Source organism: Mirounga angustirostris, unplaced genomic scaffold (assembly GCF_029215605.1).
Source record: "Mirounga angustirostris isolate CCGP_5_RB_7025 unplaced genomic scaffold, mMirAng1.0.hap1 SCAF_10, whole genome shotgun sequence".
NCBI classification, from domain to species: domain Eukaryota; kingdom Metazoa; phylum Chordata; class Mammalia; order Carnivora; family Phocidae; genus Mirounga; species Mirounga angustirostris.
In genome coordinates this window covers 56,665,007-56,737,095 of record NW_026991718.1, presented here as the reverse complement: position 1 = coordinate 56,737,095, position 72,089 = coordinate 56,665,007, and the positions used below count along the sequence as shown (strand labels likewise).

The 72,089-nt window shown below is 44.8% G+C and overlaps 1 protein-coding gene and 1 pseudogene across 1 annotated transcript; both read left to right on the top strand.

Annotated features, from left to right (window-relative positions):
- The first annotated feature begins 46,214 nt into the window (after nt 1-46,214).
- On the top strand, nt 46,215-59,038 carry LOC123850778 (large ribosomal subunit protein eL19-like; annotated as a pseudogene).
- Nucleotides 59,039-66,656: 7,618 nt separating this feature from the next.
- LGALSL (galectin like) lies at nt 66,657-71,698 on the top strand. Its single transcript, XM_045884899.3, has 5 exons — nt 66,657-67,094; nt 67,902-67,973; nt 68,124-68,212; nt 69,093-69,270; nt 71,264-71,698. The coding sequence occupies exons 1-5, from the start codon at nt 67,059-67,061 to the stop codon at nt 71,405-71,407; spliced, it is 519 nt and encodes a 172-aa protein (XP_045740855.1). The 5' UTR covers nt 66,657-67,058; the 3' UTR covers nt 71,408-71,698.
- The last annotated feature ends 391 nt before the right edge of the window (nt 71,699-72,089 follow it).

Sequence of the window (72,089 nt, the reverse complement as noted above, 5' to 3'; positions counted from 1 at the left end):
TCTGATTTTTGTCTTCTCTTAAACTCATGAGGCCATAATCACCACATTCCTAGAATGGGATCTCTTTCAAGAGAAGGCACCCCTGCCTCCCAAACATCACCACCAGCAGGGAGGATAAGTGAGGGACCCAGGGGTGGGGTCAGAAGATTGGTCCCATGAATGCAAAAAAGTCAGCCTTTTGTCCTGCAAGACTTAAGACCTACATGGTAGAGCATGATGTCTTGATCAGAAAGACCTACTAGTATTGCAGAGCAGCTAGGCTTTCAGGCCTCTGTCCTGGAAGCAAGGCTCAACAGGGGTCCTAGAAACTACCTTAAATTTCAAGAAAGGTGGACCAAAGCAGGGGTGGAGGGAGTGTGAAGGGCCGAGGCCCCACTCTCCTGGGTCTCAGGGTGGTAGGAAAACACTCTCTTCCTGTGTCTGCCTGAAACTGAGCCCCTCTGAGAAGAGACAGCGTCTGCATGAGGCGCTCTGTGCACTGGGGCACCGGGACTGGGAGGGTAGGGACCACAGCCAAGGTAGCTGGAAGGGAGAAATCCCATAGATTCTGCACGGTGATGGCCACAGACAGGCTGGTTTGTAGGTTCATGGGTGGTATCTCTGTAAGGACTTCCAGAAATTCTTGGAAGACACTTTGGAGTGGACAGAAGTGATTGGGCCATAGGGTTGAGATCCAGCAATCCCCTCTCCTCTGGGGAATCACAAATTTGATCTCATTTTATACTCACAAGTGAGGGGACCCACAAAGCTCAGTTAGGTGGTTTTTAAAAAAATCTTACTTGCTATAGGTATTCAAATATACAAGTAATTACACAGCACAAGATGTTTCAAACCTGCTTTTAATTAAACAGTACAGCATGATTAACTTCCAAGATCAATGATTACTTGCTCATTTTATTATTTTAATTTTGGAGGTAAAATTTGCATGCGGTGACACTCATGGATCACAAATGTACAATCTGATAAGTTTTACCAGATATATACAGCTGTGTAACCACCACTCCAATCAAGATATAGACTGTTTCTATTACCCCAGGAAGTTCTATCATCCCCCACCAGTCAAACCCAACTACATGGGCAACCACTGTTCTGATTTCAGTCACCATGGACTGGCTTTATAGATTCTAGAACTTCATATAAATGGAATCATACATTATTTACTCTTTTATGGCTGGCTTCTTTCACTGAATATGTTTCTGAGATTCATCCGTGTTTCAATGTATATCCATAGTTACCTCTTTTTTTTTTTTTTTTTTTTGCTGAGTTTAGTCTTTTTATTCTTTTTTTATTCCATTGTATAGATAAACATAGTTCTTTCTCCTGTTGATGGACTTTGGGTCGTTTCCATTACCTGTGATTTCAAACCATGTTCTGAAGCACCTTGGGGTCACTGTAGGGGTCCATTTAGGATTAGCTGCTAAAGTAGAATTCAAAACAACTGTGTTGCACCTTGTGGGGAAAGAGTTGTTTTGCTTTCTAGGGGCTGGGATTCCCTTGGCTCATTTGTCCTTCGTGCAGCATCATGTTAAAGGAGAGGCAACCAAGGTAAATGAGAAACCAGTAAACCAGGTATAGGCGACGACTGACTGCCAAATAGACCTGTCCAGATATGTCACTTCAGCTCCCTTGGTGAGTAACTCTGCTCCTGAAACAACGGCCCCTCTGTAATAAGCAAAGTTTGCAAAATGAATTGGACTCTGACCATTTGCCACATTCCAAAACAGTGAACTAACTGAAGGCCAGGATGGGAAGCTCAGCTTCAGCTCAAATTTAGGATAGACATGTAAATACAAGGGGATAAGAAGAAACATAACTGCCTGGAGTGTCTCCAACTTGTCATTCATCCAGAAAGTGGAATATGGGTGATGTAGCTCTTATGGGAAGGGGGCGGGTGACAAGGCTGGGGTTCTCAGTGGGTTCATCAGCTGGGTTTGCTGAGACCCAGCTCAGAGAGGTGGACAAAAGAGGAGATGAGGCCATCTACAGAGCTGGAATTTCTAAGTGAATCCTCCCTCTCTTACTCTCCACCCCTAAATATTGAACCAAGAGAAAATGTAAGGCAGGGTCGCCAAACCCAGCCCCTCTAAAGAGACCCACAGTGAGCCACCTACATTCTCCCATCAGCCAGAGTCCCTCTTTCCTTCTGTGTCCTCACCTAGCTTCATAGGAAGTTCGGTGCCTTCTGCTCTTGGCCACCAGCAAACTCAGATGTATTTGCCACTCCAATATCTCCAGTGTGTAGAAGGCCTTATCATCTGGAATATCCATTCTGATTCCTCTCACTCTAATTCTGTTCTATATTTATATTTCACTAATGCACTGTGCATTTCCTGTAAGCAATACCTAATCCTTTGTGGAATGAGGTTGGGTATGAATAAATAAATCAGTCACAAAGCCTGACCTCAGAGCTCAGCTGAAACAACCTGCCTCTCTTATGTACCCCCACCCCGCAGGGGCGGCCAGTACAATGGCTCCTTCTTCCCACAGAAAGAGTGAGCAAACAGGAGTTGAGCCACCTCTGGAGGTGATGCTATCCAAACTTCTCACCAGTACTTTGCATTTTCATTCACTCATTCAACAAGTATCTACTAAGCACCTACTATGCATCAGGTGCTGGGGGAAATAAGCAAGGTCCTGCTTTTATAGAATCTACATTGCAGTAGGGGAGACAGACAAGCAAGTAAACTAAAAAGTAAATCACATGATTTCAGATAAGTGCTACAGAAAAGGTAAATGAGGATAGAGTAGTTCATTGTTTCAGCTAGGAGGGCTTGGGAAGCCTTCTGGGAGGGGAGATATTTGAACAAAGACATTTGAATGAAGAGGAGGTGAGCCAGAGGATGTTCTGGGAGAAGGGTTTTCCAGGCAGAGTGAACAGCTGTGCAAAGCTCCTGTGATGAGAATGTGCCAGATCCATTCTGGGAACTATAAGAAAGTTCCGGGGAGTGCCTGGAGTGTGACAAGTAAGGGGGTAGGCAGTGTTGGGAGGTGAGGAGCCAGGTCAGGTAGGGCTGCATATACACGTAATAGGAAGCAAGAGAGTGGGGTGAACTGATTTATAACTTTAAACGATCTCTCTGGCCACCACATGCTGAACAGACTGAAGTGGAGCAAGAGTAGAAGCGGGGGGAATGGGTCAGGAGGCCGCTGCAGGTGTGCGGTGAGGAGACTCTGGGCAGGACCAGAATGTTAGCAGAAGACATGGTGAGGGTGGTCAGATTTCCCTATGGAAGGAAGATGCCATTAATTAAACTAGGGTGTGCCATCAACTGTAAGATGCATCCTGCATTCATAGATGCTGTCATATGGGGAAGAAGTGTGTCTTAGAATTGATGAAATACGGTATTCAGAAAGTACAACCCAAGGGTCTTGCTAATGGGTTGGATATAGAGGGTTGAGGAGAAAAGAGGAACCAAGGATGATTCCTAGGTTTTTGACCTGAGCAAATAGGTAAGTGATATGCTATCAAAGATGAATGGGAAGGAGGGAGGGGCACCGGGGCAGTGGGAAACAGTGGGGGAGGTGGGGATTTGTGGGGCCATGCTACATTTGAGCCACCTATTAGATAGCCAGTTGGAGGGGCGAGTCAGACTTGGCCAATTTAACTTCGGTATGTGAGTCTGGACCTTGGGGGAGCTAAGGGCCAGATTTCGAAATCTGGGAATCCTTAGCATTGGGGTGGTATTTATAACCTAAAATAGGGCACACTCTTTTCCCCTTTTCTCGCACCCCACCTAGAGACCCTCTCAGGCCCACCATGCTGTAGAAAGCAGGGCAAGAGCAAGAAGATCTTAGGTCATGTTGCACCCCCCAGTCTTCTCCCAGGGACCAGTGTGCCTGTCCTACCTGGATTTCCTCCAAAAAACAAAGCCCAAATCAAGGGCTTTTATACAAGTAGTTTATTTTGGGAGTGCATCCAAAGAGCCAGAGTTCAGGAACTTGTGTGACAAAATGAGGAAGGAGAGAAAGCCAATCCGAGGGTCCTTGATGATGCTGGTCACCACTGCGGGCAGCTTGATCCCACTGAGGACCTTCTGAGGAATAGTGTTGAATGCACCTGAGAATTTTCCACCTAAGACTCAAGAGAAGGGATTATTCATCCACTCTGTCCCATACCCCATTGGCCAGCATTGCCCCAGGACTGTTAAGCCCCTTGAAGTCCCAAGTATGTGCATGCCCCAGCAAGGGTAGGCAGCTCTCACTGGCTTCCCTCCTGGTAGTGGCAGGAAATCCCAGGGTAGAAGCAACACACGCAAGAGCAGCTGAAGCAAGGCACTGCCCCAGTACACTTGTACATGGCTGGTTGCCACAGCAGCCAGAGCCAAGAATGGGCCAAGAGTTCTGAGGCGAGATATGAAATTTCTGCCAGAGTTGCCTTGAACCCTGTTGTAAACCCAAGTCAGCGTTTGTGGGCATGTGTCCACGAGGCCCTAAGGATACGTGAGACACAGAAATGCAGTGTAAAATGAGATAATTAGTCAAGGTCAACTGGATTTTAATATTTAGCCTTAAAATTTCTGGAGGCAAGAGGCCATTCAGAGCAGATTCACTTGGATTAAAATGCTTCATTTCAACCCTGTCTCCTTCCCACTCCAGATTCAGAAAACTTTTTTTCTCAGGATGGAAGCTCTCTTAGAGTTTGGCAGAATCCCAGGTCCTGTTCATCTGTGTTTGTGACTTGGGTGGAAACGTGTGTCTATGGTTCCTGCTTTAGAGGTCTTTGGCCTCTCACCTTAAAGTGAGTAGGTAACATCTTCCTTGACGCAGAAGTGATTTCATTTGGCTCAAATCGAGGTCATATTGCCCAGGAATTGACACCATCAGCCCAGCTTGGCTCTGTGCCAGGACCTACAGTTGTCAATGGGACTCATCACTGCTAAGCATCTCCAGGGTGCCCTGGGTCCTCCAGATGAGCTCAACCCTCCAGCACAAGGTCATGTATCAACAATAGAGGATCTCTGTGTCCTCTGATCTGGTCTTCATGAGCTCTTATGGTAGTCACACCACCCCCCTCACCACCATCACCACCATCACCACCACCATCACCACCATCACCATCACCACCATCATGATCACCATCACCCCCCTCACCATCACCATCACCACCACCATCACCACCACCACCATCACCACCATCACCATCACCACCATCATGATCCCCATCACCCCCCATCATCACCATCACCCCCCTCACCACCACCATCACCACCATCACCCCCCTCACCACCACCATCATCACCATCACCCCCCTCACCACCACCACTTCATGTTACACCAAAGCTTCCACAATAATTATACTAGTTATTATATATATACACTACTAAATATATAGAGAATAACATATATATACATATGGCACCTATTGTGTGACAGACACTATTCTTAGCACTTTCTACATAATGGCTCATTTAAGCTTCACATTTAATGCATAAATTTATATAGAATTTACATAAGTTTAATTTATATATAAATGCGAAGCCCACATTTTCACATAATAGCCCCTTCAAGCTTTAACAATGCTGAAGGGAGAGTACTATTATTATCATCATTATCCCCAACTGACAGATAAGGAAACTGAGGCATGGAGTGGATGAATAAATTGCCCAAGGTTAACTGGCTAGTGAGTGGTAGAGCCAAGATTCAAACCCAGGTGGTCTGGCCCTGGAGCCTGTCTGTGGCCTTCTTCCTGCAATGCATCCATACCCCCAAGCCAGGGTCGATGGATGCAGTACCAGGATGTTGAAGGGAGGGGCATGCCCTCCTTCCCACTTTCCCCCATGTTTCCAACTGGGATGTAGAGTGGCGGTGAGCCATCTTGGAGAAAGCAGGTGAAAACAATAACTGAAATTTAGCAAAGCAACAAAATAGGAGGAAGCTAGGTCCCCGATAGGATGGAGCCCCTTTATCTGTCTTGCACCTGCTTAGGGGAGGAAGAAATCAACTTCTTGGTTTAAGCCTCTGTTATTTCAGGTCTTAATGGCAACAGCTGGATCAATATCTGTAATGATGCAGTGGGCAAAGTCAACCTGGAAAGCGGAGGTTTGCCAGCAGCAGAGCCACCTGGCCCCATCTCAGTAGCTACTGTCCGTAGCTGTGACATGCCAAGGGGCCAATTCTGTCTCTGTGTAAGGCTGGAACTTTCTGGAGACTGTGCACCCAGCTGCACAAACCAGACTCACGGGCTGAAGGTGGGGAGAGGCCCATCTCCATGACAACAACGTGGTGATGTTTTTATTTATGTAGAACCATAAATGCCCCAGTAGTTTTTATGAGCGTAAAGCAGAAAATTATCAAACCAGAGCAAGGCTTCTTAAGCGAAGAGCTGACACTCCAAAAAGAGTCCCCATCTCACAAAACAGGGTGTGTGTATATTTGGAGAATGTAAGATCACAGGAGAAACTAGATAGGCCATCTAATCTGATTTGAAGTCTGGGAAAGAGAAAAGGAGAGCAAGGCGAAGGAAGCCCAACAGAGTTGAAAGGTTTGAGCACGGTGTTTTGGGAGGTGCAAAGAAGAATTCAAAGTGTTTTTTCAAATCACTTTTTCATTGAAAAATCAATATAATAGTGAAAGAATTTTTTAAGTCTCTATAATCACTAATCTTTAACAGAATTTAAAACAATATTTTATATATCCATTCCTTCTAGTCTTTGTACCCATAATTATCAAGCTTATCTACAAATTTATTCAACTATTTTTACTTCTAATTACACTTTTCCATATTTCTACATACTCACTGTGGTTGTTGGGAAAGTCACTTGATTCACACAGCCTTAGTCTCCTCATCTTTAAAATAGGGCTAATTGTTTCCAGAGGTGTTGTTGTAAGGATTAATTGAAGTAAAGAGGTTTCAAATGCTTAGCAGAGTGCCTGCCACATGGTCAGTGTAACCCAGAGGCATTCCTTCCCCCCAAAGAGTTAGAGTCTCCCCAAAACTCCAGTCCAAGGGCCCTGAGTGTTCAAAACATCCCATGCACTTCTGGGAATTCCTAACAGTGAATTTCCTCAAGCTTCTCTCTGCCTCCACACTCATACTTCTCATCTGTTCACATCAGACCAGTAAAGGGATAACTTCAGTGAAGGCTTGGGTACGTAAGCCAACTATGGGAAAGTTGTTTGATGAAGTACTAGACGGCAAGAAGAAAGAAAAGCCATCGCTACACACAACAGAGATGCACAATGCTGGGTGGAAGGTGTTAGATCCCCTTATATAAAGCTCCCAAACAGGCAACACTCATCTATGGGATGTCAGAATAGTGGTTTCCTTTGGGGGAGATGACTGGAAGGGGGGGATAGGGGAGCTTCTGGGGTTCTGCTAATGTCCTATATCTCAGTCTGTGAGGTGGTTACACAGGTGTGTTTACTTTGTAAAACTACATCACACAGTTCACCCCTGATTTGTGCAGTTTATTGTATGTTCAGAATAAGATCTCATAATAATAGCTAACATTTTTGAGCATTTATTAAGTGCCTGGCATAGTTCTAAAATGTTTCATAAACATAAACTCATTGACTCCTCACAACAGTCCTGTAAAATAGGCACTATTATTATCTCTACAGATGAGGAAGCTGAAACACAGAGTGGTTGAGTCACTTACTCAAAGTCACACAGCTAGTGCATATTAGAGCCAGGATTCAATCTGGGGAATCTAGAGCCTATACTCTTTTCTAATTGCCCCTCCCAGAGAAAGGAACAAAACCTGCTCTCCACTAATGTCATGGCCCCAGCCAAGCATGACCCTAAGCTAATCCCAAAGGTGACACATGGACCGTTCCCCTCAGGATGAGATGGGTTAAAAGTAGACAGGCATGTTGGGTCCAGAGGCTGCTTTGTGGAACTAGTTGGAAATGCACAAGATGGCTAAAGTCTTAGAGGACATTCCTGAGGGAATGTGAGATCTGGCTACTGCTCAATAATCTTTTTCCTTCTCATTTTCCACAGTGGCCATACCAAAGTGCCCTTGTCTGCAGGACCCCACCTCCCTCGCTCTCAGCTAATGACCTTACTGCCTGTTCCACCAAGGAAGGAAAGTATGAGCCCCTCAAACTCCACCTCCCATAAACTTACTGGTATCTCCAAACAGTCCTGGGTTCCTGCATTCAGAGTAAGAGGATGTGTCCCTTGCCTCATCCAGAGCTTCTCCCTCACTCCTGATCGCATTCCTTGCTCCCTCTGGAGATTGCTCCAGGCCTGGCCCAAGCCCTCCCAACAACCACAGCAGAAGTCCAACCACCAACTCCTTTTCATTGCCACACTTTATGAAAGAGGTCTACAGCTGAGTGTTCTACTTCCTCAAACCCAGTCCCTCCTCAGCCCGCCGTACCCTGGTTTGTGCCCACCGCACCCCTCCTTTTACACATTGTTCCTGCGACGGGCGTGGATGACTTGACATGACTTGACATCCCTACACTGTTTGAAGCCTCCTTCGCCTTTTGTGAGTATGAGTAGTAGAGTGTAGCAGTAAAGAGTGCTGGCTCAGGAGACAACTACCTGAGTTTCAATCCCAGCTTCTACCTGTGTGACCTTGAGCAAGTGACTTAATCTCTCTGAGCTTCACTTTCCTCAGCTATACCATGGCACTAATAATCCTCTGCCTCACAGGGCGGCTTAGGGATGAAGTGAGAGGCATCTGTACGTGCCGAGTGTCCCCCCCTCCAACCATCACTGACCACCTCCTTGTCCTTGGTGCTGACTTCAGAACCAGCAGACAACATTGACAGAATTGTATGGCCCCCTTAGGGGCGACCTTCAGGGATACACACCCTAGTAAGAGAACATGTCTCCCAGTGCCCTTGGCAGGTACGTGTCGAACTGAGTATCAGTAAAGTTCTCTTCTCATTTATACTGTTTGGTCTCAAGTAGGTCAGATTCTGAGGTTTCATCGTTTGTGGGTACAATCAAGGTCCCGATACCTAGGTGATCAAAGGGTGTCTGAGTGAGGTACCAGTAAACGAGGGGCCCTGCCATGAGCCTCCCGATCACAGCCAGGTGTGAGGGAGAAGGTAGCATCGAGAACAACGCTCAGGTTCACCATGGGTGACTGAGGAGCCCACAGAAGATGGGGCCGATCCAGGGAAGGGGACTTCCTTGGATATGAAGTGTTAGAGGCATGGAGACGTCCCACAGCCAGTCTTGCGATACAGACTTGGTGTCCGCAGCATGAGGATGGCCGCAAGGAGGAGGTTCCACTTTATGCTGTTCTCCCCAAATTGCTGCTGGTTACCCTATGTCTTTGAGTCAAATCAAAACCAGTTTTCTCACCCCAACAGCCACGGTTGTGTTTACTTCCACCATCTCAGCTGAGATCCATTTTCATTTTCTGCTTCGCATTTCTTAGACCACATTGGGGGTGTGACTTCAGACCTCAGGCTATGCGAGCGCAGTTCGGGGTGCACACTCCCAGGGGAGATTGGTGTTGTGTCCCTCCAGCTGGTGCCAAGGTGGAGGCAGTCAGGCTTCCTTGCTAGCCCTTTCTGCAATGTGGGTTCATTTCTCGCTTACCCTTCCACTGAGAGGGGAGCCCTTTGGTGTCCTGTTCTGTGTTCTTTCCCATCGGAGGTGTGCTTTCTTTCTTAGAGGCACATAGAATAATGGTGGGGCTTGCAATCAGATACCTAGGATTAGATAAAATGTTGTACCTGCCTAAATACAGAGGAATGTATGTCTCCCTTTAAAAGCCTTAGTGACTCTCTTTTGCTTGGAGTATGAAGTCCAACTCCTTAGCCACAAATACACAACCCATTCTCATCCCTGGACACTCTCCCCAACACCACAGAAACCTCAAGTCTATGGACCCCAGACACAGCGATTCCCTAACAAACTATAATCGTCACATCAGGGGACCAGTGCAGAGGGGAATATGAGGGGATGCTGCCAGAGCCTCTTTTATAGAAAAGAGCAGCTGGACCTGCTTTCTGAGCTTCCCCCCTGAGTTATGGCTCATATTTTATTTTTCAATAAGAAATAAAATTGGTAAATTTTCAGGTTTTATCTTATAGAAAACAATTTGGGGGAAAAGAAGCATTTAAGCTAGCATTAAATTTGGCAAATAGGGGTGGCTGGGTGGCTCAGTCGTTAAGCATCCGCTTTCAGCTCAGGTCATGATCCCAGGGTCCTGGGATCGAGCCCCGCATCGGGCTCCCTGCTCGGCGGGAAGTCTGCTTCTCCCTCTCCTGCTCCCACAAGTCTGCTTGTGTTCCCTCTCTCGCTGTGTCTCTCTCTGTCGAATAAATAAATCTTTAAAAGAAAATTTGGCAAATAAACAAAGAGAACATGTTTGGAGAAAATAAATATTGTTTCATAGATGTATAGCTCAATATACAGGTATTTTAAATCCAATATTTAAATGGTTTCTATATTTGTAATGGAAAGAGTTGATTTGAGCAAGAAACATAATACTTAAGTACAATTCTACAATAAACATTTGTTATAGTGTTCTTGAACTTGGTTGTTGCTTTTTGTTACTCTTTATTTCAAAATAATTTTAGACACAGGAAATTGTAAAAACAGTAAAGGAGCTTCTGTGTACCCCTAAGACTTGTTCTAAACAGATGCTAGAAACTAGTATAATAAAATATGTCCATAACATTTGAAAGTTCAAAAAAAATTAGTAAAGTGGAGTTTTATACATTTTTTTGTCTGTTATATAACAAACTTGATATTGAAGTTTTTCCTAATTCAGTATCCACTATCTCCCACTTCCCCCAGGCCTGGTGTGAGCCTAATAATTCACCAGGTTTTAAAAATTAAGTATCGGGGTGCCTGGGGGACTCAGTCGGTTAGGCTGGGTTCATGACCCCAGAGTTCCAGGATGGAGCCCCGAGTCGGGCTCCCTGCTCAGCGGGGAGCCTGCTTCTCCCTCTCCTCCCAGCTTGTCCTCTCTCTCTCTGGCTCTCTCTCTCTCTCAAATAAATAAATAAATAAAATCTTTTAAAAAATTAAATATCAAATCTCTTATAGATTGAAAGCAAATAATTAAACTAATGATAACCTAGTGGAATCATAGAGAGAGTGTGTTTAGAAACCTATTATTTTACAAAAAGAGCCCTGCATGCCTCGGGGTCTGTGTGAATTCCCTGTTCCTGCTTCCTTAGTCTGACTGGACTGTTCTAAGGCTGATCAGGTGAGGTGGTCCTCTCTCTGGGAAGCCTGGGCTAGAACTTTTCTACAGAACTCCCTCATCTGAATCCCCAGACAACCAGAGTAATTCTTCTCAGCCACATTATAGTAAGTTGTGTCTCTTGCTCTCTTGGTGGATTATAGGAAAGCCATTCAGTATGGTGGGAAATACAAGTTTTAGAAGAGAAACATTGTATTTCAAGTCCCAGCTACTCCATTAATCCAAGACTCAAACTTCTCATTTGTAAAATGAAGACAACCTTAGCTCAGAGTTGCTAAAACAGGTAAAATAGGTGCCTGTCAATTTGGCACAAAGAAGGACTGTTGAAATTACTGACAGTGAGAAGAAGAAGAAAAAAAAACTAGTATTATTTTTTAAATTAGCAGTTGTTTGAATAAATGCTCTTAGCAGATAAGAGAATTTCTCTTAGAGAGAGATCTGCCCTTTTGTCTAAGAAAATTCCATAGCTCCCCCCGCCAACTTGATTGTAAAAACTGAGGCTCCCCAGGACATGGTGTAGAAGGAAAAAACTGAGCTTAAATTATAAAATAATAATGATAACAAGCAAGAGTGAAATTCATCTGTTCCTTTTCCTCTTCTACTTGTTGCTTCACTTTTCTTCCTGAACCATTTGGTCTTAAAGCCATGAGAGGGCCAAGACAAGGTAGGTGTCCAGAGTGGAGTCCTTGGTGGCCCAGAGCAGTGCATTCAAGCTCTAGCGGGGGAAGGAGGATGTCCACATGGAGGGATATGTCACCCAATGTGCAGTGTTAGAGCCTGTATGTGATGAAGAGAGCTTCCAGGTGAAGAGGAGCTGAGAGACAGATTACATACAAGAAGACTGATCAGCTCGTAAATATATTAAGGATAGCAGATGTCACTTTCAGAGAAGAGGGTTACAGATAGGGAAAGAGAAAAGTGAAACCTTGCAATGGCTGGATTGGAATTGTAGGCATCAGTGCGAACTCATAGTTTTCCATATGTACAGATTTAGGAATCAAAATAAATGTAAATGTGTGTATATACGTGTGAAGAGAGAGGTCGCTAAGTGGTGTTTCATTGTATGAATATTCCACAATTGTATTTCCATCCTGTTGATGGGCATTGGGATTATCTCCAGTTTGGGACCTATTATGAATAAAGTTTCTGTGACATCTTTACAAAATTCTCTTTTGTGGGTATATGTTTTCTTTGGGGTAAATACCCACAAGTGAAATTATTGGGTCATAGGGTAGGAGTCTTAATCCATTCAGGCTGCTATAACAGAAAGCCACAGATGGAGAGTCTTATGAACAACAGAAATTTCTCACAGTTCTCGAAGCTAGGGAATCCAAGATCAAGGCACCAGCAGATTCAGTGTCTGGTAAGGGCCTGGTTCCTGGATCAAAGATGGCTGCCTTCTCACTGTGTGCTAACATGGTGAAAGGATGAGGGAGCTCTTTGGGGTCTCTTTCATAAGGGCACTAATTCCATTCATAAGGACTCCAACCTCATGATCTAATCAGCTCCCAAATGCCCCATCTCCCAATACCAACATACGAATCTGGGGAGAGGGGGGAACATAAACCATCTATAGCAGTAGGCCTGTCTTTAATTTTATAAGAAATCATCAAATGGTTTTCCCATGTAGCATTTTTAGGACCAGCAATATAGGAGAGATCTAATTGCTCCCCATCTTCACCAACATTTGGGGCTTTTAATTTAAGTAATTTGAGTAAGTTTGAAATGTTATCACCTTTTGATTTTAATGTCTTTCCCTGATCATTAATGATGTTGAACACCTTTTCATATGCTTATTGTCACTCATATATCTTCTTTCATGAGCTGCCTGTTCAAATCTTTCACCCATCATTTAAAAATTGGGTTATCTTTTTGGTTTTGACTTGTTAGAGTTCTTTCTATATTCTGGATATAAGTCTTTTGGCAGATACATGCATTGTGAATATTTTTCCTACTCTACAGCTTGCCTATTTATTTTTTTAATGATTTCTTTCACTGAGCAGGAGAATTTAATGTTGTGGAAGTCTAATTTATCTTTACTTTTTCTTTTTTGATTATTGTTTTCCATGTCTTACTTAAGAAATTTTGCCTGATCTGAGAAAGATATTCTTCCATGTTTTCTTTTGAAGCTCTAGGATGTTAGCTTTTGCAAATAGGTCTACATTCTATCTTGTATTAAACTTTATGCAGTGTGAAGTAGTAAATATTGAGGTTTGTTTTATCTAGTTTAGTTTATCCCAGTTATTCCAGTACCATTTGTTGAAAAGATTATACATTCCCCACTGAAAGCTGATGATACCTTTGTCAAAAATCAATAAACTGTATATTTATGAGTGCATTTCTATACTCTCCACTGTGTTCAATTGATTTGTGTATTTGTGTGTCCTTACCTAAATAACACATTATTGTGATTACAGTAGCTTCATAAGAAGTACTGATATCAGGGGGTGTGAATGCTCCTGCTTGGGGCTTTTCTCTTCCCAAAATTGTTTTGGCTATTCTGGACTCTTTGTGTTTCCATATAAATTATAGGGTCAACCTGTAAATTTCTACAAAAGCCTCTTAGGATTATAACTGAAATTGTATTGAATCTTTAGATCATTTTGAGTAAATTTGACATTTTAACTATATTGCATCCCCCAACCCATGACATGTATCTTTCAACTTTGTAGGTCTCTAATTTCTCTCAATACTCTCTTGTAGTTTTTAACATAGACTTATTATGTATCTTTTATTAAATTAATTCCTATTTTATATTTTTAAATTTTATTTTCCAATTGTTGGTTGCTATTATATAGAAATGTAATTTATTTTTGTATATTGGCCTTTTATCCTTAGGATTCTCCATGTAAACAATCCTATCATCTGCAACTACAGTTTATTCTTTATTTCCAAACTTTAATTCTTCTATTTATTTTCTTGTCTTATTGCACTGGCTAAGGCCTCCAATTACAAGCTGAATAGAAGTGCTAGAAATGGACAACCTTTCATTTTTCCTGATCTTAGGAGGGAAATATTCAATATTTCACCATCATATAAGATATTAACTGTAGGTTTTTTCATAGATGCACTTTATCAGATTGAGAAAGTTCCCTTCTATTCCTAAATTTCTGGTGGTGTTTTTTTTTTTTTTTAATCATGAATGGGTGTCATATTTTGTCATATGCTTTTTCTGCCTCTAATGAAATGATTATATAGTCTTTCTCCTCTATTCTGTTACTATTATGAATTAAATTGATTTGTTTTCAAATGTTAAACCAACTTTATATTCCTAAGATGTGACCACTTGGTCACAGTGTATAATTTTTTATGTATTTTTGAATTCTATTTGCTAATATTGTGTTAAGGATTTTTGTGTCTATATTCACAGGTATCTTGACCTGTTATTTTTGTTTCTGTAAATGTCTTTATCAAGTCTTGATATCAGGGTTATGCTAACCTCATAAAATAAATTGGTAAATTTTCCCTTCTTCTCCCTTTTTTAAAGTGTTTATGCAAGATTTGTATTATTTTTTCCCCTTAAATGAATTAAATTCACAAGTGAAATCATCTACGTATAGAGGTTTCTTTGTGGAAAACTTTTGATAGTGAATTCAGTTTCTTTATAAAATATAGACTATTTAGGGGTGCCTGGGTGGCTTAGTCGGTTAAGCAGCTGCCTTCATCTTAGGTCATGATCCCAGGGTCCTGGGATCGAGCACCACATAGGGCTCCTTGCTCAGCAGAGAACCTGCTTCTCCCTCTCTCCCGCTTGTGCGCGCTCTCTCTCAAATAAATAAATAAAATCTTTAAAAAATAAATAAAATATTTAAAAAAATAAATAAAATATAGGCTATTTAGATTTCCCATTTCTTCCTGAGTCAATTTTGGTAAGTTGTATTTTTCAAAGAATTTGTTTATTTCATCTAAGTTACCAATCTTATTAGCGTAAAGTTGTCCATAGCATTCCCATATTATAATTATAACACTTGCAGCATTAGTAATGCTGCAAAGAACATATTCTGTAAGAATTCAGTCTTTTGAAACTTACTGATATAAAACAAGTGTGTAATTTACCTTACAGAAAGCGGAAAGCAGACATCAGAGAGGTGTAGATAAAGTTCCATGGGAGTTAGAGAAGGGAATGGTAAATTCCAACTGGGGTTTATCATGGAAGACTTATGAAAGGAGGTAGCTTTTGATCTGGGTCTTGAAGGATGGATAGAATCGGTAAATAAGGAGATAGAGGACAGTGCCTCGGGCAGAAAAAACAATTAGACTAAAATTTCCTTAAAAGGAGGAATTGCGATTATAAATTATCTTTTATGAAACCCAAGACCCAAGAGCACTGCTGGGAAAGTGACTACAGACTCATGGCCCCAATATTCTCCTCTAAGCTACCTTGAAACATCTGCTGCCAAACAACTACTTAGATATTTTGAACTCTGGACCTGGCCATCTCCTGTTTGAGACACTGACAGCACCACATACTTTAAAGTAGCCAGATTCCATAACTTGAAAAGCATTTTTCTTTTTCTTTTTCGAATACTCAACATTCATAGGTTTCTTTTTCTGCCCACAGGTCTAGGAATATAACAAGAGGGATACACTGGGAAGTCTGTTCCCAGTCATAGTCTCTCTCTTCTGGGATGTTTGAATTATTAATGGCATCATTAGAGAAAAACTTCATTTGTCACTATAGTCATGTGGCAAGAGTCACTCTTAGAAGTGTCACAGGCAGGAGGCAAGTGCCTCCTGGGGATCTATGTCATCTGAAAATAGCTCCTAGTTAGAGTCCCCTGATGGGTGAGCGATGCAAATGAGTTTAGACTTGACACCATTATCTTTCAGCCAAGCACTTGTAGGCTACCATTCAGCTCCAGAGGCATCTTGGGGCCTTAGAGCCACCACCCCAGAGCTCAGGACAGGGATGGTGTTTTATTTCCCCCTTCACATGCTCTAGTCTCCAGAGTAGCATTTGTGGAAGTCCATCCAGTGAATGAGTGGAACCGAGCTGAGCTTCCCTCTTACCTGAGTGCTGGCACATAGCAGACATGGCCTTTACCCTGCACTTCCCTCTGTGACATGGAACAGTTGCCCTTATTGTGATTGTTTCTTAGGGGTTGAGTTCCCAGTGTGGAAGAGTTGGTTTGGAATGTTTTCTCAGATCTACGTTGATATGCTAACACCCACATTCCCGCCTCAACTTAATGCTCCTGCCAGCCCTGCCAGATGTCATGGGCTTATCTGTGTCACAGGTGCCCCAGAAGGAAGGGGGTGAAGGGCTGACCTGGAATAAAGATGAGCTTTTGATAGCTGACTCTCAAAAGACTGAGAAGCCACACCAAGGTATATCAAGACCTTCAGTTCCAGGTAGAATCATTTAATATAGTTCCTGGCAAGAAAAGTTAGGTAATCCAAAGTCAGGCCTAGGGTTAATCCTCTGTGGGTCTAATGAAGCCTATTTGAAAAAACCAACTTGCTGTTTCCTTTGGCCTTGCTGAAGACAGTATCTTCTGGCCAGAAACTATATACAGGACACGCTGGTATGCCTGCCCACACATGTGACACATTTCAGCCATGTGCTTGCAGTGAAACTGTCCCAAGGACCCCACCTCCAGTGATTAGTACCTCCTTGACTTTTGCAACTCCAAGTCTGTAAGGGTTTCCTAGCCAGGATGGTGGCAAAGATGAAGCCCTCTCTGGAATGTCTCTCTTCATATGTGACTGACAGTTTTGTGTCAGAGACAAAGACAAAGTGTGAGAGCAGGAAGTGCTTCATCTAGGAGCATGTCATCTCCAGCAATGGCATCTGGTTATGTTTCAAGGCTGGGTGATCTTGACTAAGCTTGCCAGGTCACTTTGTAACACTGGACAGAGACTGGGCATCTGGTCCCTCACCCTCCATGAGGAAGACAGAATATACAAGGAGCCTATGGGCTAGAGGCTCCCCTGGGTCTGTTTAGCCTAGGTGAATCTTAGAAAGTTTAGAGACAAACTCTTCAAACTCGAGTCTGGTATCTTCTTCCTTGATGCATTGCTTTATGTTGCTAGTCCTCATGAAACTTATCAGTGACTTTTCCACTGCTTCCTCCCTGCTTTTCTCTCTCTTTGTAGAGGAGGCCAATATTTGAGGAGTGCAAGATTTGGAGGCATCAGGGCTGAGGCCAGAATCTAGAAAGATACCCCAGAGAAAAATCTAAATGCCTAATCGGGCATATCTTTGTCAAGGGAGAGAAGGAGGGAATGTTGATAACCAGAAAGGCCAAGAGAGGCCTCCTTGCAAATGCTTCCTACAGATTCTGAAAATATATTTATAAACCAAGCCAAATGCTACAGGGAGACATATTCCAAATGTAATGGTTTCAACAAACTGGGATAACATCAATGTCATACTTGTTTGAGATGTTTCCAGCATCCTCCCAGAATGTGCCCAGAGCAATAACTATTACAACAACCTCATCGAAACAGGAGTGCCCAAGAATGCTCCACCTTCCGCTTTAAGGGTTAGGCTTTGTGCATTAGCATACATTCCTGCCACGTACAAGACTCCCTCCTTGTATATAAGATGCTTGGGCTCCGAACTAATTGGTTTGCATTTAAATGCCCAAATGTGATTATATAACCTTGATTCAATTAACAGGTCTGACTTGATTCAAGCCTTGCTCAGGAATGAGCCAAATAGTCATCTAAATAATAATTAGAACAAGACAAGCCAGCCTTGCTGGTCTCCGATGTTGGGGATTGAAAGAACTTCCGAGTCATCAGATGGAGTTGATGGATCTGGAGGTCCAACTCCCAACACTGTGCTCATTTCCCTTTGAGGTCCAGGGCTGTCAGGCTGAGGTTCCCTGACAGTGGCCATTGAGGGCTCTGACAGTTGCTCCCTCTTTTCAGCTTAGCAATGATAAAATGGAGCCCAGGAGAGGTGGTGTTGCTGGCCCAGGGTTGTTCTATCAGCTGAAAGCAGAGCAAGGACTTAAGTTCAGCACAAAGGCCTGCAGAGTTCATCTGATCCAACCTCCCACCCAGTTTGGGAACCCCTGACTGTCATTACACCTCTGCTTTGCCTCTATCAACAGCAGGAAGCCCGCTGCCTCCACCAATCTTGGATGACTCTATAATAAACTCTTCCTTGCTTTGATCCCAAACCCACTTTCCAATAACTTTCATCCAAAGATCCTTTTTTCCTTAGGCTTCCTGATGTCATTTCTTAACTTACTCATCTTTACTCCTTCAAAACAAATTCTGGATCCCAAAAAAAGCTTTCTCTGCTAAGATATGTAGATAGCAGCTTAGACTCATGGTTTCTTACAAAACCCAGGCATGGGCTCTGCCTCGACTTTGAGTGTTTCAGCTGCCTCACCACTGACCACCACCACAGCCCCAGACCTGGCTGGGGTCAGAGGAATTATGGAATCCTGCACATTGTTGTACAAGGTCATCTCAAAGACTAGAACAAAATTGGAGGGAAAAATGAAATAATTAATTCATTCTTTTGCCAATATAGCGACATATGTTGATGAGAGAATCTGAATTTTTTTCCGAATAGATTTTTGTATCAAACTAACAGTGTCATTTATGATTAGTTCATAAGGGTATTGTGCAATTTTCATGATGTTAGACATGGATCCCACTGAGTGCCAGTTTGCAGAAAAGAAAGCCTGATAAGTCAGTATTTTGATTATTCAACATGAAGAGATTAGAATTAATCACAGTTTACATAATGCATGGCACCTGGAATACCGTACTGTACTGAGCTCCATGCATGCCTGTCTTTGCCACTAGACCGTGAAGGCTTGGAGGCAAGAAATGTCCCCTCCTCACTCAGGGTTGGCACAGCTGGCTTCTCGGCAAATAGTTACTGGATAAACTGATCCATAAAAGGTTTTCATTCCTGGCTGGTTTGCCAGTTGGGGGGAGTTAATCAGTGGTACATTCTGATATCAACCTTGTACTGTGCATCTCAGCACACCTATGTCCTGGAAATCTAGATCAGGAAGCAATTTATAGTACAAGAGAATTACTTCTTTAAAAATGGATTTGCCACACAGCCCTTCTAAACAATGAACCCCCCTACAACTTTTTAAATGATCCAATTTATAAAACTTTGCTCAGCATTTCTTAGGAGCATCTATCACAAGTGGATGACACCCCATATAGCTACTAGAGATATGTCAGTACATTTGAATGATATGTTTGAGTTCAGCTCTGCCAAACTCAGGGATTAATCTTAACACCACTTTGATCTTTTCCACACCTCTGCTGGCATATGCCATCAGATCAAAGTGCCTGGAGGAAAAGCAGGAAAGGAGGACTTTCAGTAGTTGGAAATCAGCTCCTTTCCACATCCCTGAGCTCCAGGCAGGCAAAGGTTGGGGAGTGTGGCACATGAAGGCTCAGGCTCCCTGACCTTGGGAACTTATAAACCACAATATTATAAATCTGAAAGGTCTCTAGAGTCAAGAAAAGGAAACCTACATTTAAATGCTGTTATTTAATCAGAATAGCCATCCTGTGAGGCATTTTTCAGATAATAAAGCTGAAGCTTAGCAAGATTAATGTCTCCCAAAGTCACACAGAAGTGACAAGTTGGCCCTCAGACCCAGGCACACGGGCAGGACTCGAGCTTCCAAGGCCCTTCCAAGAGCAAGTGTGTCTGGCCCACAGCCTCCTGGCAGAGAAGGGGCTTCGGCTTCCTGGGTAGGGCAAGTGTTGCCTTCAGCTTTTGATTCCTCATCACGACCCACTGTCAACCCAGAAATCCTCCCCTTTCTGCCTCTATTTGTAAATTACTTAGAAAAAGTAATGTCTGGGAATCCCACTCTGATGCCAGGGGGCTGGGGAAGTCAGCTCTTGTGTGAGTGGGGTGCTGGTGAGTACCCGTCGGGGATGCAAGCTGGGTTCTGACATCATTTTACCATCACCTCTCCCACTTCCCTTCCCTGTCTCCCTCTGCCTCCTTCTTCACACCGTCTGTAGGAGATGGGAGAAGCCACAGTGGTCCTGGCATCATGCCCAATTCAATTCTGCCTTTGCAGGTGTCAGATAGAGACCCTGGCTTCCAGATAGCCAATTTGGGGTTCAGCTCAGTCTGGCCCTATAATCCAAAAAAGGGAAAGAAAGTCTGTATGAGTCCCTTATCATCTACAGCCTAAGAGGGAAGTCTTATTGTGGGAACACAGAAGTCCCCGGGGGGCCCTTGCCTAGGGTGACCCTGTTGCGTGGCATCAGGGATGACTCCAGGATGGCTTGGGTTAGCCTGCCCTCTGGAAATGAGTGGGGCTGGAACGAAATGGATTACCAGTCCTGTTTTTCACTGTTTACCCCAGCCAGAGGAAGCTTTGGATAAGATAGCTATGGCTGTATCCGCGCCAGTGAATAATCTCCTTGCCTTATCTGTGGAATCACAGCACAGCCCTTGACCCCGGGCCTCACCCAGCCTCCTCAAGCCTCTCTCCGCCCTGTCTCCGCCCAGGCTTTGCCGGCGCTCTACCGGCTCTCTAGCCTTAAACACACTATGCCCTTTGACACCATCGAGACTTTGTTGTCCCTTCTATCTAAAATAGCCCTCCCCCAATCCTCTCTTAGCTCAGATGTCACCTCTTTGCTGTAGCTTGCCACAACATAGCGGGCAAAATCAATTACTCCTATCGGAATCCCCATAGTCCTCCGAACATCACAGCACCTGTCACGTGATAGGAGAGTACTCGCCGGTCTGTGTCCCTGGTTGGATGATGCACTCTTTGGAGGAGAGGGGTAATTTCTTGTGCTTACTTACACCTCCTAGAACACAGGAAGGGGCTCCGTGAATGTTGCTGGACAGTGGCCACAGCAGTAGCGGTGGATTATATATTTTGCGTGTGCTGCACGTGTCCTGGGAAGTCATCCCTCACCACATTCTCCCGTGGGGTTCAGGTTCAGCTCGCGTCCTGGAGGAGACCGTCCGCCAGCTCTAGAGCAAGCAGGGGAGCAGAGTTTGGGTTCGGGGGATCAAAATGTCCTTTGGAGGACAGCAAGGTTGCTTTTCAGACCCATGATGATGGCTCCCCAGGTAAGGAGGGTAGACAGAGAGAGAGGGTCGTCATCTCTGATCTGGGTAACTTTGAGTAAGTTACTTAATCTCTCTGGGGCTCCTGATCCTCACCTATAGAGATGGGGAGATAATGCATACCTCGTGTTGTTGTAAAGACTAATAATTACTACTTACTGAGTTTCTTGTAGCACTAAGGGTTTTACAAACATCAGCCAGTGAGAAATCGACGGAGGCAGAATCAGAACTCGAACCACTGCACCGTATCCAAAGGACAAGGAAAACCGCAAAAGACGACACAAAGGGTAGCGATCACTATCTACCGAAAGAGCATTTAGACCTCAAAACCTTTGTCCTGTTAGGAACTGACACTAGGGGAAAAAAAAAAAAAAGACATTTTTCTCCCTGAGCCATGGTAAATAGCTGGTACAGGAAGCACAGAGGTGAAGGAGTGGCAGGGACAGCAACAAGTTGTACCTCCCCTTCCATAGGCTGCCTTCTTTCTGGGAAGTGGTTGCCCAGCCGGGGATTACATGTCCTGGCCACCCTCACGTGTAGGTGGGACTATGCAATAGGGTCCCCTAGGGAATGCGATTAGAAATGACATGGGTCACTTGTAGGTCAAGATGGTTAAGAAGAGGGTGTAAAGAACCAAAAGGTAAAAACAACCAAAGTGTCCCTTAATGGAAGAATGGATAAAGTGTGATACATAGTTATAATAGAATAGCATTCGTCCTTCAAAAAGAAGGAAATTCTTTTTTTAAAAAGATTTTATTTATTTATTTATCTGAGAGGGAAAGTACAGAGGGAGAGGGAGAGAGAGAAGCAGACTTCCCGCTGAGCAGAGAGCTGGACCCTGGGCTCATGACCTGAGGCAAAGGCAGACGCTTAACTGACTGAGCCACCCAGGAGCCCCAAAAGGAAGGAAATTCTAACATGTGATGTCACAGTTCCCTAAGAACAAGATGGCGGAAAGTTTCAGAGCTTGGCTTGGTTTGGGGCTGAGAAGACCCTTGTGCTGAGGGCTTACCTTCAAGTTCACAGTTCTCACAAACAGAGTCACAACCCCTTGGCTGTGATTCCAAGGACTTTGCTACTGAGGAAACCCAGAGAAGTTTGCCTCCTTGAAGGCACATCACTCATTCACTGAGAGGAGCTGGGTATGGGCTTGCGGTATAGGGAAGCAGGGGGAGAAGGGAGCGGTGGCTCTCGGTCAGCTGAGGCAGTCATGGGAACCTGGCCCTGCATGCTCTCCTAGGCCGGCCTGCTCAGGAGGATGTGCTGCTCGTGGTTCCAGATGGGCAGCAGCCTTAGCTGCGTATAGCATTGAAGGGGCCAGGGATCGTCCTGTCTTGTACTCAGAAGTGGGACCTATGTCAGGGCTGCTGGCTGTGCTACAGACTCCAGGATCAGCAACAAGAGGAGTCCCAGCCTCGGCGGTGCAGGGAGGTGGGAGCAACCAGGACAGGCTCTGGAGCTCCAACGAGGCCATGGCATTATGAGCTGGCAGCAAGTACAGCAACCATACTAGCTGGTTGTCCAGGCTCTAGCCCCTCTGGTTTTGGTGGCCATCTAGGAACCCTGGCAATGACTGAGGAGACCCCCAGCCTGAAGTCATGCATCCAAGGTGACTCTAGTGGCCCAAAAGACCAGGAGTGACCCTGGAGTTTTAAATAATCATTCCGGGACCCTTGGCTTCTTGGGCTTATCACAGGACAGTGACGCTGGGAAAGAGAGAAGGTCAGGCTGACAATGGAGGGGAGGGGGGGAAAGGGGATGAAGCTGGAGCCAAACTGGGAAGCCGATAAAAGAGATGCAACCGCAGTTCATTATCAATTTTGCAAAGAATTTACTGTTTTAATGAATTTGAGCAATTCACGGTTACCCTATAATGACAATATTCTTACATGCATTCTTCCTGTGCTCCTAAGCTGGAGAAGCAGAGATGGAATTAGGGCCGGGGAGCCAGGAATTGCACACAAACCTGACAGTTGTATCAAAATCCTGCACTGGCCACAGGGGTGAGTTATGCAGAGAAAGGTCACATGAGTTGCATTAAAATAAAGGTTGAGAATGATTGGTTTTTAGAGATTTTTTTTCCCCAGGGATTCAGTGTTTGTTAAATGCATGAATGCCCCCCTCTCCCTTACTCCAGGTTAAGATCTCCAGAATTCTCCTACAGTGGCCATCAACATCGCCGTTGGCTCTTATGTCCCTTGCCCCAGGCATTCACCGCATGATGCACCCCCAGACTCAGGCATTCAGAGATGATGAACAGCACAACACTCAAACCACAGGTAAAGGGCAGACACTGCCTTTTCTTTGCATCTCCTGTCTCTTGGAGTCTCTTAGAGTCATCCCCCCGTCTTCCTACATCCCCCCGTGTCTGTTTTTTTCTCCAACTGTGGGCTAATGTTGGCATTTGCTTTCACTAAGGCCAAAGAGGTAAGTACCCTGCCTACAGCCTGAGCCCTATCTAAACAAAGCTGTGTTAGCTTCCCTGGCATTTTCAAAAGTCTTACACAACCTCAGCCTTTGCCTTGTGCAAAATCCTGCTGATAAGCATCTGAAGCCAGCCTTTGAGGTGGTGTCAAGGCCACCTGAGTCTTTTGCTGCTTCCTAGGAGCTGGTCCCAGGGCCAGTGCTGAGCACGGGCCCCTCCTGCCTGCCGGACCTGGGCCGGGCCCTGTGGAAAGGGAGGCCTGCCTCGCCAATCAGAGGGTGACTCAGAGCTGCCAATCCAGAATCCCAGTTCCCACAACATGACTAATACTGTCCTCCCCACCCACTTCCAGAATGATGCATCCCTCTCTGGCTGTCACTGCTCACCTTTGTGGGACGCAATCACTGGGTCAGGAGAATTGTTTGCCATGCCCTTCAGCACCATGGTGGGTTGGTGGCTGTGGTGACTTGAGGTCATTCAGAGTCCTGCCTGCCATCTCTCCTGTCCCTCTTGCTTCCGCTGAGAACAGGCTGACCTGTCCCTGACACCTGGGGTCGAGCAGCGCTGCCGAGAGGCCGGGCTGGAATGAGAGTCACCGGGCTGGGTTCATCACGCCTGAACCCCAGCCTCAGGCCCACTTCCATGGAAAGGCTAATGCCTCCAGATATCTTGCCTATTCTTGGTGGGAGTGGTGAGAGTTCTCAGGATCACCTCTGGCTCCTAGGTTCTGCTTCCACTGGATTCTTCTCAGTTTGAGTCACTCTGCCATGTGTGTGCACTGAACTAGGTCTGCACCTGCGTCTCAGGCCCTTGCTTGATTTCCACCAAAACCAAACAGCCATGCAAGACCTTTGTGTGTGTAGCAGACTCGGTCAATGGCCGCTTAGGCCGGAGGGGTGCTGCAGTAACACAAACCACTTCAAATGGCATCTTTGATCTTTAAGGATCCTCTTTGAGGGCACCCTCACCTCTGGAGATGTCTCCCTGGCCAGACCACCCCACATCACTAACTGAGCTCATGTTTCTCCAAAGAGTGGTTCATGAACCACCTGCACCTGAAGCACTAGTGTAGGAGTGGGGGTCTCCTGGGGGATTGTGTGTGTGCGTGTGTGTGTGTGTGTAAAAGAGAAATGGGAAGGGGTGTGTATTTTTGGCTTGTTTATTTGGATTTTGTTTTTTGTTAGAACACTTGTTTCCAAGTGAACTTGTACATTTGGGTATGTTTCCCCATGCTATTTACAGTGCCCACTCACTAGAGTGACCCCTTGGATCATATCTGCGAAATTCAAAGAGTTGAAAGGAACAAAGAATGCCATCTAGTTCGGGAGTCTGCAAGCATTTTGCTTGCACATCCCTCAAAGGAATTTTGAAACCTTATGCACTCCCCGTAAACATTTGTGTGTTGGTAACTGAAAATTTTCATCTTAAGTTTAAATAGCTGCAAAAGATTAAATCCCACTGTAAATGTAAAAAATTTTAACATTTTAACAGTTTAAACATTTTGAAATAACTATTGTCACTCATTTAGATGTATCTAAGTCGAATTTAAATGTGATAGCAATTGATACCCTCCATTATCCTTTTTAAAATACCATGAATGAGCTCTTCATTAGGTCAGAAATTTTACATTATTTCTTTTCCTCCTTGAATTTCTTTCTTTTTTTTTTTTTTTAAAGATTTTATTTATTTATTTGAGACAGAGAATGAGAGAGAGAGAGCACATGAGAGGGGGGAGGGTCAGAGGGAGAAGCAGACCCCCCGCTGAGCGGGGAGCCCAATGCGGGACTCGATCCAGGGACTCCAGGATCATGACCTGAGCCGAAGGCAGTCGCTTAACCAACTGAGCCACCCAGGCGCCCCCTCCTTGAATTTCTATTTCCATTTCTCTTCCCCTATAGAACTTCATCTGATATAATATACATTTATGATTAAAAGCTTTTATTCATCACCTTATCATATTTCTCTTAAAAATGTATATAAATACAAATTTAATTTCTTTCTTTTTCTGTGGTCATAAAGCTCTAAAGCTATGCTGTCTAATACTGTAGCCACTAGCCACGTGTGGCTATTTACATTTTTTAATTAAATAAAATTAAAAATTCAGTTCTTTTTATTTTATTTTATTTTTTTTAATTTTATTTATTTATTTGAGAGAGAGAATGAGATAGAGAGCATGAGAGGGGGGAGGGTCAAAGAGAGAGGCAGACTCCCCGCTGAGCAGGGAGCCTGATGCGGGACTCAATCCCGTGACTCCAGGATCATGACCTGAGCCGAAGGCAGTCGCTTAACCAACTGAGCCACCCAGGCGCCCCAGTTCTTTTTTTAAAGATTGTATTTATTTATTTGTCAGAGAGAGAGAGCACAAGCAGGGGGAGTGGCAGGCAGAGGGAGAAGCAGGCTCCCCGCCAAGCAAGGAGCCCAATGCGGGACTCGATTCTAGGACCCTGGGATCATGACACGAGCCAAAGGCAGACTCTAAACCGACTGAGCCACCCAGGCGTCCCTAAAATTCAGTTCTTCACTCCCACTAGCCACACTTCAGGTGCTCGGTAGCCATATGTGGCTCATGGAACCGCACTGGACAGAGCAGATAGAAAATATTTCCTTCATTGCAGAAAGTTCTATTGAACAGTGCTGGTCTACAGCATGAAAAGATTGTCTCCCAGAATTAGTACATTACAATTAGTTGTAACACACAATTTGTCAAAATAACATAAATGTATCACCCGTTTATTGAACATTTGGGTAAAATTCTATTTTTCAAAAAGGTAAAATTTTATTAGAAATGCCTTTTTTAATGAGATGGTTAGTACTTTTTTTTCATGTGTCCATGGATGAATATAACCTTCTCTAGAATGAGAATAGTTTCCACATCAATTCTTATCTGTAATTTTCACTTTTAAAAATATAGATGCCAAGAAGATGTGCTCAGAATGGAGGTGTTTTATTGTAGTGGCATTATTTGATTGTGTGAACTCTTTCTGAGGAGTGTGCCCAAAATCCCACATAATGACAAGACTACTGTTAGTGATTTATCATCTGATAGTATTAAATGTTCATTAGTTTCTCCTTCACCTTTGTTGGAATGATGGGATAATGTCTGACTCGCCAAAGGGTTTGTAGTCCAGTCATTACAGCAGTTCACTTACTCAGCCTTAACCAATACTTTGAATTGTGTCTGATTGGAGCCGAAGAGTTTTACAGATGACAAGATGACAAGATGGGCCGCATCCTTCTTCTGCCAAACATGGGAAAAAGATACCTTCTGTAAGAGGAAAGGGGGAGAGCAACCCAAACATGGGAGCATTCACAGGGATTCCAGCTTTAGTAAAAGAGGACACCTGAATGTGAGCATCTAGAAATGGATGTCTTTAATATCACCTGCACTGCAAGCCATTAGAATGTCTTTGTACTCCCTGGGCATACACTGACCCGACCTTACAGACCGCGGCTCCAGGAATCGCAACGGGTTCTCCACTGAGCTCTCACCTTCCCCTCTCTCAGCCCCACATTTTTTTTTTTATCCAAATACATGAATTTGTTCAGCACAATTATGGGCCTATTCTTCCTTTCTCTCTTTTCTTTCTTCCAATATTTTTATACTTAAAAATGATACACACATATATTTAAGATATATACATATACAGTATATAATAATAAGCATAAATTTATCTATAAGTATATATAGTATATAATAATTAAGCCTCCACCCAACTTAGGAAGTGAAACAATACCAAATGACCCTAATGTGTCACTTTCCCTCCTGGGCACGTGGCCAGATTATACTTCCCCACTCGAAGTTACGCCTGCCCATGTGACTTGCTCCGGCCAGTAGAATGTAAGCAGAAGCAACGAGGGCCACTTTGGGATGGCCTTGAAGAGCATGATTTGTCATGTTCCCTCCCCCCGCCACCCTCACCAGGGACATGGAGGCCTCATTAGCTGGCCCATAATGAAAAGAAACATTTCTGAAACTTTAGGTAGATCCCTCAGCAATGATATTCCAGAGACAACCACCATCCTTGCCTTTCCTTAAGGTTTTACCATATATTTATACCCCTAAATGATATATTTTTATGTGTTTTTGAACTCTATTAATATGAAATCATATTTGGTTTTTTTAAAGTATGATTTGTGAGATTCATCAGTACTATGAATATACCACAATTTATCCATTCTACTATTTATAAATGGTTAAGTTGGGTTTCTTCGCTGTTATAAATAATGTCACTCTGAGTATGCTTGTACACATCTGCTGGGAGAGAGAGATGAAATTTTCTCTGGAGTAGCAGTTCTCAAAATGTGGTCTGGAGGCTTCTGGGAGCCTCTGAGACCCTCTTGTAAATTGACATTTACAAAGTCAAAACTAGTTTCATAATAATAAGATGTTATTTGCCTTTTTTACCCTCATTCTCACAGAAGAGAATAGTGGCAATTGCCAACAGCTAAATGACAAGAGCTGTCTCAAAACACTGATGCAGAAACAGTTGAGAATCCCTGTCTTCTATCAAATCAGATTTGCAAGACTATTGAACAATGCCACTCTTCCCACTAACCTGTCCGATCTTGGAAAATGTAGTTATTTTTCACAAATACATTATTTATGTTGATATGTTATAGCTCTGTTATTGTTACTCCTAAATGAATTATTTTAATTCTTAGTTTTACTTTCTAACATGGTAAATATCGGTCAATATAACTCACCTAAGCAAAATTATTTGGTGTCCCCAATAATATTTCAGAGTGTAAAGGGGTCCTGAGACCAAAAGGCTTGAGAACTGCTGGTCTAGGATATGTAACTAGAAGTGGAATTGCTGGGTTTTAGCTTTTGCACATCTTGGACTTTCCTATATAATGTAACAAGAGTCTTCCCAAGTGGTTGTACCAACTCACCCTCCCATCAGCAACGCATGGGAGTCCCTGTAGCAGCACAGATGATCTACCATCTCAGAAAGCCTTGTGAAGGGGGTGAGTTTAAAAAGTATCCATTTCAGGGGCACCTGGGTGACTCAAGTCGGTTAAGCGTCAACTCTTGATCTCAGCTCAGGTCTTGATCTCAGCTCGGGTCTTGTTCTCAGGGTCTTGAGTTCAAGCCCCCTGTTGGGCTCCACGCTGGGTGTGGAGTCTAGTTAAAAATTAATTAATTAATTAATTAATTAATTAATTAATAATAAAAACCCATCCACTCCTTCTGTCTCCCCCTACCCAACCAGTTTTCCAGGTGAACCAGATTTGAAATCAAAGTGATTGTGAGATGCCCCAAATTCACTGAGGACAGCTGCAGGTTGAGGTTCTGGAAAGGAGAATGGGTTATTGCAGACTGGTGTTTTATCCACTTTGAGTCTCCTAGCAACCATGCTGATTTTAGATCTTTTTGCAATTGAAAATGGTCACTATTCCTGTCGCCCCCCCCCCCCCCCCATTAATGCCTCTTGGTCCCCATCCCCACCCCGAGCCTTCCTTCCCTGAGTTCACCTTGCTGAAATAGTCAGGTAGGGCAGATTTTCTGCACATAGAGATTCTTTATCCTCTCCGGCCTAAAAAAAGCCCTGAGGCGGCCATTATTGGTCTTCTGGCTGTACTGGGCCTGAAAGGAGCTTCCCAAAGAGAAAAAAAAGTGAGTTTCCCAGCCCTGTCCTGGAAGGAAGAACCGAGAAAGCCTGTTCCTGCCTCAGAAACACAAAGAGGTAAAGCTGATTTTTGCATTCTGTTGTCCCAGTGTGTTCCCAGGCAGGGGCCATGAATAGCTTATAATATTCTTTCTTTAAACACACACACACACACGCACACACACACACCTGGGAATTAACTGTACTCAGAATAAAAACTCTCCTGATTTTTAGAAGCATGTTTACTTAAGAGCAGGGTTTTTACCAGGAAAAATGCTGCTGGGTTGTGTTGGCTCCCTTCAGTGCCCTCGTCCCTCCTCCCTTCCCACAAATCTACTTCCGTCACAAGTTGGCAGGAACTTGCTGTTCCTCGGCCCTGGGAGTCCTGCCAGAGCCCTCCCATTTTCCGGAGAGGTTCTCTTCAATTTCTAAGCAGTTGTTTAAAGCCGGATGCCACACGGAGCCCGGGCTCCTTGCCCTTCCAACCCCTGCCCACCATCCCTGGCCCCATGGAGCAGGCCCCTCCGTTCAGCGTTCTCGACTTTGCAGTCCACAGGGTAACCGAAGCCAACCTCCCTCTCTGGGGCGGGCGGGCACAGGCTCCCGGCCAGTGGGGGGAAGCTGCCAGAGGAAAACTTCACTGGGCAATGACCAGGAATCCTGAGGCCAGAAGAATTAGACCAGCTCATCTAGCCAGTCCCTCAATCAGAGCCAGATTTAAGCCATCAGAGATTACAGGGAGATACCCAGCTGAAAAAACAACCAAAGGAGTGTCTACAGCTTTCATTCATTTAGCTTGAATACACTGTTCTCTGAGCAGAAGGTGTTCATTCATACTTGTATTCATTCATTCATTTGCTATTCAGCGAGGTCTCTGGTGCATACCAGCCCCTGTTCACAGCACTATGCCCCCTGGGGCTCTTACGTACTGATGGATGTTAGGAAATGAATGCAAAGGAAGGAATTGGAAGTCATTGGAAATATGGCAATAAAAAGAGTCATTAGGAGGCTGCTGAGTGCCGGCGAACGACCCTATCCTCCGACCCTGTTGCAATCTTATAGATGCATGCCGGGCTCACCAGGCCTGGAGCCCAGATCCAGCCACCGAGAAGGCCAGAAACCCAGCCAGGAGTGGAACAGCTAATGGGAGTGGGAAATTGGAAACGTGGCTTTGGATTTTCCCCAACACATGTGCGGAAGGAGGTGGGCCATCTGAGGCTTCGGGCAGGGGCTGCACCCAGCAGCCGCAGATGTCTCCGCTCCTGGCAGTCAGAGGGTCTCCCCCGGGCTGGGGGAGGGGCCTTGGCCTCCTGGCCCGGTGCTGCTATTCTGGTTGTCGCAGGAGCAGTGACACCACTATACCCACAGGTCACCCATGATGACAGTGGGGAAGGACCCAAAAAGATGCAACCACTGCCTTCCCCGAGAGCTGTGGTCATGTCCATGGCTCTCCAAATCCACGGTGAACTAGTCATCTGTGTGGGGACGTGTTGTCACTGTTTCTGATTACTGTTTCTTGAGCAGTGCCGCCACCATTTTGCGTTTGGTTTCTCCGCTTCCAGCTTATCTGTCACACGAATAGTGACCTATAAGGACGCTTTCATTCATTCGGCAAACACATGCTGGGTGGCAGCCATGGCCAGGCCCTGTGCAGGGCACGGAAAATGCACTTTAGGAGGAAAGGTAGGGTCTTGCCCTGAGGGTTGTAACGGGAGAGGCTGGTACAGCACACGCCTGACAAATGCCCTCATGGAGGGGTCACAGCCGAGAACTATGGGGACCCAAGCGAGGGCACTCCTTTACCATGGTGTGACCTCGAGAGCTCATTCGGTGTTGAGTGCACTGTGCTTGGCACTAGGATCTCAAAGGCCTCGGCTCAGAAGGGACAGCGAGCTCACTGGAGACAAATGAGTAGAAGTTTCCAAGGCAGGCACCTGATGGGGAGGGAGTGGGGGAGTTTATGGTCAGAGTGCAAAGGCTGAGAGGCAGGAAAGAGCAAGGTTCACCGCAAGGCCAGTGCGTGTTCCCAGGGCCGGAGCCTGAGGGGGTGGGCAGGGAGGTGGCCTAGGGGAGGCGAGCTGGGGACAGCGAGTGGAGAGGCCAGAGGTTATGGAGGCCATGCCAAGGGGCGTTTGGACCTTATCCTATAATAAGCAAGAGGGAACCGTGGAAGGTTTTTAAAGCTGGGCATGACATGATCAGATCTGAAAGATACACTCACATACATACCTCCATACATATATTTATATATTACACACATACATATTTGTAAATTCATATAGATACCTATAAAGTAAAATCAATGAAAATATCTAAATATTCTAAATATAGACCCACTTTAAGTACATATGTGTTTTATTTCTCCCATATAAACCTAGATACATCAGTTGCTATGCTTTTCTCCCTCTATTCTCTCTCCCCGAGCCAGTCAGAAACTTGAACATTACCCAGGAGAATTCCAGTTTTCTTATCAGAAATATAAAGAGAAAGGGGTGCCGGGGTGGCTCAGTCAGTTAAGCGGCTGCCTTCGGCTCAGGTCATGATTCCGGAGTCCAGGGATCAAGCCCCAAGTCAGGCTCCCTGCTCAGTAGGGAGTCTGCTTCTGCCGCCCCTCCCTGCTCCCTCTCTCTCTTTCTCTCTCTCAAACAAATAGGTGAAATCTTTAAAAAAAAAAAAAGAAAAGAAATATAAAGAGAAAAACACAGTTAATATTCAACTGGGGTTTTTTTTTCCCTTGATGCTTTTGAAAATCAATAGGCAAGGCTGTAGGAAGGTGGATTCAGAAGTGGGCAGGTGACACCCCTCCCACAGAGGCCTCCTCCTTCCCCACCGCCAGGGTGAGGGATGGCACGGAAGAGGGCTGGAGACGCAGGCCATGCCGTGGGGAAAAGGCGTCCAGTGAGAGGCCTGCCAGCACCTTGGATTTGACTCCTGGAGGGCCGCGCAGAAACGAGGCCCACCCCTGCAGCCCCTGCCTCCTCCTTCCCAAGAGCAGGTCTCCACACCTGCACAGAAGCTGCTGGCATCTCTCTTGGCCAAGTTATCCATCAGCAGTTGGCTCAGTGGTGCTGGTGGCAATGCTGAGACTGCTGAACTCAAGCCGAACTGGCTGAGTTGAGAGTCTAAGACAGCCCTTGCTCCCCTCCCTCCAAAGGATCCCAGAAGTGTAGTCCCCAACACCCACACAAGAGGGGGAGAGGAGTGGTGGGGAACGGGAAGCCGTATACATACCACATATCATTAAAAAGAATTTTGAGGTGACTTACAAAATCCACCCGGTAAGTCAGAGATCTAGGGGTTACCCTCAGTTCCTCCCTCCTCCTCACTCTTCATGTTTAACTCATCTGCCAGTTCTTCCTCAGATGCATATGACAAGCCCACCTACATCTCTTCATCTCCACTCTCCGCCGAGTCCAAGCCCCGTCCTCTCTCACTTCGTGTGTGAGTTTGCTAGGGCCGCCGTAACAAAGTACCATGGACTGAGTGCTTTACAGAAATTTATTTTGGGGGCACCTGGGTGGCTCAGTCGGTTAAGCATCCGCCTTTGGCTCAGGTCATGATCTCGGGGTCCTGGGATCGAGTCCCACGTCAGGCTCCCCCTGCTCAGCGGGAAGTCTGCTTCTCCCTCTTCCTCTGTCTGATGCTCCCTCTACTTGTGCTCACTCTCTCTGTGTCAAATGAATAAATAAAATCTTTTTTTTAAAAAGACATTTATTTTCTTGCAGTTCTGGCAGCTGCAAGTCTGAGATCAACGCATTGGTAGGGCTGGTCTTCAGAGGCCTCTCTACGGGACGCGTAGATTTCATCTTCTCCCTATGTCTTCACATTATCTTTTTCTGTATGCATGTCTGTGTCCTGATCTCCTCTTATAAGGAGACCAGTCGTACTGGGTTAGGGGTCACCCTAATGACTTCATTTAACCTTAACTGTCTCTTTAAAGGCCCTGTCTCCAAATACAGTCCCATTCTGAGGTACTGTGCACTAGGACTTCAACATATGAATTTTAGGGGAACAGAATTCAGCCCATAACCCTTGGACCACTGCAAGAGTAAAGGGAGATGCAAATGTCTTATAACTGCTCTCCCCACTTCCGTCTTTGCCCCTCTCTAATTTGCTGTCCACACAGAATCCCGAGTGAATTTTTAAGGACATAAATCTTATCATTTTACACCTCTGTCTCAAACTCTTGAGTGCCTTCCTATTGCACTTAGAACAAAACCCAAACTCCTTGCCAGGCATGATCTGGCTCCAGTCTACCACGTTAGTCTCTTCTCGTGTCCCTCCCCGTCCAGCTACCACACCCAACTTCTCTCCATTCCCGGGGCAAGCCAAGCCTCTACATGGCTGAGAGGCTTGTACACCTGATGTGCTTGCCTGAAAGTTCCTTCCTGCTCGTGTAGCATGGCTGTCCCCTCTGTAGTCTTCCTGTCTCAGGTGAAATGTCCCTCCACCCTGTTCTTCTCTAGGACAGCACCCTATACATGTCTTCCACAGTGCTCACAGATGATCATCATCCCATTGTCGGATTCTTGATTGCCTGTTTTTTATTTCCCCTACTAGAAGGTGAGCTTCATGGGGGCAGGGACTTTGTCTTCTTCCCATGGCTTTCTCTCTAGCACCTGGAAGTGTGCCTGGCATATTATAGGTGCTCTGTAAACGCTAACTGAATGAATGCTCATGCCAGAGTAAATTATGTGGAAAATGGACCCATAAGAACTGACTGATTCGATCTGTTGTATTAAATATTGTTGGATACCCATTTATTAAATTTTAAAGACTTCTGCCAAAATGACTATTGTAGAATAGTTGTTCTCGAACCTTCCTTTCTGGCCGTAGTGGAAGAGCAGGAGCAATTTCCTGTTGAAACTGCTTCCAGTTCTCCACCATTAAATCATCTCATCAGTGGAGGAGAGCATGCCCCTTTAATTGCCTAGGGCAGGACCAGCTGGCCAATAGAGTGCCACAGACTTTGGCATTGACATTTCCAAATGGTTTGAATCTTGTCTCTGCTATTATAAGCTGCATGGCCTGGCAAGGTCTAAACTCCCCGAGGCCCCCTCTCCTTTGGAGGTGGATTGGAGAGAAAAGTACCTACCTCTCAGGAGTCTTCTGAAATTGAATGACATAATAAATAAAATTCAGTGAAATGCATGACATAATAAGTGGTAGCCATTATCATGGATCCAGGAAGCAATGATGCCGGACTTTGGAGCAGAGTCATGGAGGCAGAGAACAAGAGATCAATTAAACACGTGATTATGAGATGGCACTGATAAAATCTGTAATTATTTCGAATGAGTGTTAGAGATGAAGCAACATTAATGGGATGGAACTTGAAATTTCTAGCCAGATGATGGTGCAGTCATGTGCCATCGTGCCATCAGCAGACACTTCCATGCAAAAGCTGCCATGTAGAATAACTCCACAAATCATTTTGAATTCAGATCACTCACTGCTTGATCTTTAGGTCTGGATATCCTGAAAATGGGGTTTACTTGTATTTATGAAGTCTTTGTGAGAAATATTCACTTCCTGGCCAGTGGGAAGAAGAAATCTTAAGCAATAAGGAAAAGCTGGAGTGTTTTCTTTCTGTGTATTTCTAAGTTTTACTCATCACCTCGCCTTTCCTTTCATATGTGACTGAATCTTTCCATTTCTTTGGCACTGTAAGGGGAAGGGCTCCTCCAGCAGTCGTCCCAAGGTTATAGATTTAGTTCCAGCCCCCTAGAGAGCTTCACCTTCTTCTGTGGGGGTCTTCTGTTGTCCAGGACTCTCAGACAGGTGCATGCTGAAACCATGCACCGAGAAAAGCATAGAAAGTGCTGTTCCTGAGAACTGTAACCCCGTATCCCACTGAAACCAGATTAACACCCACAAGGCAGTCCCTCAAGTTTAGGGTGGGTGGTTGCTGTTTTATGTTTTATTGGTTGCTGAAAGAAAAGGTGGAGGGGAGAGGAATCATCAGGAAAGCATTCATAAAATAGAGATCCAATCACCACCACCCTTGGCAAGGGGAGAGGAGGTGAACATAATTGTCACAATGAGAGTCCAACTCCTTTATCCTCCAGCTCAGTCCCAAGTCATTTTAAAATTGCAGCAAGAAGGGCTTAATGTAAATAAGTGTTGAATGAATTAAGTTACAGAAAAAAAACCCAAGCATGCTTAATTATATACTCCAGAAAAACAAATGCATATGTTCATCTAGAAACATGTACAAGAATATTTAAAACAGCATTATTTGTAATAACCAAAAAGTAGAAACATCCCAAATATCCATCATTAGTAGAATGGGTAAATAAATTGTGGTCTACTTATGTAAAGGAATACTACACAAAATGGAAAAAGAATGAACAGTGGATACACTTATCAACACAGATGAATCTCGTAGCTCTCAGGTTGGACCAAAGAAGTCAGACACAAAATAAAATGTGGCAGATACACTCTACAGTGACCCCCAGTAAGTCACATCCTTATATAAACCCCTTCTTTTGGTTATAGATGGAGATTGTGACTTATTTCCAACAAATAGAGTATGACAAAGGGGATGGGATGTTGCTTCCTTGGATAGGTTATGGTATATGTCATAGTACTGAGACATCACTCTCATGATTTGTTACTTTTTTTTCAATAGATTTGTTACTTTATATAAGACTGTCTTTGTAAACTAGGGAGAGATATTCTTCCTTACTCTCATGAAGTAAGTTGTCACACTGTGAGAGAGCCCATGAGAGGGCCATGTGGCAAGAAACTACAGGTGTTCTCTAAAAGCTGAGAGTAGGGGTGCCTGGGTGGCTCAGCCAGTTGAACATCTGAATCTTGGTTTTGGCTTAGGTCATGATCTTACAGTTGTGGGATCAAGCCCCGCATCAGGCCCTGAGCTCAGCCTGGAGTCTGCTTCAGATTCTCTCTCCCTCTCCCTCTCACTCTCTGCCCCTCCCCCTGCTTGCACTCACTCTCTCTAAAATAAATAAATAAAATAAAATCTTAAAAAAATAAAAGCTGAGAGTGGCCGTTAGCCAAAAGTTATACAATGACAAGGAAGTGAATTCTGCCAACAACCTGAATGAGCTTGCAAGTAGATCCTTCCCCAGTCAAATGACCAGATGAGAACACAGCCTAGCCAACACCTTGATTGCAGCCTTGTAAGATCCTGAGTAGATGATCCAGCTGAGCTGTGCCCTGACTCTTGACCCATAGATAATGTGAGATGATAAATGTGTGTTATTTTAATCCACTAAGTTTATTGTAATTTGTTATACCATAGTAGGTAACTAACAGAAAATATACTGAATGATTCCAAGTTCATGAACAGAAAAAACTAATCAGTGGTAAATAGAATCCAGAATAGCGGTTACCTCTAAAGTGAAGGAGGGATTATTAACTAGGAAGGAGCAAGGGTTACTTTCTGGGATGCTGAAAATGCCCTATATGTTGATCTACTTACATGGTTGTATATGTATGCAAAAATTCATTGAGCTTACACATAAGGTTAATACACTCTAAACACTCTACTGCATATGTTGTGTTCTTCAATTTGAAAATTTTAGAAAATGATAAGAAGAAAACCAAGGGAGAGAGGGAATTCTGAAGGAGGATCCTTTGTCCATCTCTTCACCAGTCTAACATCCAGTTGAATCTCCAGCAAAGAGTGTGCGGAGGCTCCCAGAATTTGGGTTCTAGTACATTTCTTCAGCCTTCCCTTGGCTAATGTGCACCTCCCTGCCCCACAAGCTCCCTCTCTAGTTACAAAATGAGGCCACTTGCAAAATTCTGGGCAGAGCTAAGAATTTTAAAGTAGGCTCATGGTATTAACTTAATGATGAGTGTTTGACAAGTCCTCATGACACAGAATGCCTAGGATGCAGGTGTCCTCTGGATGAGGCTCTCCTGTGACTATCTCCCTCTGGAAGCTTGGTGCTCCAGAACGTCACTTAGCTAGTGTGAGCAAAGTTAGCCAACTGTAGAGTAACTACATCACAAGAAGAATTTACTGTTCTCTCCTGTCTTTGTGTCCATATTCCATTGGGTATAGTCTGTCCTCTTGACTATTCACATATTTGGGGATTCTGGAAGGTTTCCAGTTACCTCCTGCCTCTTGAAGTTAATCACCTAGAGAAATACCTTCACTGCCCAATCCCACCACACCTCCCAATCTCAAGCAGGGTTTCCTTTCCCTTCTTTGCTGGACTCTCCTGCCTGCTGTGCCCCTAACATGACATACTCAGCCTTATTGCTGGATCTTCTACTGATAGTCTAGCTCTGCCTGTGCTCTCCAAGGGGGTTCCAAGGAAGTGCTGTTTCTCAGCCCTTCTTCAAGATACTTATTCATCTTAGAATTTTTGCCCCACTTCTCTTGAAAAGTAACCCTCACCTTTATATAGGGCAGGGGCAGTGAGGATAACTAACTGGAGAATAGCAGCCGAGCTACTTGGACAGGTGTGACTCAAACCTCCCTGACACCCAGGTGGGGGTTGAGAGGAAAGGGAAGGAATACAGACGAACCCCCCACACTCACCACTGCCATGGTCACAGCACTTCACCCTAGAGGTGTTTGCCGAGCCTTTCAAAATACTCAGAACCCTCAGGGGAAGAATCTCAGCCCTGCGATCCCCACAGTCAACCCTGGTCACATCAGAGCAGAGGTGGATCTATTATAAAGCCAGTGAAACTTTTAGCCCAGGGACTCTCCTTGCTCTGGCTCCTTCATGGCTCTTGAGGGGCGCTAGCAATGGGTTCATATGGCCATATATTTTTATAAAATTGGCAGTGTGTATATGTATACACATATATATAGGATATGGGTATATTATATCATGCAATGTATAATACATAATGTCACATATGCTGTATATTATAATATATACTGTGTATATATAATATATATATACCATATGTGTATCATGGATATATATTGTATAATATGTGTGTATATGTGTGCATGTATTTATAAAATGTACAAGTCACAGGGTCCATCTGTAATATATATTATATGATATGCATACATAAATATAGCATATTTCTAACAGAATAGCTTAAGACCACTCTCCCTCCTCCTCTATCATGCATCCCCCCGAGGTCAGGCAGCCCTGGAGTGGTCACGGGCATTTTGGGGATCTGGCTAAGAAGAATTAAGTTGGGGGTACATTTGGTGTGGGTTTAAGGGAATGTTTGCATGTCATTTCCACGTGCAGTTCAGTGATGGCTAGCCATCTACTCTGCCAGGTCGGCCAGGGTCCTGATGGTGAAGGTCAGGGGTTTGCTGTGCCATGAATGTGACCTGTGACACCCAGCACCAGAACTCATCAGGTAACGGAGGGAAAAAACAAGGATTAAAATGTACAAGCTAGTATATGGAAAGATTCTTCCAATTCTTCTTTTTAATGATTTTTTAATTTTTTATTTGTATTTTTTTTAAAGATTTTATTTATTTATTTGACAGAGAGAGAGGCAGCGAGAGAGGGAACACAAGCAGGGGGAGTGGGAGAGGGAGAAGCAGGCTTCCTGCAGAGCAGGGAGCCCAATATGGGGCTCAATCCCAGGACCCTAGGATCATGACCTGAGCGGAAGGCAGGAATTTAATGACTGAGCCACCCAGGAGCCCTTTAATGATGTTTTTAAAAGATTTTACTTATTTATTTATTTGAGAGAGAGCCCACACACAAGCAGGGGGAGCTGTGGAGGGGGAGGGAGGGAGACGGGGAAAGAATCTCCACACTGAGCACAGAGCCAGACATGAGGCTTGATCCCATGACCCTGAGATCATGACCTGAGCCGAAACCCAGAGCCGGATGCTTAACTGACTGAGCTACCCAGGCACCCCTGAATTCTTCCAATTCCTAAAGTTCTGAAACGAAAGAAACTCAATTAAGGTTTTCCCAGACTTGAGTGCAATCCGCAAAACGCACACAATGTTACCAACGAGTTAATGAAGCTGAAAGAAACTTTACAAAACTATCAATAGCTTAGCAAAACAAATTTCAAATATATTAGAGGTAAGACTGAATTGTCTTTCTATTCTCTCCAGAGAAAGTGATAATACAAAATTACTGTCATATGAAGAGAAAGTCAAAGTGTATGCAGACCAAAGCTGTAGGAAAAAAGCATTATAAAGGTATGTCAGGCAACAAAGTAATAAAAGTATTATGTTATTTCTCTGAATTCTGTATTTATGGTATTTTTCATGAAATACGTAGTTTGTAGTGACTTCTTTTATTACCTTGAATAAACATTCACTTTTATACTTAATTTTTTTAAAGATTTTATTTTTAAGTAATCTCCACACCTAACATGGGGCTCGAACCTACAACCCCGAGATCAAGAGTCACACGCTCCACTGACTGAGCCAGCCAGGTGCCCTCTATACTTAATTTTTTATGGTAATTTTGAATTCTTTTTCTTAAGGAGGAACCTTCAAATTATATGTGTCACAAAACCAGGATCCACCCTGATAAAGAGGCCACCTGCCTGAGACTCTGCCCACTTGCCTCTCACACCTCTGCCTCTCTTTCCTGCTCCCTTTCCTCCCTGCACCTGCGTAGAGATCTTCACAGAATCCCTGAGTGGCTCCAGACATTTGTGTCATGAACAGTCTTTGAGTTCTAATGTGGATGGAATGTTAACACTTATTTGGTCCACCACCCATTTTACAGATGAGGAAACAGACCCAGAGAGGCAAAGCAACTCTTACAAGGTCACACAGCAAGCTGGTGGTGGAACTTAAACACAGGACCCTGACTGCAGTCCAGGGCTCTTTACAGTGCTGCTCACACTCTGTTATTTGTTATCCCAGTGATTTGCAAGCCCACCAGTACATCAAAGTTACCTGGTTTTCTGAAATGCAGTTTTCTGGGCCCCGCCCTCAGAGATTGTGATTCATTAGAGCTGGATCTAGAAATCTGAGTTTTTAAAAATCTCTCCAAGTGACGCTAAGGCAGAGATGGATGGGCCTAGCTTACTTACCCCAACCTTCTCAAATCCTACACTGTTTCCTTCCTCTTAGCCACTCCCCCTCCCAATACAGTGAGGGAAGGGAGCAGCAGATACCAGCTCTCTTCTTAGCTTCTTACTGTCCCACCTCCTTCCAGGTACACACACACACAGGATACTACAGCCGTCTTCCCTAACACATGTAGCTTGCAAGTCATTTATAAGGATAAATACCCGGTAAGCTTCAAAGATTGTCTAGAGTCTAAACAGCAAAAACACCCGGATCCCATACCAGGATTTTTTAGAAAATAATTCCTGGTAGATTTCCCAAATGCTTACTCATCTTCCACATGAAGTGTAAAATCTGGACCTGTCATGTCCAGTTTCATTATTGACCATGGGGATAACCACAGGGTGAACCAGAGAATAGCTAGCGTGATTAATTTCTGACTCAGGCCTTTAACACCACCTTGATGCTAACTAGTAGTGATCTGATCTGTCGGCTCCAGATGCCTGGGGTGAGATTAGCAGCCAGAACAAGACACACACTGTTAATTTCCAAACAAAGTAGACGCCATTTGAGGCCTTAACAATCATGCCCCCTGAACTTCACCTGCTCCTAGGAGCCCAGATTAGGAGAGGAAAACTTTTGCCTATCCCCAGGCATAGTGAGATAATGTATTTGAAACTCTGCAAATTCTCAGGGGTGATATAAATGTAGTGTTTCTACTCACTATTTTTATAAACCCAGATCTGGAAGTCCTAGAAAGATGTTTTTGAGCCCAGAGTAATCAGTTGGCACTCCCCTAAAGCACATATGCATGGACCTGACTAATAACTTGGCCCCAAAACAATCCCTCACGGCACTACAATTCTATTTTTATAAAAGGTACAAGGAAGATTATTAATGGCAATGCTTTTCATTATGAATAATCAAGCTTGCCAAAAACAGTTTCCTATGGTGTGCAGGTCCTCGAGCACAGCTTGTGTGGGTTCCCTGGGAGCTGCTGGCTTCTTCTGCCATCCTAAAAGCATTTTATGACTGTTTTATGTTCTTTGGCCTTTCTGCTTCCTCTGTGTTTGGTGTCCCAAAACTAAATTCAAAAGCATAGTTAAAGGCTACTTGTTTCTCTAAATAGACTTGTATTTCGTGCTCCAAGAAGACATTTCATCCCTACCTTCATGCACATAGTGGTCCTGATTCTAGAGGTAATAGCTAACCAGCAGCTTGTCCCACTGGTTTAGGAAATCTTTTTCTCCCTTTACAGATCGAGATAAAGATTACTCAGATGGATCTGTGATTCTGTCTTGGCAGAGAGTTTCAGAGTCTGGGAACCAAAATCTATTTGATGAACATTCATAGGCTTCATTTCAGAATCTCAAATGACAGAAACATTCCCACTGATTGCAAATGAGGATCAGAATGCTTAGCTAGTTTTGATATTTTACTTTTTTAAAGATTTTATTTGTTTATTTGACAGAGAGAGAGAGAGCACAAGCAGGGGGAGTGGCAGAGGGAGAGGGAGAAGCAGGCTCCCCACTGAGCAAGGAGCCTGATGCGGGACTCGATCCCAGGACCCTGGGATCATGCCTGAGCTGAAGGAAGACGCTTAACTGAGCCACCCAGGAGCCCCTAGTTTTGATATTTTAAATTAACACCCGTAGAACAATAACAAAGACTATCTCTTGATTTTCCTTACATCAAAATATATTCTCAAACAGCCTCAACAAAAGTTGAAGTTCTAGCATTGAGAAAAGTACCTAATAAACTATCAAAAAACATTAGTTGATATGCAAAGAATTATGCCAAGTACTTTGGTGCCACAAAAATAAAAAGGACACCATTTCCCTAGAGAGGGCCTTACAATCCAACCAGGGAGATAAAACATATACGCTGGCAAATACAACTAGAATATAAGAAGTACCACAAAAGAGGTACAAACAAAGCCATAGAATTTCCGAAGCAAGAGTTTACTTCTGGCTGAAGGTAATCCACGAAGGTCTTAAAGGAGGTGACATTTGAGCTGGGGCTCAAACATGTGCACAGTCGCGCTACTGAATCTGCCGTGTGTTTCTCCAGTTACCCACTCAATAAAGTTTTCTTGCCAGTGGAGCTCATGGTTATGATGTGCGTTCATTTTCTATCGCTGTATAACCCATTACCACAAACTGGCTGGCTTAATGCACATTTATCATCTCGCAGTTTCTGTTGGTCAGGAACCTGGGTGTGGAGTAGCTAGGTTCTCTGCTCAGGATCTGGCAAAGCTGAAATCAAAATGTCAGCTGGGCCATGTTCGCATCTGGAGTTCTTCCAAGTTCATTCAGGTTGTCAGCAGGATTTTCTTGCAGTTGTAGAACTGAAGTCCCTGTTCTCTTGCTGGCTGTTGTTCGAGGGTTGCCGTCAGCTCCCAGAGGCCACTCTCATGTTGTGGCTACATGGCCTTCTCACAATATGGCGGCTTGCTCCTTCAAAGCCAGCAGGAGAATCTCAATTTAGGGAAGGCCTAAACCTTCCTTTAAAGGACTCACCTGATTATGTCAGGCCCATCCAGAGTAATCTCCTTTACGATAACCCAAAGTAACTAATGAGAGACCTTAATAACCTCTGCAAAATCCTTTCACCTTTGCCCATCTCATGTAACCTATTCATCCCAGTAAAATCCCAGTATGTTCACAGCCACCCCCCACCCACCCACCCACACACACACTCAAGGGGAGAAGATTATTCAGGGCATGTGCACCAGGGAGCAGAAATCTTGGGTTTATTTTGAGGCCATTCTGCCTACCACATAATTCAAGCCAAAGTGTAAGCTTTAGCACCCATGTGAGAACACAGTCCTTACTGCAAATTGCATCTCTGCCCACAAATTTAAACCAACAGGACTGTAGGAGGCAAAGAAAGGGATAGTGAAGGTGGAAAGAGATGCAGCACATTGTATTTTCAAGCATGGCTGCCATGATAGAGGGCGTGCTCGTTACACTTCATACGTGCACACACACGAACACACACACACAGTACACATGCTGGGCTTACAACGGACACAGAACCCTCCTTCCCTTGAGTAGTGAGGTCACCCTTCACCTTCCAGCTGCCCCGGCAGGTGCCACGTGGGAGCGGTGCCCAGCCCAAATCGCAGACTCGGGAGCCAAATGAAGGACTGTTGTTTAAAGCCACTGAATTTGGGGTGAGTTCTTAAGCAGCAGTATGTGACTGGGACAGATGTAGAAAGGCAAGCTGGACCCCTGGCAGCTCTGTATGCCCCCAGAATCAAGAGGAAACTCTGCCATAACCAGGAAGCTCAAAGCATCAAAGACTCTGAGGCCCCAGAGCCTGGCCGTCGTGGAGGGTCGAATCTTCCCTGCTTTCATCTGGGGCCCCCTCCAGGCAGCAGATTAAGAACCCTGAGCCCCTGTCTACAAGGAGCTTGATGCCCTGCTGTGGGGCAGAAGAGAAAAGGGGCTGGAGAGGTGAATGAGGAACAACAGAACTAGAGGAAGGATGCTGAGGAAAGAGGCTACTTTCAAAACTGGGGTCTGAATTGCAAACACACGTAAGTGGCGAAATGCTAGAAAAGATAGAGGTTTTTATGAAAGATACCACACACACACACACACACACACGGCCCACGCCGCTGGCAAGAGACAGCCCAGCCTCCACCCTCTCTCGGCCTCTCAGGTTTGGGACAAGCAATCTGGCTTCCCAATACAAACTGGATTTCCCCTTGCCATGCCACATCCCTGGTTCTCTACAAAGCATGTAATTCCAGCTGTCTGGCTGCATCTCAAGAGACACTGGAATAAGAAGGGCTTCCCACATGTGTTCTTGCTTACCGGGCTGGTGTGGGGGAGAGGATTTCCCAAAGATCTGGAAATCCAGCATAAATGGGGCAATGTGGGGGTTGTTCTGGGCAGCAAAAGGAAATAGAGCATGACACACCACACCCATCCATACTGTACACACAACCCCCCCACACACAACACATACACACGCGTGCACACACGCACATCCACAGCCATCTAACCTTCAGGAAGAGGAACCTAGTGACTGGGAGAGTTTGACTTAAATACTTACAAGAATCTAAGTAAAATGACAAATCTTAGAATTATAGTACTTTGCAGTCATTTAATCCAACCTCCCCACTTTCTAGGCAAAGAAGTTAGGGTTTAAAAAAAAAAAAGAAGTTGGGGTTTAGCTGAGAGGAGGAGTGTCTATTCTCATTCCCAGGCTGAATTTTCCCTCAGATCTCAGTGCTAGGAAAGCCCTCACTGTGCCTCTCCTCAAGTTTTAAAAATATCCACGGTGGTTAAGTCTTCAGCCCCAGTCACACACACACACACACACACACACACACACACACACACACATATCCTCATCTGTGCAACTGTTATTCTGACTTAAGTTTAAAGAAAAAAAAAAGAAAAAAAGGAAGGAATGTGTTGCTTCCTCTCATTACCCATGCATAAAACCATGGACTTCTTTCACTCCAATCTCTACAATCTCATTTATTTTTCAGTTTGAGCACCAAATCCAGATCTGAAAGTTCCAAGGATAAAACTGCTGTGCTCAGAGCAAAGTGAGAAAATGTAGGTCACAAGCAGAGCCTCTTGTCACCTAGATGTCCCTCACTTCCCTCTGTGCCCAATAGACACCACCTGAGCGCCTGAACCACTGCAGGAGGCCAGCCTTTCACTGGATCCTCTATCCAAGGCTTTCTGGGGTGTGTCAGACATGCGATCCCATGGGTCTCACTGTGGATGGCTACTGCCCAGGAGCCATGCTGGTCACTGGCCACTTCATAACTGGCCCTCGAGGGCGCCCTGAGTCTGGTTAGACAAGACACACTCCCCACCAAGTCAGCTGAGGGAGCTTTTGGATCCTCGGCCCCATGACAGAAAGAAACCAATATCCCCTCACCCTTGTCTCCCAGGGCCTCAGCTGCAACATAGGTTAATCATAATCTACAGGGGTGCAGCTCTACCCACCCCAAGGAACTGCTGCACCTGGAGTCAGGAAGGTTTTCTCCATGGTGCAGACCCACCCAAGTGCCTCTGCTGGGTCTTTCCTCCCACACAATCCCCACCCTCGTGGGCCATGGACCCTCCGTTGTGAAGGGGCTTACCAGTGCCCTGGGCTGCTGTTGAGCAGGCTGGTCAAGGGCAGCGTGGATGGAGCTCAGCAAAGTTACTGGGTGTAGGATAGTGTCTTTTCTGTGCTTGATGGGAGACCCTCGCTAGATGCCAGGTGCCTTAGTCTTGCCATTGGGCTGGGCTGCCAGGATAAAATACCACACAGTGGACGGCTTAGGCAACAGAAATTTATTTTCTCATGGTTCTAGAGGCTAGCAGCCCAAGATCAAGGTAACAGCAAGTCTGGTTTCTCCTGGGTCCTCTCTCCTCAGATCGCAGAGGCTGCCTTCTCTCTCTGTCCCCACAGGGTCCTCCCTCTGTGTACATATATCCCTGATGCCTCTGTGTGTGTCCAAATTTCCTCTTCTTATAAGGACACTGGTCAGAGTGCATCAGGGCCCACCCACTTAATCACCTCTAAAGGCCCTATCTCCAAATACAGTCATATTTTGAAGTACTGGGCTTCTGCCTATGTAGGAGAACACAATTCAGCCCCTGAATAGCAGTAGAAGAACTGCCACGGGGCTCTGCTCCTGGCAGTGAAATGGTACAGAGTAGCCCTCTCGTGGCAAAGTCCCCCAGCTCTCTCCCCCTCCAGGACAAGAGATCTCTGAGGAGTCTCTGGAGTGTAGGCCGCTGAGCAAGGGATAGCTTAGCTTTTCCTTTCTCACCTTCTTCTTGTCTTTGCTATGGCATAAACTCTGTGCCCCAAGGCCCTCAGAGCCTCGTCTTTTAATTTGCAAGGACCTGATTTGAAAGCGTACAATAACCTCGATACTAGTATTTTCTTCTCTTTGCATTCTGACTATAACAGGCCCCTTAAAGAAAGGATCCAGAATGAAGGGGGAGAAGGAACAGCCCAAAGATTGATATTTCAAGACCTCCTTTCTTTGCACATTTTAATGCAGCTCTACAAAATTCATTGTCCTAATTTGGAGATCCAATTTCAGAGCACCCCTATTATAATCTTCCTTACGATGGCCAAAAACTTGAGAAATCAGGAGGTAGGAAACTTCTACCAAGACTAACAGGGAGAATTAAATCAGATAACAGCTGAATATCAAAGTACCTGACACAGAGTAGAATCTAATCTAAACCCGTCTGCACTTCAATTGGCTTATGTGTGCACTGTGGATAATTATCAGGTACAGAGGTTCTTTTAATGCAAAACCCGTGCTTCACCCATAGTACCTGCTCAATAAATATTCATTAAACTTTTAAAACATTTTCATTTTTCAGGACTCTGAATTATGTCCAGTAGTGTCCAGGTTCAGATCAATGATTCCAAGAGCAGCAATGTAATTCCTTGGGGCTTATATAGGATATAATTTCTCCTTTCCCTGGAAGGCTTAGGATCAAGTCTTCAAATCAAGCACTTGGTTTTATTTTCTATATGTTTTTTTCTCTTTCAGTCCACAAAGGCAGAAGTAGTGACTCCAGAATTTCTATACAGGAGGTGTAAATTGGATTAAAAAGATGAGTCCAGGAGACTTAAAGACGCATTTACATAAAATATAGCTGCTTTTTACATTCACGTGCAAGTTTTTATGAGGCTTGGTTTCTCTGGGATAACTGCCCAGGAGTACAGTTGCTGGGTTGTACGGTAGTTGCATGTTTTATTTTTCAAAGAAACCATCACACCGTTCTCCAGAGTGACGGTGCCGCTTGACGTTCCCACTGGCCACGCGTGAAAGAACCAGTTTCTTCACATCTTCGCCAGCATTGGTGCGATTGTCACTATTTTTTATTTTAGCCATTCTGATAGGTGTGTAGTGCTGTGGTTTTAATTTGCCATTCCCTGATGGCTAGTGATGCTGAACATATTTATAGGTGTTTATATGCTATCTGTATGTCTCGTTCAGTGAAATGTATCTTCATGTCTTTTACCCATTTTCTAATCGGATTCTTTGTTTTTTCCTTGTTGTTTCAGGAGTCCTTTCTATATGCTAGATGCTAATCCTTGGTCAGATATGTGGCTTCCGAATATTTTCCCCCTGTCTGTAATTTGTCTTTTCATCCTTTTACCAGGGCCTTTTGCAGAACAAAAATGTCTAACTTTGATGAAGTCTAACTTATTCATTTTTACTCTTATGAATTGTGCTTTTGGTGACAAGCTTAAAAGATCTCTACTTAGACCAAGATCCTGAAGATTTTCTCTTATGTTTCTTTCTAAAAGTCTTACGGTTTTACATTTTACACTTTAAATCCATGACCCATTTTAAGTTAATTTTTGTATAAGGTGTGCAACTAAGGCCAAGGTTAAATTTTTTTAGCTTATGGATGTCCAGTTGCTACAGCACCATTTATTGATTAGTCTCTCTTTCCATCAGTGACCTGCTTTTGCACCTTTGTCCAAAATGACAGTCCAGTCACTGTATCAGAATGATTTGGAGGCCTTATTACAAATACAAATTTCCAGGACCCACCCAACCTACTGAATCAGAAACTTTGGGGTACACTCACTATAATCCCTTTCATTCTTAACATTCCTGGACAGTTTCCTCTTTGCTTATGCCCTTGCTTTCTTACTGACTGAGATTTTGAATTCTTCTTTCCTGCCTGCTTCTGAAATTTTGGCATAATAAATTTTCCTCCAAACAAGGAATAAATTCTCCTATCCAGATTCTTTAAAACAGATGAAGTAATGGCATTAACATTACATTTGTTTCTATTGAATAGCTAAATTATGGAAATTAAGTAGCTTTTAATAACATTCAAAAGTTGAATTAAGTGAGACCTCAGATCCATAATCTCGTATCTATTTGTGACGGCTTGTATTACCAGCCATTCTAAAATATCTTAATGCCAGAATATGTGTGCTGAATTTGTTCCATATTTTCCATTTGTTCTTCTAAATCCTCTCACTTCTCTTTTTCATCCTCCTTAGGGCTTTAGGAGACTGACTTTAATGGATGGGGTCAACTGTACCCCCTGGCATTTGGGCTGGGTCAATGAGAGGCACCCCAGGAGATCAGAGGGTAAGTAGAAATCATCAGGGTCAGGATATTCATTACCTGTTCCCTCCCCACTGGGTCCCCGTAGGCTGAGAGTATCTCTCCAAAGGCCACAGCTCCTGTCAGGCAGCCCTTTCCTACAACTGTCTCTCTGGGTTCCTTTACCTGGGCCCTCCCTTTACCACTTCAGGCCTAGAAATGATATCATTGTTGCTAGCCCTGGGTGCTGTACCATCCCTTGTTAACTTCCCTTAATATTACCACACCTTTGTAAATATCCCCTTCATTAAACACTCCTCACCACATTCAAACTAAGACCTTGACTAACAGAATATCCTACCCAATTCTTTCTTTCAACATTCCAAGGGTGATTCCATAAGCTTTTATTTTTACAGGTGGACAGATGTGTCATCAACAAGTTTACCTTTGTACTAGTGTCCTTTGGACTCCTCTACAAGAGGAGATACAATTAGCAACATAAGCATCTGGAAAATATTCAATATTTAGCCTCAATTATTATCAAAATACAGATTAAGCAACAATGATCTTTGTTTTCAGCCAGTCAGTTCCCATTATGCTGGCAAAAAATATTAAAAAATGATGATATTACTAGTTCTAGTAAGGATATGGTGAGACGGGTAGACTCATACTTTGTTAACAGGTATAACCTTTGGAAACCATGTTAATTAATACAACTCTTGGAAAGCCTTTCAGCAATATATTTCGAAAACCATTCACTGTTCACTGTTCAAACCCTTTGAGGCAGTAATTCTATTGCTGATAGTTCATCCAAAAGGAAATAATTTTATAAAAATTAGAGGGCTATATTAATGCTTGAGTTAATTAGATCGCTGCTTAAATAAATTTAAAAAACAACATTGGAAACTACTCAGATTCCACTGACTGGAAATTATTGAGTAAATAAAATGATAATTAAGAGAATTAAGGAACCATAAGAGGAAAGTCTTAGGGTATAATGCTAAGTTCAAAAGCATACTTCAAAATTGTAGCTATGTAAAATGATACATGCACGCGGTCAAAGACTAAAATACAACCATTAGAGTAAAAAAAAACTTGTAAGGTGATAGAATTGTGGTTGATTATTTCTCTTTTTCACTTATTTTTTCTGTACAACTGATTTTTTAATGAGGTCAAAGGACATTTCACTAAGACAATAATATATGTAATAGAGTACATATTATGCTGATATACTATGTTATATACCACTTATACCATATTGCGTGGTCCTACAATAAGCACTTACCTATAACATGCAGTCAATGTAATCCTCATTTTATACATGAGGAAGCGGAGGCCTGAGAAGTCACGTAAACTTGCTCAAGAGCACAACGTAAATGAGAAGTAGAGCTGGGAGCCAGGCCCAATGCCCATACCACACCAGTGTCTGCTATAAGATCTGGCTGGAGGGAGAGGACCTTGAACCCTTCTAGAGGCTTTCCTTCCCTGACATTTGTAATGTAGTTCTTGACTGTTCAGCTCCTCTGGCCATCCCTACTGAATCTCAAGAGCACAAGCCTGGAATGTAGGCATTTCTGTGGTTCTATTCTTGGCTTTCCCCCTCTTTACACTTCATCCCTGGGAACACTGAGCTATCCCCAGAGTTGTAACTACCATCTGTCTATGGATCTAGACCCCTTCATTCCCTTGTGTTGGAAACCTGCCTTTTCAGCTGGTCGGTAGGCCTTCGTATATGCTGGGCAGCTCAACCTAAGCATGTCCAAGAGCTAAGCATCGTCTTATCTCAGAATACTGCCTGGCCCCCTAACCTTTAACCTCCATTAGTGATACCATCACCTTTCCTAATAACCCAGGCTGAAAACCTCTTTGAATTTCTCCCTGCCCTATACTATCCTCACATTCGGTCACTTGCCAAGACATGTAGCTTCTTGCCTTACTTAGTTTATTTCATCCTTCCCACTTTTTTTACTCCCGCTGCTTCCATCCAAGTACTAGTCTCATTAACTTTCCACTGGACTATCATAATCCTCACAATCAATTTGGACTCATAAATTCCAACACTAGCTTTTGCTTCAGAATCACATACACTCACACTCACACACACACACACACACACACACACACTCCCACGCCCAGCCCACACCTACTGAATCAGAACCTCTAGAAATGCAATGGAGTCTGGGAATTTTTTAATCCCCAAATGATTCCAGTATGTAGCCACGTTGAGGAGCCCCTTGCCTCTAATATTTTCGTCAAGTGCCCTCTTCCCCAAATTTTGATTTGAAAATCTTTCTAAAGCAGCTGCTTACATTACTCTTTTCAAAGACCTCCAATGGCCCCCACTTCCCCTGCAGCAGCTTCCAAAGCATATACTTGCTAACGAGTAATATAAGGGGACTAGGGGGGGAGAGGAACCCAGGACTGATTTTAACCAGCTCCTTTAATGCAAAACTTCTCAGCATTTAATATGCAATTATAGAGTGTGAGTTCTCAAGGGAGAGAGATGTAGTATGCATAGTTCCCAAATTTATCTGACCATGGAATCCTTCTCTTATGAAACATCTCATTGCTCTAGAGTTCTAAGGAAGCCTCTGGGAAAGGCCAGTCTACAGGATAAATTCCAAACTCCTGAACCTGGCCCCAAGGCACCCTGTTAGATCCCGGGTCTGCCTTTCCAGCCTTGTCATGCACAGGCCTCAAATACCCACTCAGACTGAACTATTCACTGTTCTACCAACACCTCTCGTTCTTTCTCTCTTGAGGCGGAAAGGGCTTTATTATGAGAGTCAGACAAGAGTCCACCACTCTGATTCTTGTCCTATCAATCCATGGGCCCATTTCTATTTGCCAAACTAAAATGTATGTTTACACAACATAAACTAGATCTTTAACTGAGGGAAAAGGAAGTCTGGGTTCCTCCTCTATGCTAAAGAACAGTATCGGTGATGCATAGGTGTACGTGTCCCTGGGCCCGTTAACAGATGTGCGCACACTTAAAGACCTTTTGATTATTTGGTGCAGCAGGATATGGAACTGACTTTTGCTCTTGATGTTCTCATTTACTAGAGAAGCTTGCTGGATGATTGGGAGGGGAGCCTTTTACATAAGCATGACCAGGGGTGCACAGACAGACCCCATAAAGTTATCTTCTTCCACTAAATCTCTGCAAAGCTGAGACCATCAGACAAATACCTTCTTGCCTTTTGGGTCACAGTGGCCACTGGAAGCCACTCAAGCATTGGGAGAGGAATCTCAGAGTTTTCTTTCTTTTTTTTTTTTTTTTTTTTTGCCAAATCAAATCCTCAGGATGTTTGAAAACTGATCTTCCTTAAACCCTAAGTGGAGTGACGTCATGGGACAATTGAGCCACTCTTGTTTAGAACCAGGGCTCCTTAGGTTAAGTACCCTGCTCTAAGGAAATTCGGCAACACGTACCACTGCTTCGGATGCCGGAAACAGAAACCTGACTGCAGTGGCTAACACACGTGGTTTATTTCCCTGGCACGAGAATTGCAGAGGCAGCATTGCCAGCCAAGGGTCTGCCATCCAAGCTTTCTGATACCCTCAAGGACCAATTTCTCCTACCTTCCTGCTCTGCCATCCCTAGCATGTAGCTCCTGCCCTCTTTATGGCCATGCTCCTGTAAGAAAGAAGGAGGACGAAAAAAGAACAAAAGACACAGGCCAGCTTTTTATGAGAGAAAACAGTGGCTTTTCTAAAAGCCCCTTTGATCAGGCTTTTATTTACATCCTGTTGGCCAGATGTACATTGCATGACCACCTTAAGCAGCAAGGGAGTCTGGGGAATAGAGTTTATTAGCTGGCAAATAGTCACTCACCTCAAAATAGTTCTGCTTGCCAAGAAGGGGAGATTGGAAATTAGGTAATCAGCCAGAAGTGTTTGGCCTAGCAGAAGCACCAAGCTACCTGCACCATCAGGCAGAGCACTTGTAGCTTCTGTATGGACATAAGGTGAGTGTGTGAGAGAGCCAAGATATCTCCTCTCCCTTCCACCAGAGCACTTGTAGCTTCCATATGGACGTAACGTGAAAACCTTAAATGACATGCCTTAAATTAAAAGGTATCTAAATAAATGTTCGTGCTCTATTTACCTGTCTATATCGCAATGTGCATATACACCTGGCATACCTTTGGGCATTCCATCTATATTGATAGCATTTAGCAAATTGCTTACCCAGGAATTACCCAACATCACTGAGATCTTCTAGTTTTTAAGCATTTAAAGCCAAATTTCAGCGTATGAAATAGAAAGCATGGTGCGTCCTGAAGACGGCAGTTGTTAATAAAAGCTAAAAACTGCTTTTGCCCAGAGACAAAAAGGTCAGTAGGCATTTGAATGACAAGGTTTTTCATGAACTCCGCTAATTCATGTATTTACACACAGCCTGGAAAAGGAATGAATTGTCCCTCAGCTTGCTGTTGCTGGATCCACTGTATTTTTTTGGTAGAAATTGTTCCAGAAGAGTCTAGTGTGAGTTTTCTGTGTATTAAATGACTTGAATGTAAGAACCTGAGCAAACCTCAGACATAACTGTCCCCACAAGGCAGACACCAGAAATGTTCACAGCAAATAACTGGGACAGTGAAAAAGAGCGACTGGTTCCTTCTGTAAAGGTCCAAGAGGAATAACCATGAAAGACAGGCATTTTCCAAAGAGCTTTCTTACAGTTTCTTGCAAGGCTTTTGGGAGCTTTCCACTCGTGTGACAGCAAAGCCAAGAGAACTGAGCTGGAGCCCTTCTCCCCCTCTGTGACTCAGGCTGAGTAGGTTTTTTCAAACACTCGTTTATCTTGTTAAATCTTAAGTGCCTCTTGGTTTTATGAGCTACACTCCCTTTCCCTTCCAGCCCTCGCTGACCTTGCTGTCTTTTCATGGCTTGAATGTCATCTCACGAAAGAAGTGGACAGTTAATTCTAGGACGACACCAGACCGAAGGGTATGTGTGTGGTCTGCATCACGGGGAGAGGCCCAGGGCCAAGGGTCTATATCTGATGCCATCAAATTCATTTTCGATCTGTTAACAAACATCTTTTAGAGACTGAATTTTGGTGAGCAGCTTGTTGCATTTGTCTTTGTTTTGTTTTGTTTTTTTAAGATTTCATCCATTCATTTGACAGAGAGAGACACACCGAGAGAGGGAACACAAGCAGGGGGAGTGGTAGAGGGAGAAGCAGGCTCTCCGCCGAGCAGGGAGCCCGACACGGGGCTCGATCCCAGGACCCCAGGATCATGACCTGAGCCGAAGGCAGAAGCCCAACGACTGAGCCACCCAGGCGCCCCTGTCTTTGTTTTTTAAAAGGGGGACGGGTGCCTGGGTGGCTCAGTTGGTTAAGCGACTGCCTTCAGCTCAGGTCAGGATCCTGGAGTCCCAGGATCGAGTCCCACATCGGGCTCCCCACTCAGTGGGGAGTCTGCTTCTTCCTCTCACCCTCTCCCCTCTCATGCTCTCTCTCACTCTCTCTCAAATAAATAAATAAAATCTTAAAAAAAAAAAAAAAAAAAAACTGTGAAAAAAAAAAGGGGGAAATGAATTTGTCCTAAGGGTGGTTCGGCTGAGTGGAGATGCATCACACATGGGAGTAAAAATGTGTCTAGTTGGTACAACTGTGCTGGACAGAAACCTAGTAGTATCCACAAAACTATTAGATGTGCATTCCCTATGATCCAGCAATTTCATCTCTAAATGGGCCAATGCTTAGATTTTTCACAAGAACGTATCCCGGTTTTGCTTGTGAGAATAGCATTCAATGAAGCAGTTCACTTTTTTTTTTTCCGAGATTTATTTATTGACTTTAGAGCGAGAGAGAGGGAGAGAGCCGGGGAGTGGAGGGCCAGAGGAAGAGAGAATCTCAAGCAGACTCCCCGCTGATCGTGGAGCCCAACTTCGGGCTCGATCTCACAACACTGAGACCAGGACCTGAGCCGAAACCAAGACTTGGAGACTTCACCGACTGCACCACCCAGGTACCTCCAAAGCAGTTCACTTTTTGATACCAAATCGAGCTTCTTGGGAGAGACAAACATTCTAGAAGCAGAGGTAGCTTCCAAGTGCAGCTAAGGACTAAATATAGGCATCTCAAATTGTGAAACAGCCCCCCTTTTCAGTACTACCTGGAATCGGGCTCCTTTTCATTGGGTCCCCTGCACTATGCCCAGCTGAGAAGTGACTGCAGAAAGGCAGCTCAGAATCATCAAAGAGAAATGGAGGCCATGAAAATGTCAAGATCTCTCCTCTCCCTTCCACCATCACTCAACCCCTTCTGCTGGGTGATGACCCTCCAACTTCTTCCTGCTTCTGCCTTCATAAGGCCTGTCACATCTGGGGACACATTCTTCAATAAAATCCTATAGAGTTCAGGAAGGAATTATTTGTCCCCCACCCCAGATACAAACCATTTGCTCCAGGAAACAGCTGTGTTTCTCTGAAACCATGCTCGTTTTCAAGAGGATGGCAGTAGAAACACACTGTACTCCAGATACAGAAACACCTCTTTACATTCTCCCAGTTTGGTTCAGTGTCATAAAGGAGTTCGAGTATCTACTCTAAGTAAGATCTGCACTTGGCATCACGAGTTTCCCCTTAGTTGTAAATTACTTTTTAACATCTACATACTTGCTTTGCTTTGTGAATTCTTTAGAGTACTGTTATGCTGCGAGCTATAGGGTAAGTTTTCTAAGACAGCTTTAGGTGTTATGAAAATGGGTAAATCTTGTTGAAATATCCCCGAGAATGGGACAGAGCTTGTGAGAAGGAAAAGAACCTGCTCACGTACGGGTCAGCGACGGCAATCGAGTCAGTTCAGTAGCAAGAATGACCTTTATTCAGATCCCAGGTAGAATCCTTTAATCCCTCCGGCTCAGAGAATGCATTTGGTCTGCTGGGAAGTTTACACAGCATGTTGCTGAATGTTACTCCTGATGACTATTTTTGCAAAGAGCACTTACTACCAAGTTTTGTCCCAGCCTTTCAAACCAGGATTTCACATGTAAATGAAGGTAGAGAGGGATTAAAACAAAATTTCTCTTCAGGCTCAAAGAGGGGATTTAACCAAACTCCAGCAAAAGGAATGGGAAGCCACTAAATCCTACTGGAGCTAAAAGTCTTAAGGATAATGACTGCTACTCTGTGAGCTCTTCTGGACAGAGAGAGAATTGCACGTAGGGGGAGATGTGTATTCTGCGTCATCCAAAATAAAACTCCTCATCTTTGGATCTCTCCCTTACCTAAGCCTGGTCTTTAGAAATAAGAAGTCTAATTCCATAATATAGGAAATGATTTTAAAATATCTTTAAAAGCGTATGTGTGTGTATAAAGCCAAAAATGGTGATGGAAAAAATGTTCTGGATTTCCTCTTTTCTCTCCTCCTCTAAGTCCACACAGTTCACCTCTGAGGAGCAGCCCAGACCCCTGTCTCTTACCTCCTCTGCTGCCCTCCTGGTCCTTGACAGTGTTGCACTGTCTTTCACCCCCTCTGAAGGGCCCAGGGCCCACCGTGCTCACTGCTGCTGAGCCTCACTCTCCTTCCTTTACCCTCTTCCCATGGTGCCACCTGCCATTCCTTCAGGCGTTCTGAGCTAACCCCTCACTGCTGTGACTGGCAGAGCACAGGATTGGTCTTGCCCTTTCTTCTACCTCCTCACTCTCCCACCCTAAACTCCGAAGGGGCCCTTCTTTCTTCCAGGCCAGCATGAGAAGCTTAGCACATGTCATCTTGTTCTGGACTTCAGCCCAGTCATTGCCCCTCAGCATCTAGTCCTGATTCTTAGATTTTTTACAGGTGAATGTAGTAGGCCACCCAAAATGATCATTCTTTTGACGTTGTTCTTAATAAATTCACTAGTACCAGGCAAGCATGCACACCACAAACACACACACACACATACACACAGAGAGAGAGAGAGAGAGAGAGGCAGGCTGCAGGACCTTAGAAAGAGCTAATAACAAACAAAATTGCTGCTGTTACTATTTTTAGGCTATCTTCAACCCTCTCTGAAGTAACAGCTAAGACAGCATAGCTGAGCTGTTAAGAGCTCTGATTCTGGAGCCACACTGCCTGGGTCAAATCTCACCTCTGCTACCTGACCTACTTTGGCAAGTTAATCAATTTCTCCGTGCCTCCGTTTTCTCATCTGTAAGATGGGAAGGATTAAAGGACTTACCTCCTAGGATTGTCTGAGGGTTAAATGAGTTAATAGTTGAACAGACACAAAGATGCACTGCCCAGATCCCCCTTCAAGGGCGAACTTGCTGCCCAGGTGCAGAAAGGAGACTGAGCAGACTCCAGCTCTCAGCAACTTCAGTGCGGCTCAGCCAGCAGACTTGCCTGAGGCCGTGCCCTTTCTAGGGGAGCCCATGTTTGGTGACTAAGTGAGGCAGGGTATAAAGGCAGGCCATTCTGGTCTGAGGCAGGACGCTGATGGGCAGCACTCGCCTCAAGCTCCCCGCCAGGCTGGCCAAGGCTTTGTTGAGCCGCATTGCAGTCTGACATTTTCCTGCTTTCTCCCCTTCTCTTCCAAGGTGTTAATTCCTAAGAAGCATCCCAAACTCTGTCTCGACTACTGCTTCCAGAGACCACAACCTGAGATGGCATTTGTCAGGTATTTAGAGAAGTCCCTGAAGTACAGTGAACACTCTGTCAGTGCTTGTTAAATAAAATTAAATAAGGAATCTGGAAAGGCAGCACCTTCACCACTCATCCCTCTTAGAGAAGAGGTTATAATTAATGTTCAACATCAGGTTACTTTAAAGAGCCTGAGAGTCTCCCTAATCAGGATGAGGAAACAATACCGCTAGTATTAACTATTATTGTATTGCTGTGTTTATGCTTTAGGATTTTTTTTCGCTATTATCTTTTCTGTGCTTGCTCTTACCAACTCAATTTTTTCTTGCTTACAAGGGTATTTTCTGACGTTTTAAATTTAGGTTCGGCAATTTCTCCCAATGGCTAACATGAATTTAGATATAACTGATGGCTTCTAGAATCAAGACTTCTCAGTGGTGGGAAGGACAGCTCAGTGCCGTCTTCACAACCCAAGGTGGATTGTTCTCAGGCTGTGTAACGGGAGGGAAATGAGTGGACTCTGGCCTTGGGACCCTGGTGTCCTCAACAGCTCTGAGGTTATATTTCATCTGTGGATCTGTGGTTGTGCCCAGTTTCACCTCCTTCATGAAGAAGGAAGAAAACAGCCTGCTCTTGAGGCCCTTACCCTCTGGTGTGGAAAGGCCACGCCAACTAATAAACAAGATGATTAAAGATGGAGGTTAAATACTGTGGAGAAGTTGAGGATACAGTAAAGAGTGCAGGCCAGGGCCTAAATTAGGGAAGGCCTCAGGGGAGGGGACACATAAGAATGGAAGGGTGACAGATCAGAAAAGTGCATTCCAGGCAGGAGGAACAGCAAATGAGAAGACCCTGAGCAGTAAGTGTACTTGGCTGCTGGAAGAACAGCAGGGAGGCCAGTTTTGGCTGAAGAGCAGCTGAGCAAGGGAGAGTGTGGCCCCAAGGGGAAGTTGGAGACATAGGGCTAGATCCCATAGGCCTTAAAAGCCACAGAAAGGAGTTAAGGTTTCATTCTAAATACCAGGAGAACTCACCAAGTGATCTTAAGGAGGGTTGATGTGGTACAACTTATTTTTTAAAAGACCAAACACAAGCTGACCAAACACAAGCTCAACATTGAAGAAGGGAGCTGAGCTACAATTACTAAAAGATAACGGCGTCTCCTGGATTCCTGGGTGACACTCTATTTTAGCATTGTGTCATTATTTCAGAGGCTTTTAGGTGAACCTGTGGCTGTTTTATGTGCCACTAGGAGGCCACTGAGAATGAGCAGTATTATAGATTAAAACCATCACTAGACCTGAAAAAACACTCATCCTGCCCATACTCAGAAATGGTACCCATAGTCTGTCCTCACTAAGCCCATTCCTTCTTATGTCCTTTTATAGCGTGTCTGGCATTGGCCTGTCTGTATAAATCATCTAGAGCCAACCCTTGGTTGTAACTTCTCTAGAATACTTGTTAGCTATATCACTTTGGCTTGAAATAGGATGATACTTTCTGGCCTGTCCCGGCTATGGCATCAGTCTGTCAACAGTGACTAAAATTAAAAAGGATGGCTTTCTTTTCGTCACTGCAGCTGCAGCCATGCTGTGCTCGGGCTTCAGAAGAGGCTTGCCTCCCGGGTACTGTGCTGTGGTGAAAAGAAGGCCTGGTTGGCCCCAGTGAGACCAATGAGATCACCCGCGCCCGTCAGCAGATCCGGAAACTGATCAAAGACGGGCTGATCATCCGGAAGCCTGTGATGGTCCGTTCCCGTGCTCGGTGCCGGAAAAACCCTTTGGCCCGCCAGAAGGGCATTGGTAAGAGAAAAGGTAACGCTGGAATGCCTGAGAAGGTATTCTGCGCCAGAGACTGACCACCGCATGTCTCACAGCCTGTACCTGAAAGGGAAGGGTTACGTGTTCACAAACAAGCGGATTCTCGTGGAACACATCCACAAGCTGAAGGCAGACAAGGCTTGCCAGAAGCTTCCAGCTGACCAGGCTGAGGCCCGCAGATCAAAGACCAAGGAAGCACACAAGGGCTGTGAAGAGTGGCCCCAGGCCAAGAAAGAGGAAATCATCAAGACTCTGTCCAAGGAGGAAGAGACCAAGAAATAAAACTCCCTCTCTTTCGTCTGTACCTAGTGGCCTTGGCAATAACACAGATCAGTTATTCACTAAAACAAACCTTTATCTGCCAAAAAGAGAAGGGGAGAGAGAGAGATGAGTATTGGCCTCCTGAAAGACAGGGACTTTTGCCTTCCAAAGAAGGACCGAATGTAAACAGGATGTGTTTGTTCTTAATTTTCTTTCAGGCTGAGAACATACTCACTAAAGACGGGTGGAGGAAGAACCTGCCCAGGAGAGCCCAGAGCTAATAGAAGGAGTAGGGAGGAATCTAAAAGACCAGGAAGGAAGTGGACCACCCTGTCCAGGGGAGAAGCTGGGATTACCAGGGAAATGAGCTATTTTGCATCATTAAGTGCAACCGATGTGTGAGGTGGGCAGGATTGGCCAGGAATCCAGTTGTGTGAGGGCAGATTCCAGATTAGTGTTAAGGGGGACTTGGCTTAACAGAGAAAGCTTCAAAGGATATAAATTTAATACTTGTGTCTCTGCCTCACTCATTTCAAAAACACCAAAACAAGCAAACAAACAAAAAACAAATCCAACTTTTTTTAAAGCATGAGTTTCCTCTCTTCTCTTGATGGAGTTTTCCCTTGGCTCCTCTCCCCAATTTACTTGTGTTTATTCTTGGTAATTAAAATGAGGATTGGCTTTTAAGATAAGTTGAAAATTTCCCTCTGTCCCCATTCAACCCAGCCTTCACACACACACACACACACACACACACACATAGGCACGCTCACCAGCAATCTTGAAAAGTCATGCCTAGGCCAAGCCCTACTGAATTTATAGAGTTCCAACTTATTCTTAGGTGTAGGAGCGACACTAACCAACTCAGGCCAAGGTTGTGAATGAATGAAATGTGAGGAGCTTAATCAGTGTAGACTGCCAATGTGAACTTCTGCTATTTAAAACGTTTGCTTCAACTCGTCATTTAATCTTTCTTTGTGAGATAAATTAATCATTTAAACAATTCAGACCTAAAATAAACATGTAGCAGATAATCTAAATTTAGATAGAAAATGTGTTATCTGATTGGAAGTGGAATGTAACCAGTCTCTGGATTCAAAACATTTTATTTCTATTTTCTGGGCTATATCACCATGTTGGCGGGGAGCTCTTAGACCCATTCTGAATATTTTCAGATGGAAGAGGCAGTGTGCAGGGAAGGAATCTACAATCTGAGGAGACCAGAGATACCCTTAAGAAAGTCATATGGACACTGATATGAGGAATTCTTAATCTCAGGAAAAAAACTGAGGGTTGCTGGAGTGGTGGGGGGTGGGAGGGGTGGGGTGGCTGGGTGATGGAGACTGGGGAGGCTATGTGCTATGGTGAGCGCTGTGAATTGTGTAAGACTGTTGAATCACAGACCTGTACCTCTGAAATAAATAATACATTATATGTTAAAAAAAAAAAAAAAAGAAGAAGATTGCAGGAGGGGAAGAATGAAGGGGGGGAAATAGGAGGGGGAGATGAACCATGAGAGACTATGGACTCTGAGAAACAAACTGAGGGTTCTAGAGGGGAGGGGGGTGGGGGAGTGGGTTAGTCTGGTGATGAGTATTAAAGAGGGCATGTACTGAATGGAGCACTGGGTGTTATAGGCAAACAATGAATCATGGAACACTACATCAAAAACTAATGATGTAATGTATGGTGATTAACATAACATAATAATAAAAAGAAAAAAGAAAGTCATATGGAAGAAGAAGGCAAGTATTTTAAGTGCAAGCATGTGTATGGTTGTTTTTCTTCTTCTCCTTCTTCTCCTTCTTCTTCTTTTTTTTTTTTGGAAAGTAAAAAATTATCATAATGATGACCAAAACGGAGCCCAGCTCCATAAAGAATGATAAATAAACAATAAACGAATGAATAAATAAATGAAATCTGTTTCCTCTGAATCTCTTTGATTGGTCAAATTTGGATGCCAAGTTTAAATTTCCAGGTCTCTCCTGGCTGGTGGTCTGCTCAGAAGCTGCACTCTGTTAATCCCTACTCTGTGTAGCTCACCTTGTAAGAAATCCAGAAATCTGTGTCACCCAACCACATTTCCTCTAAAACCCAAATGACCACCTGGCAGCCTGCCACCTGAGTTTTCCTCCCCACTAGCTGGGACCTCCAAATGACTGCTAAATCCAAATGTGTTGATCTCCTTCCACCCAGCTGAGCCACGCAAGTTTCCATGAAACTACAAAACTAAGAAACCCTTTCTGCCACTTGACAACAAGAAAGTAAAATCACAGATGCAATAAAAGGGAGCACTATAAACCAGCAAATGAAAACAGAAACATCAAGCATAATGAGAAGAGTGAAATTAGGCCTGGGGCGCAGTCACACAGGCCTGTCACATTCCTTATTGGCAAAAAGACTGGCTGAAGACCAGATCCACCTCTTGGAATCGCCGAAAGGTGAGGCTGGGGAGAAGGCCCAGAAGCACATCCTCAGCTCTCAGGATACGCCCAATGCCATGCTGGAGAGAATCTTAAAATATCTTTCATTCAAGCTGCCAATTCCAAACGTTGGAAGTGTTCTTTGTTTTCCTCGGCAGAAGGCTTTCACTTCCCCAGCAGCTCTTGTCACCCTTCCCGGGAGTGAGCTCTCAGGACAGGGTGCACCCCAGAGGCTCTCACACACACTAAAGGGCCCTTAGTGACATCCCCTGGGTAGGAAAGAGCAAGTACCTCTGAAGCCTCGGGGGGATGGGCTCAGTATTCTCTTCCTCAGCGAGGAGGTTTTCTGAAATCAATCCTTCTTGTCCCTGTAATTAAAACACAAGCAGGAGGCTGGTTCTAGTTTCCTCATAAATAAACTGAAAATAATGAAATGTTAGGAACTGCCATTGACTGCCAAGTTTTATGGTTGTCCCCTGATTACTTTGGTACAACACAAATGTATGCATGTCTAAAATAATTATTTGATAACGGTGGGCATAGTTCCTACAATAATTAAGAACTTTAATCATGTATTGAAATATAGAAAAAGAGCTTGATAAATGTGTGCCCTCCTACCTAACTAGGTAAGCAAAAGGATGCTGACTTTGTGTATTTTGCCGCTTACATGAATATTTATCATGAGCAGAGACTGGCCTGGCAAAAACAATTATGGAGAGTGGAAAGCCTGACGGGCCTATAAAACTGCGGTGTCATTCCTCAAAAGAGGCTGCAACCATCCTTTGGGGCCTGGGGTGGGGAGGGCATCAAGCCACAGGATAAAAGAAGGTAAACACTTGGGATGCTTCAATTTTACTGTATTTAAGGGTGTAGGGAGCACATTAGGTTTATATCAGAAATAAACATGGCAGTATGATAAAACAGAATGCAAATTTCTCAATATCACAAAGACATTTTGAGCTGGGACTTACGGCTACAGGGGCTTGCACAGGTTCCCCTTCATCTTAGGTGTTCTTTGTGCGACCACTGGTGAAGTGCTCATGTAGTATCAGGAAGCGATGACTCACCAAATACAAAAGGAGGCTTTTCTGATGTGCAAGTTTACTCTAGATTAGATTGGATACATTTCATATCATGTATAAAAATATGAATAATAGGAATATTTTTTAAAAGATTTTATTTATTTATTTGAGAGAGAGAGAGAGAGAGCACAAAGCAGGGGGAGTGGCAGGTGGAGAGGGAGAAACAGACTCCCTGCTGATCAGGGAGCCCAATGTGGGGCTCAATCTCAGGACCCTGGAATCATGACCTGAGCTGAAGGCAGACGCTTAATGACTGAGCCACCCAGGTGCCTCTGAATAATAGGAATCTTAAAGCACCTTCTAGATAGCAGGTCCTGAATGGGAGGCAATTTTGCACTCCCCACCTGCACCCCATGGGGTACATTTGTCAATGTCGGAGTAGGGGGTGACATTACTGTCATCTAGTGCTCAACATCCTACAATGCACAGGACAGCCCCCCAAAACAAAGGATTTCCCAGCCTACAATGTCAATGGTGCTGAGGTTAGGAAAACCTGCTCCAGCCAACGTGTCTATACACACACAGAAAACAGGTGGTCAGAAGGTCAAAGTCAGGCCGAGGGGGTCAGGGCCGGCAGAAAGCCTACGAAGGCAGGCTCAGGGCAAGGGAACAAGGTATGTCCATCTGTACCAGGGCGGGAGACAAAAACGCAACCTCTGAGACATGGCTTTAGCTAGCTGCTGGGCCAGAGAGAATAGAGAAGCCTGGATTTAGAATTCAGGCCATAAATGGAGCTGTGATGTGGTGTTTGAAGACATGCTTTTTCGGGACTGTGGAAGTCGCTGTACACCTTTGATCAGAAATTTGCCACCTCCTCCAGGAAGCTGCCTTAAGCCTCCAAATGCAACTGACACCCCCGCTCAGTGCTCGGGCTATAAATGTGAGGCCTTTATTACCTTACCAACCACGACATTCTGCCATTGGTTCCCAGAGTGAGCTGTGAGCTCCTCGAAGACAAGACTTGGGCCTTTTCAAGTATTTCTTTTTGGTTCATGGTATCATAGAACAAAACAATACCCGTAAAATAGTTGTTTAATTGACATCAATGCTGTAGTCTCCTCCCAATATTAGAAATGCGGCCTGCACACATGTGAATAAAACACATTAAATGGAAAGGAAAAAAGGAAGTGATCTAGTCTTTTCATCTGGGAAGATCATTTAGCAAAATCTTCAAAGACCTGTTTATACTTCTTTTTTGATGTTAACCATCTGTCTGACTGCCTTCCCCCGCTTCTTTAGCCTTTTTAGCATTTTCCAGTAGTAGTGCAGTTCATCTTGAAATTTCACGGGTGCACCTCATAAAAGGGTCACAGTCTTGGTTAATGTTGTTTTAGACACAAATGCCTGAAATCCGAGTAGAGAGCAGTCTGCCTTCTCTACACAACTAAGAATAAAAATAAATTAAAGCTCTATAATTCATTAATTTGCTAATAACTTTTCCCTGTAAAAAGTAGTTTGACTCTGTTCAGCTTTAATTAGAATAAAAAATTCATTTAGGCTTTCTCCTTCCTCTTCATATTTAAAATGAGTCATTCTGTAGACTGAGAAGGAATGAAGCATTTTGGGGATAAAAGGCAATTTTCCACGTTAAAGTACTCTGGGACGGTTCAGTACCTTCCTGTTCTTTAAATTCCCAAGATGTAAGAAACACATCTCAAGCAATCCAAACATCGTCAACTCCACTTACAAAACAAATCAAAGGATTATTCTTCACCTTATAAAATCACTTTTCAAGCCAAGAGTCAACCCAAGATTGCTTTCATTCAGCAGCCCTTACTCTCAAACCCATTCAAATTCAGATGGTATTTACACATCTTTTCAGGAACCCCAAGAACTTTCTAAGAGCTAAGAAGGAATGATGAATGAACCCAACCCTTCATTTTGCAGGTGAGGAAACAGGCTCAGAAGTCAATATGAACTCTCAAAGCTGCATAATGGTAACAGCTAGGACTTATCAAGGGCCCACGGCTTCTCACATCTTTATCACTTCCACCAGGTGTCTGAGCCGCCATTATATCTTGCTGGCCCGGTGGAGGAGTCCTGCTTGTACCCTCCCTCCTGGGCACTCCCCGCCCCACAAAGGCCACTCCACACAGCAGCCAGAGGGATGCATCTGTAACAGAGGGAAAACTATGTCACTCCTTTGCTCAGAAACTTCCAATGTCTTCCCCCCTCTCTCACGTAAAAACCAATCCTCACATGGTCTATGGGGCCTATTTTATTGGTAATTATTTATCTCTTCTGTCGAAGCACCCAACACTCTTCACATACTTCACCTGGGACTTTTTCCTTGCAGTTCCCTCCACCAGAAACCTCTTCTTCCAGACTTCCAAAGGACTCCCTCCCCCTTCCCTTTCTTCAGGGGTCTCATCAAACATCACTTTACCAGAGGTGGCTTCCCGGCCCACCCCTATGTAAATAACACCACTCCACCTCCTATCTCTCTCTCCCACCTTACTTTCTTTCCTATTTTTTTGTATTTTATGGCCTGACATATTATGTATTTTTTTGTTGATGGACTGCCTTTCCCCACTAGAAGTTCAACAGACAAAATCCCTGCTGGATCCCCAGTGCCTGGTACATGGCAGGCACTGAGCATTTTTGCAGAGTGAGTGCTACTATGTGCCAGGTACTATTCTAAGGAAGGTCCAAGAACCCATTTACTTCATCTTCCCAACAAGAAGCCCCTAGCATCAGCACTGTCATCTCTGGCTCACAGGTGAAGAAATTAAGGCACAGAAAAGCTTAGACACTTGTCCAAGATCACTCAGCTAGTAAACTGTAGAGACAGGATCTGAACCCAGGGCACAGGCTCTTTAACCACCAAGATGTATTGTCACACTTAACTAATGAAATGACTTCGATGGTTTTTCCCTGTACCAGACTCTCAGAAACCGAGATATATCCAAGTGGGCTTTCAAAATGTCCATGGTTTCTTATCACTGCCTATCTATTTTAAACAATCACTAAGGTGTGATTTTGAGCTAAGACTTGCAAACAAGATAAAAAATGTGAACCACAACTGTGTTGCATTTGAGTCTCTACTTCAGAGCACACAAAGGACAGGACTGTGGCATACAGATGTGTGCAGATAATTCTCCCTACTGGACTGAGGTTACTACGATTAGCTCTGGTCCATAAGGGGAAAGCTAAGACACAAAAGCTGCAGTGATGCTCCAGGCCACACAGCCAGCAGCACTGGCCAGAAGGGAGCCTGTGAGGGCCCCTCTGGGACTGCAGCATGTCACACATGCTCCCTGCTTATTAGTGTAAAACACCCTGGTGATTCATGCAATGGAATGTTTAAACCAAGATGTCACCTAATAGAGGGTATGTTGATACAGCTTTATCTAAGAAGTTACATAATCGGGTGCCTGGGTGGCTCAGTCGTTAAGCGTCTGCCTTTTTCGGCTCAGGTCACGATCCCAGGGTCCTGGGATCGAGTCCCGCATGGGCTCCCTGCTCCTTGGGAGCCTGCTTCTCCCTCTGCCTCTCTCTCTCTCTCTCTCTCTGTCTCTCATGAATAAATAAATAAAATCTTAAAAAAAAAAAATACCAAAAAGGAATTTGTGCCTTGGACAAAAAGAGGGGTGTACCCCTGGGAATTACTCCACAAAGGATATAAGGAGTTTCCCAGTGAGAAACTTATTGGCCCACACTGAGCAGGTGACCTGTGAAAAACAGGGCCCAGTGGGGGCTGAGGACTCACTGGGAGCAGTTCCGCTTGGTAATACATAGCCAGCCCCTGTCCTGGAGAGCCTCCAGGGTCGCCCAGGCCTGCCCATCAGTCCACAAGGGAGAGAGAGGCCTATTCTGTATCTAGCCTCCTGGGATTAAAAAAAAAAAAAAGTCCTTACCCTGAGTCCTCTCTGCCTCTTGCTTTCGGGTCAAATATTTATTTACGCAAATCTAGAGCCCTCTCATTATCCTTCTACCCTAGAGGGCCGAACGAATCTTCTCCTCCACTTTGTTGGAATTTTCTGAAAGAAATCTGGAGCTCTGGAATACCGTCCCCACCCTCCAGTCCTCCCTCGACCTCGGCCTCCACCGTCCCCAGGACGTGACAGAAGGAAGGAGGTTGGCTGGAAGGGAGGGGCGAAGGTGTCACAAGCACCTGTCACCTGGCAGGCCCTGGTCCTTACTTCCCCAGCCCCCAGAGCCGCCGCCCTCCCGCACGCCCCGGCTGCGACTGGCCCGTCCCTCCCCCTTTCAGCCTCCCACCACCTTCCAATGGCCGAGGGGCAGGGCAAGCTGAGCAAGCCGCGGCAGCCCAGCCCGGTCCCCGCCCCGTTCCCGGTTCCCGAGCCGGGCCCCGGCGGCCTTTAAATGCCTCCCAGGGCCAGCGCGACGCGGCCCTCGTCACCTTTCTGCCTCGGGAGGCGACAGCAGCACCCCGAGGAAGAAAGCAGCCCCGACTCGCCAGCGCCGGTGCCGGCAGCGGCGGCCACCTCCGACCTCCCGACCCGCGCCGCCCTCCCGCTCCTTCCCCCTCCACCCCCCCCAGCCTGCCGGGTCGGCGCCTGGCCCCAGGCGTGCGCGCGCGTGCGCGCCCGAGTGTGTGTGTGGTGTGTGCGCGCGCCGGGCCAGCCTCGGACCCGCGCCCCCGCCCGGCGCAGGACCGCCCCGGGATCCCCGCCCGCGCGCCGCGTCCCACGTCCCCCGCCGCCGCCGCCGCCGCCGCCGGGCCGCCAGCCGTGCACCCCGGCGCGCCGTGCACGAAGATGGCGGGATCGGTGGCCGACAGCGATACCGCGGTGGTGAGTGCGGAGGGGTGCACGCGAGGCGCCCCTTTCCCGCGGCCCCGCACGCCGCCGCCTGCTCAGCCTGGCTGCGGCGTAGACGAGGCTGAGGCCCAGCCCGGCGCCCCCCGCGTGGGAAGGCGCCCGGTACCTGTTAGCGAGCGCCGGCTGTGAGCGGCCGGCCTGGGGGGCAGGCGGGTGCCCCGGGTGCACCGGAGAGAGGGTGCATGGGGGCGGACGGTGGCGTGGGGGTGACCGACTGCCCCCGCGGTGCCATGCAGCCGGCGGCCAGGTGTGTGCACGTTGCACGTGTGAGTGTGCGCTTGTGCGAGTGTGTCTGGGGCGCGCGCCCCGCGGCCGCCTCCGACGTCCCGGGGATTCCCCCTTGGAAATGGGTCTGGCCCTCGGGCCCCCGAGAGAAGTTGAGAGCGGCCCTGCACCCCAGCCATGTCCCTCAGGACAGGCCTGGGCGACTGCGGGTCCAGAAGCGGTTGCGGTTGAAGAGGGGCCTCCCCTCCTCCGACGCGGGGCTCTGGCTCCCCGGCGTGCCTCGACCTGGATTTTGATCTAGATCTGAAGGTCTGGGGATCTTCAGAAGCTGAGCTACCGGGTGGAAAGGACGGGTTTTGTTCCCGGGCTTTATGAGGTTATTCAGTGGGCTGTGAGGTGGCAGCATCTGCAGGCACTGCCTGTGTCCGGTGAAGGCTGCTGGATTCAGCCAGATCTGTATAGGTGCTTCCCCACTCCCTCCCCTTCTCCTCCCAGCCCCCACGCCCCCTAAAACTAGAGCCTCTGGAAAGCCAATCTGTGTGCTGCTATTTTTAGAAACTAGATGATGGGCATTTAAACAACTCCTTGGGCTCTCCAGTTCAAGCCGACGTGTACTTCCCACGCCTGGTAAGTGATTTCGTTCTGGGCTCTGTGTCTCTGCCTGCACCCTTTTCCTTTCTAATTGCATTTTCTGATGGGTCAGGTCCTCAGGATCTGAGGGCTTGGCTCTGCCGGGACAGGCGGTACACTTCCTGTTTCTCCTGTCCTCCTTTGCAGATAGTTCCATTTTGTGGGCATATTAAAGGTGGCATGAGACCAGGCAAGAAGGTGTTGGTGATGGGCATTGTAGACCTCAACCCAGAGAGGTAAGCCAGAGAGTCCTTGTGGCCCCCAAAGCTTATCAGGCAGTTACAAGGCCCTGCCCACTCTTGTTGTGGTTGCTTGCTCCCCCTCTTCTCCCTGTGGCCAGTGTTGGTAGTTGGAAGTGCCAAGAAAGTACCACGTTCCCATGAAAAGAATGTGTATGAATCCCAGCCATCATTTCTCCAGACAGCTATTTATATCAGAGATTATAAATATAGGCCCACATCATTTTCTCTTTGACCCTTGAGGAAGCCAAAGGATTTTTTTTAAGGGTTTTTAAACCTGGTGCTTGGAGCAAGATCTACCAATATAAATGACAAGCAAATATTACAAGATATTATTTCCTCTGGTCAGTTTCTGGGGCTGTTTTTGAGAATTCTGAAACGGATTAAGACACAGATGTGTGGGTGGTTTGGGGTATGTGAAATCCCTAATGTTAGTCATGTTCAACTCCACCGAAGTTCTTACCACAGCCTCCTTTCGGTATTAAAATACCTGGCTTGGGGGCGCCTGGGTGGCTCAGTCGTTAAGGGTCTGCCTTTGGCTCAGGTCATGATCCCAGGGTCCTGGGATCGAGCCCCGAATCTGGCTCCTGGCTCAGCGGGAAGCCTGCTTCTCCCTCTCCCACTCCCCCTGCTTGTGTTCCCTCTCTAGTTGTGTCTCTCTCTGTCAAATAAATAAATTCTTAAAGAAAATTTTAAAAATAAAATAAACAAAATACCTGGCTTGACTGTAATCCTCCTCCTCCATACATAGTCTAATCTCCTGTGTAAAGAGTAGTGGCCCATTCAAAGCAAACAAACCCCAAGGAGAAAGAGGAACTGTGGGAGCCTGGGTCAATGATAGCCAAACCCAGAATAAATGAAACGATGTTCTTTTCAGCTTTGCCATCAGCTTGACCTGTGGTGACTCCGAAGACCCTCCCGCCGATGTGGCCATTGAACTCAAAGCTGTGTTCACAGACCGGCAACTACTCAGAAATTCTTGTATATCTGGCGAAAGAGGTGAAGAACAGTCCACAATCCCTTACTTTCCATTCATCCCAGACCAGCCATTCAGGGTGAGTACCTCGAACGCTTCCACTGTAGCCACTGGCGGGGTGATGGTGCTCTGCTCCTCCGGCGTACGCCAAGAATGCTTTAAGCAGCCAGAATTTTTGCACGTCTAGGAAATTTGTCACCTGATAGTGACAAAAAGAAGAATGATCAAAAGAGCTCTGTTTGCTGATACGAACTAATACCATAGTAGCTCTTGGCTCTGTTTAGCCGTAGATTTAGTAAATAAACCCATGTCCAGATTGTTAAGAATAAATACTTTTCTATGTAGTACTCAACCTAGTACTAGGCACATAATCTATACCTGTCCCAAAATATCTTGATTGATTATTAAATAATAAGTGCTAGAAATTTCCTCATTTTTTTTCAACCTATAAGGAGCCCTAAACCTTATTAGTGGTGACTTTTTTTAAGAACAATAGTGATAATCTTTTTTTCTCTTGTTACTTTTGCTAATGAGGTCTGGTCCTTGTGTCTCCCTCTGGGTTAAGAAGCCTCAGTCTGTTTTATTGTCACCGGCTGTGTGGCTGACAAATTCCTTCCCTTGGGCCCAGATGGGTATAACTTGGCTCTCCACCATCTAGTGGGCAGGAAGCACAACCCAAACTTCCCATCCAGCCAAGCAACATTAGTAGCACCTTCCTTATGAAGGACAGTGCCAAGTAAGAGATGCAGGTAATGTGGGTAATGTGTTAGGAAAGGATTTATTGAAATACCAGGCCTGGTGAAGTTGTCTGTATTACACCTGTTAACATCCATTACAATAATAACAGCTCAGTGAGAAGCTCCGTGTTGCATATAAGCCTAATAAAGCACAACTACCCTTAACCTGTTGCTCTTCATCTAGACATTTACAAGGGCCTTATAAAGAAGTAATAATTTTTCTTCTCATCATAACATGTGGTGGGGGCGGAATAAGAATCCATGACTTTTAGTCAGTGATAGAATTGAGATTGTTGCCCTTCTAATCATAGTCTGGAGAAGGTCCCGGTACATATTACCCATGCCCTCCGCCCTTCTCTAGAATGATAATGGCCCCTTAGGCTCCTCTTGACTATGACAGTTTCTTTCTTTCTTTCTTTTTTTTTTTTTTTTGACTGTGACAGTTTCTTAATGATGAATCTTAATGCGTAGCTCATGAGTATGAGTAACCAGAGCTTCTGTCTGCCAAGAGGAATATAATGCTCCCCAACAACCAAACTGAAGTGAAATCGGCCCTTCTTGGTGATATAATTTTAGTAATAATATGAATTAAATGTGACTAATATCACATATGAAGTCTCTTCTTACATGGTGGCCACCAATGCTTTTAATAAATACATAGCACAGAACCAGTGATTAAAATCTATGGTGAATTCCTTAAGGAAAAGAGGAAGAAAAAGCTTTTACCATATGGAATCAGCATTTGTGTTTGGCTTAACAAAGCCTTGTTAATTACACATCCTTGATCCAATGGTAATTACTTTGTAACCTTCTCTCTGCTTTAGTGTTTACCATGGTTGTGTGCCTAGACTGTTATTACATGCTACTAAGTGGGTGCCAGTTTATCTCTGCGAGGGTCTCCTCTGAGGGTGGGGTAGGTTCAGGGGATGACCGTGGAGGCCTTAAGTGCCATATAAATAAATCTGTGCTGCTTTACGTTACTTCCCGGAGTACAAAGAGAATGGAGAAGTGGTCAAGCATGAACAATTAAAATCTTTAAAGGATATTGAAGAGTGAAGAACAATGGTTCACAAGGTGTGTTCCTCATTCCAGCAATAGCAGCATCGTGTTAGAACGTGATGGAAATGCAGATTCTTAGATCTGACCCTTGACCTACTAAATCAAAAATTTTGGGGGGGGTGGCATCCAGCAGCCTGTGTTGTACTTCTGTATGATTCCAGGGTTTGAGAACCACTGAAGATGTTGCCTTTCTCTAAACTGAAGGACTGTGTGTTTGTTCTCCCTATCAGGGTTCACTGAAATTGTGAATTGAGCTTATGATTTTGTTTCTTCCAGGTGGAAATTCTCTGTGAGCACCCACGCTTCAGAGTGTTTGTGGATGGACACCAACTTTTTGATTTCTACCACCGCATTCAGACGTTATCTGCAATCGACACCATAAAGATAAATGGGGACCTCCAGATCACTAAGCTTGGTTGATGCTGTTTAAACCACCTCTGTTTCAAATAGGATCAGGTGCCACAACTGTCTGACTGTGGGTCTGGAAGAAGTGTCCTAGCCAGATCTGGAGACTTAAAAAGAAAACAAAAACAAAAAGCAGGCTTCACTGTCTCTTCTTTCTGTGCAGTTTAAACCCAAAACGACAACTTCAAACTGTGGTTTGCCCTTAGGAAGCTGTCAGAACAAAGACACCGAGCCATTATTTCCAGAACAAAGTAATACATTTATGCTGGATTTTATTCAGACTAAACTGACATGGATTTGTGATAATTTGTGATTTGGTAGCAAGTTATTCATCTTTTCAAAGCAAGGGGATACTTAGAAACAAAAGTGCTTAAGACTTACCACCACCGCCAACAAAGATGGTACACCGAGATCAACTCATTTCTGCACTGAAGTGAAGTGTGTAGCACAACCAACATTTTAGTCAGGGTATTTACATAGAATGTAGGTTGTTCAAGGTTTGGTTGGTTTTGTTTTGGATTTATTCTTGGTTTTTGGTTTTTGCACAGCATAACGTTAATTCAGATTTTTAAAGCTTTCTCGTAGTTATTTATTTATACTCAATGTACGTATTAGAGAATGATTAATGTCTCAAAAACAGCAAGTTACGAACTTTTGAATGTACAGATATCTTAGGTCCAAAGGGGAAGATTACATA

Coding starts and splice junctions, on each gene's coding strand:
- LGALSL (XM_045884899.3), top strand. CDS start 67,059: ATGGCGGGATCGGTGGCCGACAGCGATACCGCGGTG. Junction 68,213..69,092: donor GTAGACCTCAACCCAGAGAG/GTAAGCCAGAGA, acceptor TGTTCTTTTCAG/CTTTGCCATCAGCTTGACCT. Junction 69,271..71,263: donor TCCCAGACCAGCCATTCAGG/GTGAGTACCTCG, acceptor TGTTTCTTCCAG/GTGGAAATTCTCTGTGAGCA.